General features: G+C 40.1%; 5 protein-coding genes across 5 annotated transcripts; all 5 read right to left on the bottom strand.

Moving 5' to 3' along the window:
- Window positions 1–2,397: 2,397 nt before the first annotated feature.
- Window positions 2,398–11,736, bottom strand: tmprss2 (transmembrane serine protease 2). The gene is made up of 15 exons (XM_085469490.1): window positions 11,674–11,736; window positions 10,883–11,048; window positions 10,513–10,572; window positions 10,182–10,332; window positions 8,569–8,661; window positions 8,324–8,440; window positions 8,109–8,238; window positions 7,457–7,573; window positions 7,326–7,366; window positions 6,882–7,050; window positions 6,065–6,228; window positions 5,869–5,964; window positions 4,054–4,196; window positions 3,816–3,968; window positions 2,398–3,481 (listed from the first exon to the last, which is right to left on the bottom strand). The coding sequence occupies exons 2-15, from the start codon at window positions 10,949–10,951 to the stop codon at window positions 3,473–3,475; spliced, it is 1,512 nt and encodes a 503-aa protein (XP_085325616.1). The 5' UTR covers window positions 10,952–11,048; window positions 11,674–11,736; the 3' UTR covers window positions 2,398–3,472.
- A 4,876-nt stretch (window positions 11,737–16,612) lies between these two features.
- On the bottom strand, window positions 16,613–25,457 carry acat1 (acetyl-CoA acetyltransferase 1). Its single transcript, XM_085469503.1, has 12 exons — window positions 25,332–25,457; window positions 21,992–22,039; window positions 21,788–21,905; window positions 21,512–21,607; window positions 21,172–21,272; window positions 20,804–20,947; window positions 20,569–20,719; window positions 20,386–20,481; window positions 19,961–20,074; window positions 19,186–19,250; window positions 18,047–18,204; window positions 16,613–17,007 (listed from the first exon to the last, which is right to left on the bottom strand). Exons 1-12 carry the CDS (start codon window positions 25,380–25,382, stop codon window positions 16,887–16,889), a joined length of 1,263 nt encoding a protein of 420 aa, XP_085325629.1. The 5' UTR covers window positions 25,383–25,457; the 3' UTR covers window positions 16,613–16,886.
- A 1,800-nt stretch (window positions 25,458–27,257) lies between these two features.
- Window positions 27,258–30,800, bottom strand: LOC146699665 (collagenase 3-like). The gene is made up of 10 exons (XM_085469506.1): window positions 30,687–30,800; window positions 30,347–30,588; window positions 30,110–30,258; window positions 29,680–29,808; window positions 29,394–29,555; window positions 29,162–29,291; window positions 28,931–29,064; window positions 28,689–28,848; window positions 28,492–28,595; window positions 27,258–28,030 (listed from the first exon to the last, which is right to left on the bottom strand). The coding sequence occupies exons 1-10, from the start codon at window positions 30,783–30,785 to the stop codon at window positions 27,921–27,923; spliced, it is 1,419 nt and encodes a 472-aa protein (XP_085325632.1). The 5' UTR covers window positions 30,786–30,800; the 3' UTR covers window positions 27,258–27,920.
- Window positions 30,801–42,913: 12,113 nt separating this feature from the next.
- LOC146699666 (collagenase 3-like) lies at window positions 42,914–45,848 on the bottom strand. Its single transcript, XM_085469501.1, has 10 exons — window positions 45,715–45,848; window positions 45,304–45,551; window positions 45,067–45,215; window positions 44,780–44,908; window positions 44,508–44,669; window positions 44,255–44,378; window positions 44,004–44,137; window positions 43,741–43,900; window positions 43,529–43,632; window positions 42,914–43,355 (listed from the first exon to the last, which is right to left on the bottom strand). The coding sequence occupies exons 1-10, from the start codon at window positions 45,811–45,813 to the stop codon at window positions 43,237–43,239; spliced, it is 1,428 nt and encodes a 475-aa protein (XP_085325627.1). The 5' UTR covers window positions 45,814–45,848; the 3' UTR covers window positions 42,914–43,236.
- A 13,430-nt stretch (window positions 45,849–59,278) lies between these two features.
- Window positions 59,279–62,158, bottom strand: LOC146699667 (collagenase 3-like). The gene is made up of 10 exons (XM_085469502.1): window positions 62,025–62,158; window positions 61,614–61,861; window positions 61,377–61,525; window positions 61,093–61,221; window positions 60,821–60,982; window positions 60,568–60,691; window positions 60,343–60,476; window positions 60,080–60,239; window positions 59,868–59,971; window positions 59,279–59,694 (listed from the first exon to the last, which is right to left on the bottom strand). Exons 1-10 carry the CDS (start codon window positions 62,121–62,123, stop codon window positions 59,585–59,587), a joined length of 1,419 nt encoding a protein of 472 aa, XP_085325628.1. The 5' UTR covers window positions 62,124–62,158; the 3' UTR covers window positions 59,279–59,584.
- Window positions 62,159–70,850: the final 8,692 nt, after the last annotated feature.

Consider the following 70,850-nt stretch of genomic DNA (forward strand, 5'->3'; position numbering starts at 1 on the left):
GACCCAGCCTCGTTTCATCTTCAAAGTTCTCACTGATGGAAGGAGGTTTTGGCTCAAAATCTCACGATACATGGCCCCATTCATTCTGTCCTAAACACGGATCAGTCGTCCTGTCCCCTTGGCAGAAAAACAGCCCCATAGCATGATGTTTCCACCCCCATGCTTCACAGTAGGTATGGTGTTCTTGGGATGCAACTCAGTATTCTTCTTCCTCCAAACACGACGAGTTGAGTTTATACCAAAAAGTTCTACTTTGGTTTCATCTGACCACATGACATTCTCCCAATCCTCTGCTGTATCATCCATGTGCTCTCTGGCAAACTTCAGACGGGCCTGGACATGCACTGGCTTCAGCAGCGGAACACGTCTGGCACTGCGGGATTTGATTCCCTGCCGTTGTAGTGTGTTACTGATGGTGACCTTTGTTACTTTGGTCCCAGCTCTCTGCAGGTCATTCACCAGGTCCCCCCGTGTGGTTCTGGGATCTTTGCTCACTGTTCTCATGATCATTTTGACCCCACGGGATGAGATCTTGCGTGGAGCCCCAGATCGAGGGAGATTATCAGTGGTCTTGTATGTCTTCCATTTTCTGATGATTGCTCCCACAGTTGATTTTTTCACACCAAGCTGCTTGCCTATTGTAGATTCACTCTTCCCAGTCTGGTGCAGGTCTACAATACTTTTCCTGGTGTCCTTCGAAAGCTCTTTGGTCTTGGCCATGGCGGAGTTTGGAGTCTGACTGTTTGAGGCTGTGGACAGGTGTCTTTTATACAGATGATGAGTTCAAACAGGTGCCATTCATACAGGTAACAAGTGGGGGACAGAAAAGCTTCTTACAGAAGACGTTACAGGTCTGTGAGAGCCAGAGATTTTCCTTGTTTGAGGTGACCAAATACTTATTTTCCACCCTGATTTACGAATAAATTCTTTACAAATCCTACCATGTGGATTCATGGATTTTTTTTTCACATTCTGTCTCTCACAGTTGAAGTGTACCTCTGGTGCAAATTACTGACCTCTGTCATCATTTTAAGTGGGGGAACTTGCACAATCGGTGGCTGACTAAATACTTTTTTGCCCCACTGTATATGTTTCAGCACTGATGGTGACTTTCCAGATGTGCAAGCTGCTAGTTCAATAGGTAATTCTGCCCCCCATACCATCAGTAAGCATTTTGAGTCCTGATAACAAGATGCAGATGACAAGTATCTCTTCAGTTCCACTTTGCTTCAGCCCAGGTGAGGACCTGGTGTCTCTGGATCACATGACTCCTTTGCATGCTAGAGACCTGCATTAGTGGATGGCATGGTGAATTGATTCAGGCTTCAGGAATCACGTCTTTAATGCACTGCCACCTGAGGGCCCAAAGATCATGGAAACTTTGTCCCAAATCCCTAAAATCTTTTGCCAGGTTATGGGCTATGGTTATGTACAGTAGATAAAAAGACATTCAAAGTCTTTATTCTGAAATTTATTCACATTTTATAGACAGTTTTTTGCAGATTGGGGAACCTCTGCCTATCTTTATAAGCGTGAGAAACCCTGCCTCTCTGAGATGCTCTTTTTAAACCCGATCATGTTACTGAATTCAAATTCAAATTTTATTTGTCACGTACACAGTCATACACAGTACGATATGTAGTGAAATGCTTTGACAACTGCTCGTGACCAAACAAAAAAGGAAAAGGCTATGAATAAGATAGGAAATAAATATGAAAAATTAAAAAGGGTAAATTTAACTAGGAAGGAATAAAATATAAATGAAGGTTAAAAATGAAATAACTGTACAACACAAATTAGAATGAAGGGTAAATTTAACTGGGAAAGAATAAGATAAAATATATAAATTAAAGTTGAAAATAAAATAACTGTACAACAAAATACACAATTTAGAACTATATAAGAATGTATGAAGAAATATAAATAAATATATACACAATAACAGCAGCTGTACAAGTATTAACTGGAAATGAAGAATATAATGTCCAGTGTCCAGTAAAACGTGGCCAGTACCGCTCATTCTCTTCTTGCACCTGTCCCAACTTTTTCGAGACAAGTCTAAATACATCTGATACATTTTCTATGCTCTGTTGTGAATAAAATATGCATTTATGAACCATTGCATTCTGTATCATCGTTGCTATTTATTTATTGACATTTTAAATTGGCTCTGATTGAACTGGGGTCTGCGTAAACCAGTGATATACCAGTTGCATTTGGTAAAGTAATTCAAAAAACTAGTAGATCAGGCTAGTAAAAGTACTAGTCTTCCTAAAAGGTCGACAGCAAGTAATGTGTGCATTTAAGCAGCTCCTGCACATTTGCTAAGAGAAAAGAAGCAATTAAAGAATAAGTAAGAATTTGATCTGAAGGTTGGAAGTACATCGGAATGGAGCGAGAGCCTCATTCACTCTTTTATTCAAGTAGAAAGACACTAGTATTTATTTAAACTTTGCTAGTCTTAATGAAAACTGCTTTAAGCTATTATCCACAATAACATTCTAATACAGCATTTTTTTATTCTATGTATTTTAAGCACTTGTCTCACAGTAATGCACACATTATTATTGTGAAACCACTCTTTAGTATAGGACTTGGAAAAAAAACATTATGTAAATATCAAAGCTAAGACAGTGAAATGGAAAATAACAGCTAGTAGCTGAAAAAAATCCTGTCTTTAGACAAGTGCCTTAGAACATGTGACAGTAATATACCATAAAACATTAACTACCATTAGTTAACTGATTTGTCACTTATTACTGGGCAGAACTGAATTCCTGGCTGATTGTTCTGATAATATGTGGAAACAGACTCCAGTGTGAGCAAAGCTGTCATCCACAGCGCACACAGAACACTTAAAGTACAACTTATTTCAGAACATTTGACATTGGTCATATTTTATTTTGAAACAGTTATGAGATACAACACAACAGTGTGTGAATGTGTGTGTGAATGGGTGGATGACTGGATATGTAAAGCGCTTTGGGGTCCTTAGGGACTAGTAAAGCGCTATATAAATACAGGCCATTTACCATTTTTTACCATTTAACTCTAGTGGAATTTATTACATAACATTATGTGACACAGTCAAAATTTGATTTCCTGGCTTTGACCTTGCTGTTCCACTTCAAGGACATCATACTTAGTTGAGGTGGGAGCTAAAAGGCACATGTATGAATTCATTTCATTGTATCAGGCATGGCATAGCAAGCTTCGTTAGCCAGGCAGAAGTAAGAAAAGCAAAGCTACATTTTTCTGTAGCACATCTATCGCACAATGTGAATTTACAAAAAAACAACTCTTTGCTGAAAATTAGTTTTATTGGACCAAATAATAGCTTTATTTTGTCCAAATGCAAGAAATTCAGTGCATGCTATAAACAAGAATATAAAAATGCTGATCCATTATTTTGTTGGTTGATTTTTGTTTTGCAAGTAACTCAAGTAGTTCCTTTCAAAAATTCACCGACGTCTCAGTTATTCTATGGAGGTAAAGAAAAAAAAGTATGATTAGATTTAGGGGGAAGAGCAGATTCTCTTTTGTTCTCTTAGATGATTATTAATCACCAAATTATGTATCAGAGAACATCATTTCACACAACATGAAAAACAGTCAAACATTCAATGTCATGTACAAAGTGAACAGAAGAGCACGCACAAATAAACCACTGCTATGACTTTCTAGCTAAACTTACAAATATAAATGTATATTTGATGTGGCAGAGAAAATACAGGATAAACATTTGACACCACTGATTAATCAACAGATAATTTCACAGGACTTTATTCTCTATTCTCCTCCCATTGCATACGTACCTGTATGTTTTCGTATATCCAGTCAATAAAGAATGGTACATTGGCATAGACTCCTGGCTTGTTCTTCAAAGCACATCCATAACCATAGCTCGTAGCTCCTGCCAGCCACCATCGATTTCCTTCTTTCACGACCAGGGGACCTCCACTGTCACCCTGCAGCACACAGAACCACAGACATATCTCAGGTTGTACACTTATTGCTACATCTCAGAGTGTGTGACAGGAGGATCAGACTGACCTGACAGGAGTCAACTCCTCCCTCCAGGCTACCTGCACAGAACATGGCCTTGGTGACTTCACCATTTAATACTTCAGGTGCATTACAAGTGGCCCTGCTGTAAATGGTCACCTTGGCTTGATTCATTATTTTGGGGGTTGGCCCTGGAAAAAGGATTATTCACACTGTTAACTCAGACAAACATGAAAGGCAGTGCTTGCTAAGTCCCATCTGAAATAATCGACAATGAAAAATGAAAAGGAGCGTTACAGGTTTCTCACTCAACGTAGTTTATATTAGACAGTGCTGTGAAAAAAGTATTCAACCCCTAAATTTGTCTTGTGTTCTTGTGTTTGTGTCAACGTGGACACAAACTACATTGACAGCTGCTGGAATAGACCCACTCAGGTCTGAATACTTTTTTTTCATTCTGAGAAGCCTGAAGCTGGCTCAAAGGTCCTGTCACTAGCAAGGTAATCCCAAATCCAAGGCCATAAACACACTGTATATTGTTAATAACAAGTAACAAAAATCCAAAACAGCGTTAGTAGTTTTTACTCTTCTGCTCTGGGTCACACACTGAACTTTGTATTTCTTTTCATTCTCAGTTGGAAAGAGTCTGTTCTGCTCACTGGCTTTATTTAATATCCATTTATGTTCCTATTAACTGAGGATATCACAGTCACTAGTTTAAGAGTCATTAAAAAGTGTTGTTTAACATGGACAGGACATGCATAACTGTTTTACTTTTTCATGGAAAAAGTGTAGTGGTAGCTATTAGTGAAGATACAATAATGAACTGGTGGTGGTTGCATTTATTGTAAAGAAGAAAAAAAAGATGACAGTAAACATCAGATCAGTTTTGATGTCCTAATACTGACTCCATATTTCTGGTATTGCTAAAAACAGCTTGAATAAATTTAACTGAAGTTAATGAAACAGATGTTAATCAATCAATGAAATTCATTCACATATTGTAATAGTCTAAACAGTGTCTGCCTTTTTTGAAAATGCTGGTCAGTGTTACATGATTAAGAACTTACAATTAGAGATGCATCGAACAATTGGCCAGGACTGGAATCAACTAATTTCCAGTGACTTGGGTCATTTGAGCCAGCCTATTGGAATTAATGGTGTTTTGTGGTTTCTTTGTGTGTAGTATTTTGGTTTTCCTTTTCGGCTGCTATGTTTAGTTTCCATGTTGCTTTGTCGAGATGTCTCGTCTCCACTTCCTGTGCGTCATTCCATGTCTCCCCAGCCGTCATGTCTCTCTTACTTGTGCTCTCTCGTCCCCTCTCTCGTGTTCCCTCGCTCCCTCTCTCATCTGCCTTGCCTCCTGTCATGTTGACGCATGCTCACGTGTCAGTCTATGTCTCAGTGTTTCCTGTTTTACTTTGCTAGTCTCACGGTCCATGTTTTGTGTGTTTAGTTTTGCTTCCCCTGTGACGTCACTTTGTATCAGCTGTGTTCCCCATGTGTTTCCACTTTCCTCATTGCCGTTCCGTGTATTTAAGTCCTCTGCTTGGTCTGGTCATAGCAGATGACCCCGCCCCTCCCTGAGCATGAGTCTGCTGGAGGTTTCTTCCTGTTAAAAGGGAGTCTTTCCCTCCCACTGTCACCAAAGTGCTTGCTTATGTGATTGTTCCATTGTTGCATTATTGTAGAGTATTTTCCTTACAATTTTAAACATTTGGTGCTATATAAATGGTGTAAATAAATAAATATAAATAAATAAATGGTATAAATAAATACCATTGAATTACATTTTGGGTGTTATGGTAAAGGCTGTTGCCAAAGGCTGAAGGTTTGACATATTCAGTTATGGTTTTGCCTCACCTGTTGACTGCAGTGCTCCCCATCCTGTGATCCATGCTTGACGATTAGCAGAAAGGTTCAGGTCAACATTGGGGAGACACACCGGCCGAACTTTATCTGAGGCATAAGCATGTATCACCTTAGAGTGCTGGATTTGCAATCACGTAATCACAGTATCATTGAAATTAACATGTGAAATTAACTTCCAAGTACTTACTGTTAAAAGTCAGAGGTGTATCAAGCTTTAGGAGAGCAATGTCATAATTATTCGTTCTTGTGTCAAAATCTTTATGTTTGATGATTTTCTGAACTCTGCTGTTAAACATGTTTTCCAAGTTCACGTCCCCATAGTATACCCTCCACAATGAAGGAGAAGAGGAACTGCCAAGGAAAAGACAAGGTGAAATGGGCATGGTGGATTTATTAAATATTAGCCAAAACACTGTAGATAAAAGATGAACACGAGGTCACTATTGATCCATTATGAATCCTCCACTTGAGTGGAGGACTCGACAACTGATAGTTGGAGACTCGACATAAAAAGTAAAGGTGGCTCTCACTGAGAAATTGAGGACACTGTATGATAACGATTTGGCAGTTCCAGTCTTACACAGTTTTATCATCTAATTGAATGTATGGTGGTCAAAGCTGCATGGCCAAACCTTAGGCCTGCTTCAACTAAGATAGTTAATGTTAATGTCTTCTGTGGGATAAACACAGTAAGTGAACCTGTTGTCGAAAAAGAGACAAACCTACTGAACTTGCAAACACGTCGCGTGCTTCACTGCTATCAGTGACACAGTTACCTTTCTACCAACATGTGAATAAATATATTGCAATAAAGTAATATTCCCATATATCCTGTGTACTTTGTCTTTGAAGGCACACCTAAGTCATTAAGCTGTAAATATGACACACACACAGGTAGTTCTTTGAATCAGGATTACTTCCGTCAGAGGGATTATGTTTTTGCTATTGTTCAACAGCACAATGACATGTTCGGGTGAAAGAAAGCAGAGAATAGAAGCTCTCACTATTTAAAGCAGTGTGCAGCAGACAGGATCCAGTATCGGCTGATAACGGAGCCTCCGCAGCTGTGTCGACCTGAAACCTGGAGGCTGACCTGCCATGGCCAGGCTCCATTTACAGCCTCTGTGCCACCAACAATACGACTGCTCGGAGCTGCTGAACTCTTGCCACATTCTGAGGACCGAGGAGCTCAATGTTACTTTCGCTGACTTTCAAGCTTTTAAACCAATTCAGACACTGTAGCACCAGACAAATGGACAGACTAAATGATTACATTGATGTATGATCAATCATCCAAGTAAGGAAATCCCCAAAACTTGATTCTGTCCATCACTCATCCAAGTGAGGAAACGCTTCTTCACTGAAACACGACGTCCAGATAAATAGAATCAAGTTTTGGGGATTTACATTATTATTTCACGTATGTCACAGAGAACACAGTAGCTTACCAATACACTGAAGTGTGACAGCTTTGGAGAAGCACAGTAAGCTGAAAGTGAAAGGATGAAAAAAACGGCACATTTTATAAATGCTGTGGTGTGTATGAAGTGAGCACTCAGTGATATGTGGTTGTGTATACCTGTGAGTGAGCTGTGACTGTATTAGTGAGCCACTATTACTTCCAGACTCCAGCCTCATATATCCATTGGAGGCCAAAGAACCTGCACTGGTTTGGCTGTAGGCAAAATAATCATCTCTGTGGGACAAAGAGGCACGTGTGACAGGGAGATGAGACCAGCAGACTGTACTCACACATACATGCATGTCACGCAAGGACATTCCCTCTGAGTTAGAACTTTGAAAAATATGTACTAATCAATACTGCACATTTGTCATTTCAGAAGAATATTAGTTGTTGTCTCAGTGGGTGGAAAAACTAAGTACATCCATTGTTTCCACAGGTAAGCAGTAGGTCTGTGCAGCTAAAAAAACAAACACTTTATCACCCACGTATCATACAGGCCACCAGGTGTAAAATTACAAGATGATTCTTATCATTTTTGTCAAAGGGCTGAGGAGTTACAGTAATGTGACGCACACATTATTATATCAAACGAATATCTATTATATCTAATCCAAGAAAATATTTTTGTATGTAATTTTAAAAAAATGCTTTAGTTTGGAAATTATTCAAGGTCCAGTAGCAATGCAAATCATGAGTCATGTAATATGAGTGAGCTTTTTACACCACACATTGCAAAAGTGTGTCAGTGGGAAAGGACAATGAGCACCTGCTGTAACCAATCTGTCTGCACACAGTTCGTCCATAGTTATCATCCCAGTTGTCAGCACACACGGGCATCCAGGTCTGGCTGCTTGATGAATAACTCTCCAGCATGGAGTTGGCCCCTTGGAGGCGAACTGTGAAACATCAAGTCTATTAAAAAATAGATTCGTACACTAAATAACTGTGTGGAAGACTGAGACACTGATTTGAATGCCTTACAGCACTGAGATTCATCCTCTCCATCTGGACAGTCAATGGTTCCATCACACCACCAGGTATGGCTCAGACACATCCCACCTTTTCCACACGACTTCCCCAGTAGACACTGGTAGTATACTGTGAGCACATGCATTTACTACTGTGAATCTCATATATATACAAGAGCATGCAGAATCATGCCATATTACAATACTTAAATTATAAAAATAATTTTATGCAGCTGCACAGTCTCCAGATCAACTCACGGAAGTACCACAGCAAGAGTCCGAGCACTGCCAGGATAACAGTCACACACAGAAATGCACTCAGGATGTACTTCCAGTGACATTTCTTTCTTCCTGAAGGCCAAGATTTAAAAAAAAAAAAAAGACAATCCTGTATCAATTTGTAAAAATTCATGGAAAAACTGTTGATTTGGGAGACAGACACTATTTCTACTTTTAAGATCAGGCTTCAAACTTTCCTTTTTGCTAAAGCATATAGTTAGTGCTGGACCAGGTGACCCTGAATCCTCCCTTAGTTATGCTGCAATAGGCGTAGGGTGCTGGGGGATTCCCATGATGCATTGAATATTTCTTCTTCCGTCACCTTTCTCACTCACTATGTGTTAACAGACCTCTCTGCACTGAATAATACTTGATATTAACCTCTGTCGTTCTTCCACAGCATGTCTTTTATCCTGTCTTCCTTCTCTCTCCCCAACCGGTCGCAGCAGATGGCCCCGCCCCTCCCTGAGCCTGGTTCTGCTGGAGGTTTCTTCCTGTTAAAAGGGAGTTTTTCCTTCCCACTGTCGCCAAAGTGCTTGCTCATAGGAGGTCATATAATTGTTGGTTTTTCTCTGTATGTGTTATTGTAGGGTCGACCTTACAATATAAAGCACCTTGAGGTGACTGTTGTTGTGATTTGGAGCTGTATAAATGTATAACTATCCCAATCATTAATGCGCAGTCACAAACAAGACACAACTGCACTGAGTTTGCCCATGTTTTAGAAATCTAAACAGCCACTGTGACGACAGATGAATATTGTGATATTGTAGTAATGTAAACCATAAAACAGTTAACAAGAAGCAATAAACTCTACCAAAGAAGAGTCATAAACACAGCTAACTTACTTTGAGGCTCATATAAACATTGTAAACCAAAATTCTTGAAGTAAATAAACACATCATTTACTTTTTCTTTTCTTTTGCTTTTAACATCTTCTAACTTTAATATTTAGAGTTTCTTTTTATTGAGCTTATGAAACTAAAACATTTCAATTAATATGAAGAGTTTCTGCATTGCACTATATAAATAAACTTTATGCAAAAGTATAACTCCACTCTGTGTTTTATTGTTTTGTTTTGTATATCTTTCATAGTTTGCAACTCTCTATGAATGCAGTCATATTCAGAAAGGTGTGTCTGGATAGTTCAGTGTCTACGTTCTGAATTTGTGAGTATCTAGTGGTTAAGAGGAAGTTACAGTTACCTATTTTATGCTGCATATTAAAATTTGCACAGTATTTAACTTGTGGAAACACCGTAAAACTCTTCAAGTTTATCGACTTTAAAAATCAGTTAATCAATAAATTCATCAGTTGGTGTAACAGTCACCACGGCTTTCTGCCTGCCAACTTTTAGACAACAACAGTTTAAAACTATTTTAGCCACGTTGTCTTGTGTCTCTAGAAAAGACTCGATTGAAACTGTATTCATTTAATCAAGGAAACAATTTTAATTATTTAGGTTAAATTAGTATGTGTGGATTTAAAATGTGGAACAAAAATAAGTTAATGATTCTGTGAATGTGCAATACATATTTCCAGATGGATATTTGCCAAGTGACAACCTTGGTCAAATCAAATATTCCAGTACCTTTTGTTTGCCTTGGATTAGCTGGTATTCCGGGTGTTGAAGTATAATACTGGTTGATGGAGGAATGGCTGGGGATCTGCTGTGTTACAGAATATGGAGGACTATATTCTTCATGTTTAAACACTTGGTTGTCATACATGGGACCGCTCACCTGGAGATATACAGACAAAAAAAAGATGAATTTATTTGCTCTACCTGTCACTGAGGTAATCATTTCATCAGCATCGGTTTGTTAGATTCAGTTATAAAGTTGAGATATCAGATCGAGCCTGTTTGTATATGTATGTTTAGTCAAATAACAACCTGAGAATAACACTTGAGGTGACCATACCTGATTATTATTCATAGTGAAACTGATTTTACTGCCCGAAGAAGAAGAACTCTGTGAAACCTGAAAAGTGATGTGTAAAATTTAAACACATTTAAATACTAGTTGTTAGGTGCAACATTCACACATCTTTGCAGATTTGTATTTTTTCATTAAACTGAACAGCTTGGCCCCACAATAAGAAGCTAAAAAATAACACACACATATTAAAATGAAACAGAAATACTCGTTTACACTTTTCTGTTATTCACAAATAAGATTTAAACTGAAGAGAGAACATTTTTGAATAAATATTTGCTCATCTTACTTTGGTATGAAGGTATCATGTGATCCAGGACAGCTAAATTACTTAGAATTATTTACTAGTTCTCACCTCGAAAGTTTCCTTCGGTTCTCTGACTCTGTTACCGCACTCGTTTGTTTCTCTCTCTCCCCGTCTCATTTTCTTTCTCGCCTCGAATGTAATCAACAGCCAGAGTCACGCCCTTTCCCACTGTGTGCGCACCCAGCATGTGGTGCTCAAGTGGATTTACACACAACTGGATAAAAAAATGACAGGTGCAAAGAATATGGGCATATCTCAGTATCTTAATTCACATGTACATATTCCAGTTCGTGTACGTGTAATCAGATTTGTGTGTGCGTAGAGAAATCAGTATGTCTGTGTGTTCATGTCTGTTCTGTGAGTATGAATGGTTCAAAAGTATTAAAGCGCAAATCTCTATAAAAAACAACAACAACACACAACATCACAAGTTACAATCATGCAGTTTTACTTTTTCTCTCTTTTTTTTTTAACATGTAACTTTTGCTACGCACACACAAATCTCCACACAGACTGAAATACACACGTTCGGATTGAGACAAATACAAACAATGCTTTTGATACAATACCAGCCCCATTACAAAGCACCATACTTCAGTACAGATGAAAGACAGTGTTCTATATATATTTCCGAGAGGTTTGCAGATTGGTGTAACAATCCTGTGCATCTCATACAAGCTTAGGTTCTTTTGCATAAGGCACGTGTTTTGGTAATCAAAGCTCCATCTCTTACCAGTCTTCACAGCTTTACTCTGGGGCCTAATAAGATTCTACTATATTCTGCTAACCATAACATGAAGATTAAAAATAGGGTGAAAAGGTGTAATATATGCACTTACATTAAGTGTAAATCTCGGTCCTGTCAAAGCAAAGAGTTCCCTGAGTTTAATTTGTGACGTCTAAATAAGTGGACTTTAAAAAAGAATGGACAAAGGACTTTCAGACCCTGTTAAAATTTAACTCTGTATGAATGTGCCAACTGTCAGGAAATGCAAAATAGAGAAAGAAAGATGACGGTCATGAAGGACAGGGTGGAGGTACATAATGTCTAAATGACACACTCACAACCTTAAACTGACTTTGAAAGGGTGTGAGGATAATGAGGGATCATCGAGTTCAAGCTAATTAGAGGAAACAAAACATCCTGCATAAAGCTAACCACTCATTGCACCCTCCTTCCCCCGGTTTTGATGAAACTTACCTTTACTGAGCAGCATATCCTGACTAGGGGTTCACCCACAGGGGAAAAACATGATACATTTCCAGCAACACTACACTTAAACCGCACCCCACAAACATGAGTCCACTAAACTCTATGGGCGAATTCTGTCTATTTAAAGACATGGATTACCTTGTGAATATTTACAAATGCTTTAGCCATCAAAAATGGTATCTGTCTAGCATCTTTTTTGTTTTACATTCTTGTCTTAATATAAATAATATAGTTTAATTCATGTTTTATCATTACAGACAAATGTTTGTTTCCCTTCAGGCAGAGAATATTTAAGAGAGGGGAAAAGTGCAGTTCTTATAATCAGAGGCAAACTGATCCTTTAAACCACTTAGACCCCCGCGGAGTCATCATTTTCCGTTTCTACCTTTAAAAGCCGGAGAGCAGTCAGTCAAATGCTGGAGTCATTCATATGTATATTAGGTCGTTACCTAGGAATTCTGGAGGGAGGGGAGTGGGGGTGAGTGATTGAGGGGGTGGGGGAGTGGAGTGTTTCAGTTTGCCATCTTAGGGAGAAATCAACACATGTCCTTTGTATGTCCTTTGTTGCTGACATTTATTGATGAAAACAGTACAAAAAACCAACCATTTGTACACATATTTACAAATAATGATAAAAAGTGAGTGAGTACATTTCAACATTTTCAGCAATCACTCACAATCCTGGCACTGCCACGGTATCTGTCGTCTGCATTTACCACATGTGTACCTGTAGCAGTGAACACATCGCACAGTGGCCTGATTTTTTTTGCATCTGTGTTTGACCTGACACGTGGCCCTTTTTCCAGGGCTCGGTGTGGAGGGTTGTGTCCGAAGCAACTGATCTTTTCTTGCCTTCTTCGCAGCTACATGAGAGCGAGCCAACTCCCTTGCAAGCTCCACCAGGAAGTCCACCCGTCTTTCCTTCGTCCCGGTGCATGCTTGATACAGCACATGTGCATTCAGTGCTGCCATGTCAATCATGTTATAAAACACGGCGACTGGCCAGCGCCGTGTTCCTTTGCGGACAGTGTACTCCCGAACCATCTGGTCCATCACATCCACGCCACACTTTGTTTTGTTGTAAAGGGTGACAGTGTTTGGCTTCCTTTTGGTAGTGTTATCAGTCTGAACCACGCTGTGCATGCTGCTAAGAATATAGACTGTCTTCTTCCGTTTGGCCGCATACGCCGTCAGCGTGGCAGCAGAGGTTGAAAACACCTAAGAAATAAGATAAATTGTTATTTCCATAGCCCTTTTACACACAATGAAACACATAAACATAGAACCACAAAAGACCTGCAACATACCTGAGTGGTGAATTCATTGCGATCTGTCTGTCTAGTGGATTGAGGAATTTCCCTGCGAATCTTGTTGACTGTGCCGAGGATGGTGGTTTTCCGTCCAAGAAGTTTTTGCGCAAGTGAAAGCGATGTGAAGAAATTGTCCGTGGTAACATTTCTGCCCTTGTCTAGGAATGGTTCCATCAGCCTCATTACTACATTTTCAGAAAGTCTCTCCCCAGTGGGACGATTGGGGTCCTTGCCAAGATATGGGAAGACATTGCAAATGTACTTGGATTTTAGGTCGCAGGCCACCCAAAACTTGATCCCAAACTTGTCCGGTTTACTTGCAATATACTGCAGGAAACAGCATCGAGTCTTTGATGGGAAAAGCTGTTCATCAACGGTGATATGTAGACCAGGGTTGTAGCACGTGATGCAGTTGGTGACAAATGATCCCCACACACTGGAAATTGCAGCGAACTTATCAGTCTTTGCTCGATCACTGCGGGTGGACTTGTCATCAAAGCGTAGGTGTTGTATGATGTCTTGGAAGCGGTTTCGTGCCATAGTTCCAATTATCTGTGGGTTTCCCAGGTTTGCTGACCAGCAGTCATTTACCGATGGAACCCTGTAAACCCCCCGCAAGATGACAATTGCAATAAATGCCATTAGTTCAGGGAGGTCCATGAACCAATGAACATGCTCCGTTTGCTGTGCATGTTGAATAGTCCATTCTTGAATGCTATGAAGCATGTCAAGAGTGATGAAACACAGGAAGCTCTGAAGGCGACTCGAGATACTTCTCCTGGCCTTAGCCGTTGGCTCTCCATCTGCAGCGTACGCTTCTATTGGGGTGAAAGGGAGACGGGTCCCCACATGTTCTTCACGCCACACTGTGCCATCTTTCGCTGTCTCAGTCCCCAAACAAGCTCTCTTTTTCGGTGGAGAAGCAGTCTCCTCATCTGCAGTGTGAACAAATTCAAATTGTGAGCAATGGGAAGGTCAAACAAACTTACTAACTACATCCACTTACTTGTTTCATGGTATTTCCTTTTTCATTTCAAACAAGTAAGTGGATGTAGTTAGTAAGTTTGTTTGACCTTCCCATTGCTCACAATTTGAATTTGTTCACACTGCAGATGAGGAGACTGCTTCTCCACCGAAAAAGAGAGCTTGTTTGGGGACTGAGACAGCAAAAGATGGCACAGTGTGGCGTGAAGAACATGTGGGGACCCGTCTCCCTTTCACCCCAATAGAAGCGTACGCTGCAGATGGAGAGCCAACGGCTAAGGCCAGGAGAAGTATCTCAAGTCGCCTTCAGAGCTTCCTGTGTTTCATCACTCTTGACATGCTTCATAGCATTCAAGAATGGACTATTCAACATGCACAGCAAACGGAGCATGTTCATTGGTTCATGGACCTCCCTGAACTAATGGCATTTATTGCAATTGTCATCTTGCGGGGGGTTTACAGGGTTCCATCGGTAAATGACTGCTGGTCAGCAAACCTGGGAAACCCACAGATAATTGGAACTATGGCACGAAACCGCTTCCAAGACATCATGCAACACCTACGCTTTGATGACAAGTCCACCCGCAGTGATCGAGCAAAGACTGATAAGTTCGCTGCAATTTCCAGTGTGTGGGGATCATTTGTCACCAACTGCATCACGTGCTACAACCCTGGTCTACATATCACCGTTGATGAACAGCTTTTCCCATCAAAGACTCGGTGCTGTTTCCTGCAGTATATTGCAAGTAAACCGGACAAGTTTGGGATCAAGTTTTGGGTGGCCTGCGACCTAAAATCCAAGTACATTTGCAATGTCTTCCCATATCTTGGCAAGGACCCCAATCGTCCCACTGGGGAGAGACTTTCTGAAAATGTAGTAATGAGGCTGATGGAACCATTCCTAGACAAGGGCAGAAATGTTACCACGGACAATTTCTTCACATCGCTTTCACTTGCGCAAAAACTTCTTGGACGGAAAACCACCATCCTCGGCACAGTCAACAAGATTCGCAGGGAAATTCCTCAATCCACTAGACAGACAGATCGCAATGAATTCACCACTCAGGTATGTTGCAGGTCTTTTGTGGTTCTATGTTTATGTGTTTCATTGTGTGTAAAAGGGCTATGGAAATAACAATTTATCTTATTTCTTAGGTGTTTTCAACCTCTGCTGCCACGCTGACGGCGTATGCGGCCAAACGGAAGAAGACAGTCTATATTCTTAGCAGCATGCACAGCGTGGTTCAGACTGATAACACCACCAAAAGGAAGCCAAACACTGTCACCCTTTACAACAAAACAAAGTGTGGCGTGGATGTGATGGACCAGATGGTTCGGGAGTACACTGTCCGCAAAGGAACACGGCGCTGGCCAGTCGCCGTGTTTTATAACATGATTGACATGGCAGCACTGAATGCACATGTGCTGTATCAAGCATGCACCGGGACGAAGGAAAGACGGGTGGACTTCCTGGTGGAGCTTGCAAGGGAGTTGGCTCGCTCTCATGTAGCTGCGAAGAAGGCAAGAAAAGATCAGTTGCTTCGGACACAACCCTCCACACCGAGCCCTGGAAAAAGGGCCACGTGTCAGGTCAAACACAGATGCAAAAAAAATCAGGCCACTGTGCGATGTGTTCACTGCTACAGGTACACATGTGGTAAATGCAGACGACAGATACCGTGGCAGTGCCAGGATTGTGAGTGATTGCTGAAAATGTTGAAATGTACTCACTCACTTTTTATCATTATTTGTAAATATGTGTACAAATGGTTGGTTTTTTGTACTGTTTTCATCAATAAATGTCAGCAACAAAGGACATACAAAGGACATGTGTTGATTTCTCCCTAAGATGGCAAACTGAAACACTCCACTCCCCCACCCCCTCAATCACTCACCCCCACTCCCCTCCCTCCAGAATTCCTAGGTAACGACCTAATATACATATGAATGACTAGCCAATTTAGCTTCCACTTCCAGCATTTGACTGCTCTCCGGCTTTTAAAGGTAGAACGGTAGAAGCCTGGAAATCCCAGTGTTAATCCCCAATTTCAAAAGGTTAAAAAGACATTGCTGTTGCAGATAATGCAGCCAAACAGAGCACAGTCAATGTTATCGCTTATCTCTGGCACGTTATGTATCCAGTGTAAGAACAGCTTAACTTAAGAAAGGTAGTTGCGGCATCTAGTGGCCAGTTTGAAAAACAACACAAACTGGTAATTGTAGTAATACCCAGTAAATACACACGCTCACAACAGACCAATAACAAGACAGTGCTTTCAAAAAACTATTTATTTAACCAGAGTTAAACATTATTCTATTTTTTGCACAAGACGTGTTTTCAAACAAGAGGAGTGTTTTGTACACTGGAGTCACGACATCACAGGAGTCCCGTGTTGCTGTTTGCTAAGGCCGCTGACATTAACGTAACAGATTCTTTCTTCACAATTAACAGGAGCTTATAGATGTGAGAGTCCTTTGGAACCAGCAGACAGTCACTGCACAGTTCAACACTCTTAAAGGAACAGAAGCTTCTTGCCAGGTCTTCTTACAGCTTCTGGATCAGAATGGAAGAAGCTCCGCCGCCTCCATTGCAGATGCCCGCCAGCCCGTACTGACCAGACTTCAGGTTGTGCACCATGTGACCCACAATTCTTGCACCAGACATCCTGACAGAGGAAAGAGAAATAGAGGGTAATAGTTTCTTTTCTACTCTAGGTTTAAAAAGCCATGGCGTACTACAGAAGTGCACAGAAATCAAACATGGGACTGTATTTAAGGTAGGCACACGTAATTAGTGTCAGATGTTGTTTGGTCGGAAAAAGCAAACAGTTTGTGACCGCTATGCTGTTGTGATTTATGATAAATGAGGTTGGATAAAGAGAACTGTTGAACAATAAATACAACTGATGGAATGCAATAAAGATGTTAAACGGACAAGATAAGTACGGCTGGAGTTATTGGACTGTGGCAAATTTCATTCATAACAGTGACATCACGTCAGCCCCGCCATCGAACACCTCGGCGGCTTCAAACGTAGGCTGAGTCTGCCATGAATAGTCATTTTGGGAATGATTAATTTGGACTGTTCTTTTTCCAGAGTGGAATGATTTTTCTGAGATTTTTCTTCAATGACTTTCAATAAATTGGGTAAACAGGTTTGAATTTATTTTGGATTTTCTCTCATCTATGCATGTTTAATACTATATATACAGGCTCAAATATATACATACGCACCTATTTATATTGCTTAAATGTCTCTTAGCAAGTTAATCTCGGCCATGGCACCTTTGTTAGCCATTGACAAGCTTCTAGAATAAGTCAGGCTGGACATTTGAGCACACTGTTTCGCAGAATTTGTAGAGTTAATTTAAATTATGTGGTTTGTTGGCACAGAGCTGGCTTTTTAAGCATAGTCAACAAAGTCTCAATTGCTAAGGTCAGTGCTTAGAGAAGATCCACATACCTGTGGTTAAGCATTGCTCCAGTTAAATAATTAACTCTGACAAAGCCAAAAAGGTTAGCAGGGCTGTCACGTGTCAGGTTTCTTGTTTGCGAAGAGAAACAGTTATGATGTATTGTTTGCAATATTATGGGCCACATCTGAATATTTCAGACAAATGTAAACACATTTACTAGAAAAAAAATACTTTTGAGAAGAACCAGGTGAGTTAAAGCCAAGTTGTAACATTTTGTTGTGTCACCTACCCAATGGGGTGTCCCAGTGACACAGCTCCCCCGTTAACGTTGACTTTTGCTGGGTCGATGTTCAGCATCTTGATGTTAGCCAGCACAACCACGCTAAAGGCCTCATTGATCTCCCACATGGCAATATCATCCTTCTTCAGCCCTGCTGCATCCAGCACCTGGCAGACACACACACACACGGGTCTAGTCATACACATATATGGGTCTAAATAATTATTATATTATGCTTTTGTATATACTTTTAATTTAACCTAAAAATATAAATATGAACAATCTTTAGTAATCACAAAACAAATATAACCCAGGCAAATACGACATGCAGTTTCTAAATGATGATGTCATTGTGTTGTTGTGTCACCCTTTGCAGCAAGAAGCAGGATCGCGCATTTGTGATAACTGACGATGAGCCTTTCAGGTTGGACTTGGTTGAATTCTTTGTTCACCTTTTGTCTCCCATGTCCACAGAATATTTCCCAAAGGTTTTGGGTTATTTACCAAAATCATCAAGATATTTTTTGAAAAATGGAGTTTGTGTTTATTTTGGTCAGCAGTGGTTTTGTCGTTGGAACTCTCCTATTTGTGGTCAGGCTTATTCTTATATTATGTAATCTTGACTGGAAGAAGTGAGGCCTTCAGTTCTTTAGATGCTATTCTGGGTTCTTTAGTGACCTCCTACACGAGTTGTTGATGTGCTCTGGCAGTGCTCATCTTATTCCTCCTTGCACACAGGGGCAGACACCAGTCCTGATGATGGGTTAAGGACCTTCTATGGCCCAGTCCAGCTATCCTAAAGTAACTGCCTGTCTGTTTGAATCTCTCCCATGCTCTTGAAATTGTGCTGGGAGACACAGAAAGCCTTCTGTCAATGGCAGATGTTGATGTGTCACCCTGTCAGAGTTGGTCTACCAGTGTAACCTCTGTAGGGTCCCAAGTATTGCCTCAGACTACTAAAAGCATAAGGTGATACAGAGACTGGCCTAATAGAGGACTAGTCTCATCAAACTAGTGAAAAAACTGAAAAGATGAGGAGGGAAAAACTGTTGGTGGCCTCCATCTGTAAAACCATGTTTTTGGGGGTTGTGTCATTGTTGCAAAATAATTAGAAAATGTAAGTGCCAGACTACATGCTCATAACCCACCTTTGGTACAGCAAATGCAGGAGCAATGGGGAAATCAATGGGTGCAACTGCAGCATCGGCAAAAGCTGTGTAAAACAAATCAGAGAATGTACAGATATATATGAACTGTTTGGCAACCAAAAGTCATCCAAAGATACTCTCAGGAGGAAACAAGAAACACTTTCATTTCAAAAGGAGTTCATTTTACCACCGTGACTTGATATAAACAAATGCTGAAGAACTGGTGTCAGACTCAAATGGATGCATTGAAAAACAACAACTAAACAAAGCCAGCTAACGGTTTAACAACAGAAGATTTTTTATGACAGATTTTTGTTACTTTAATGAAGATAGTTGAACAGATACCACTGGAACAAATGATGGTCAAATGTATCAAGTCAGCTTCTACCCAGTTCATTATACAGGTCCAACTATTTGGAGCCAGTCGGCCTTTGGGTTTGCAATAACCCTCTTTTAAAGATGCCTCTAACGAATATCAATGCTTAAACTTATTTGCTGTTTTCTTGTGATTTTAAATGCTCTGAAAAAAGCATAAAAAATGTGGTCAATGTGGTTCTGCCAGAGGTTTCTTCCTGTTAAATGTTTTTCTTTCCCACTGTCACCAAGTACTTGATCATATGGTGTCAGGTAATTATTGGGGTTAGGTTTTACACTGTCTTTTTGTTTTTTCCAGCAATATCGACCAGCACTGCCTCCTTCCTCACCTTGTGAGTGCGAACCAAGAGCAAACCAACAGTAAAGCTCTCCATGAAGCAAGCGTCCACGAAAAACTTACAAACAACCCTGGCCAGTGGAGTCACATTGAGTCTTTTTGCTGCATCTGCTGTCATTAAAACAAGAGCTGCAGCTCCGTCGTTCAGTGTGCTGGCATTGGCTGCTGTCACCGTGCCTGAAAACAGCAAAATAAAAAAATAACAAGAGACCCATCAAAATAAATTACACCTTTAATAACGCACAGATGAGCAACCACATTACTGTTATTAACATTTCCTGTAGCAGCAGAACTACTTGTACAATTTTTTTTAAGTTATTTTAATAAAAACAGTACACACTGTATTTGTCTGATGTTACACGTCTTAGTTAAAAATATTAAAGAAAATCTCATTTTTAATCTTTTTGTTTTATTTTAATTAGTGTTAAAGTGCAAGAAGAATGTGGATGCTTCACACAGCTTCATGTTGCTCTATAACTCATCGTTACCGTTCTCTTTCTGGAACACAGCTCTCAGTTTGGGGACTTTGCTGAAGTCGACCCGTCTCCACTCCTCATCCTCAGACACCACCACATCAGGTTTGCCTGCAAAACCCCATCAACAACATTAGCTGTGCAATAACACTAATTAAAGTCACTGGGCCGAGACAAACATGGTATATCTTCCTGTACCTTTCTGGGTAATAGTAACAGGTATTATCTCCTTTGCCAGCACACCAGCCTCGTGCGCTGCTCTGCTGCAGCTATAAGAGTTGATGGCGTACGCATCCTGCTCCTCTCTGCTGATTTTGCAGTTCTTGGCTGTGTTTTCTGCACAGTTACCCTGTAAGAGAGCAAGAATATTATAATGCTCTAAATGCACATAGGCCTTATAATTTTCCAATAATAAGTAGAACATGAGGATCACCATGTGGAATTTGTTGTAGACATCAGTGAGTCCGTCCTTCACAATGAGGTCTTCCATCCTCACTCCTCCGTAGGATGGGGTCTCTCTTGCCATCACATAAGGTACATTGGACATGCTCTCCATGCCTCCTGCCACCATCACATCCTAAGTCACACATATAGAACTATAGTCAGAGTAATTTGCATTACAAAGCCAGAATAACCCATTATAAACAAAAGTTTCTTTCAGTCCTGATAAACACGTGATCCTGATAAATGCATAAATGCACATCTGTGATCGAGTACTAGCATGACAGCAAAAGATGCAGTATTTCAGAAGAATCTGCACTCGTGTTTTGTTACACCTTGCATATTTAATGGTGATAATACCTGGTGTCCACACATTAGACTCTGAGCTGCCATCATGATGGACTTCATTCCAGATGCACAGACTTTGTTGATGGTTGTTGCTGGTGTGCTGAGGGTCAGTCCTGTAGAGGCAATCAGAGACATCATTCTTACTATAACAGAAATTAGATGAAGACAACTTCTCACCAGCTCTGGATTCTGCTTGGATGCACATTTGAACTCCAATGTCAAGAGATAATATTCAAAAAACAGTGTTTAGCTCAAGAAATTGGGAATAATTCATATTGCAGACTCAAAAATATCCCTCAAGGCACCACAGATGTATCAATATTGTGGGTTAAATATAGCCGAGAGGTCATACCTGCTCCGAGCAAGGCCTGTCGTGTGGGGGCCTGTCCTTCGCCAGCCTGAAGCACATTGCCCATGTAGACTTCCTTCACTTCTTCCGGAGCAATTCCTAAACACAAAGGCAACATACTGAACATGCACAGCTGCCTCAGTTTTAATGCAGCCCTGTTTCCACTCATGAGAGACAGATACTCAACCTATTGTATGGACACAGCGCCAGCCGATGTTTATCAAGCAACAGAGGAAAGTGGATCCGTCCGAGCAGTGAAAGTGAAGTGGCCAAACATACCTGCTTTGTCAATGGCCCCCTTGATGGCAATAGAGCCCAGTTTGGTGGCTGGAACTGAAGCTAGGCTGCCTTTGAAGGATCCCATCGGAGTGCGGACTGCGCTGACAATGACGACTTCCTATGACCATACAATTTAGTGTATATATGTTATTGTGCTCTACAGATGATTAACTATCAGTGCAGGCTCTCAGTGATAGTACTTACATTGAGGGAAGGATGAGATGTGTAGGTTCTTGACAGATACTTGTGAGCCTACAGTGACAAGATCATAAATGTTATAAATAATAAGTGAACATAAGTATTCAGCTGATATAATGCTTATGACAGGTGTCTGACCTTTGTTTTGTGGATCTGATGGACCCAACACATTTAGGGTTTTTATTAACCAATACAACAATAACAACGTATCTAAAAGTACTTAACAGATGTTTATTTTACCCCAAGTCCAAGAAATATAGATAGACCATATATATGGTTAATATTTGGTCATTTACTTCTATTGAAGCCCATTTATGAAATATGCTGTTTGATTTTTGGTCATAAAATGTAATAGAAATAGAAAATTGAATCAAATATAAAGGCAGCAAACTGTCATCACTACTGACATTTATATCTTTCAACAGATTGATATATCATCTACAAGCAGCCTTTTTGTGCTACCCTATACAACAGTGTGTGTTACATATGTACTACTTGCCGTCCACCTCTAAAACACACATTGCAGCTTGTCTTTCTGTTGCTAAGGATCAAATCAGGGAACATCTACTGACACTGGTATATTTGTAGATGGGATCTAGGATGAAGAGTAAAAATCAGCTTTGATGCCCTCCACAAGATGGACCACCATTTGTCTTGGCCCTGGTTGCACGATGCTACCAGTCAAGCTCAATGGCTCATTCTTTGGGCGAGGAGACTATTCAGTGTCACCATTTTTGATATCCAAGGGTTTGCTTTGGGGCAGGTGTTCAGTGTCAAATCCTGTCTTCGTGCTCACTTTCAGACTCTGAACTGATGGTGCTGCTTTGGCTCACCTGGCTGAGGAAGTGACCAACGTATGGAATTTAGAGCCCCAGATCATTTATTGTGTGTTATACCCCTTCACTCTCGCCCTGCGCTGATGTCTACTTTCTGCACTGTTCTATCCAATAAAGGCAAAATGACTCACGTTCTGAAAACTCTTCCCATCTGTTATCTTCCAAATGTTCTCTCTTATCTAAAAGTCCTAAAACTCCTCAGAGAATCCTTTCAACGATATGGAGAATTACAAGAATGCGAGAACAGGCAGATGAATGTGACTGAAATGTTTGAACCTCGTTTGGAAAAAGCACGAGCAGAAACACAAAACACACATTGGCGATCGTGGCTCAAGAGTTGGGTGTTCGCCTTGTAATCGGAAGGTTGCCGGTTCGAGCCCCGGCTCGGACAGTCTTGGTCGTTGTGTCCTTGAGCAAGACACTTCACCTACCGCCTACTGGTGTTGGTGATGGTGCGATATGGCAGCCTCGCTTCTGTCAGTCTGCCCCAGGACAGTTGTGGCTACAACTGTAGCTGCCTCCACCAGTGTGTGAATGTGTGTGTAAAGCGCTTTGGAGTCCTTAAGGGGGACTAGTAAAAGCGCTATACAAATACAGGCCATTTACCATATGTACACCACATAGTAGAAACAGGTTTTGTGAAACGTTTAAACGTCCTGAGGCTTTGAAACTTTCTGACACCCGTCTCCACCAGAACATCTGCTGGCCACTTTTAACTATTGACACAGTCTCATAACCCTATTCTGTGAAACAATAACACAGGCAGCTGCTTCACAAGTCTAAATAAGGGTACTTGTTATATCAGGCTATTGATAATTATGAAAACAGCATGTGTTATCGCGGCTAAATCCCACACAAACAGGGAAAGAAAAACATTGAGACTGTTAAAGACAACAAGCTGTGACTGTAAAGAGCAGAGTACTTACTTAAAACAATTTATAGAATTAAACATACTGACAAATGAGGGCTATATTGAATGTGACAGCCACACAGGTTTTCAGCTTTCAGACTGAGTTGGCCTGGTTTTTTCCCTCCAAGTCACCTCCTCAGCTTTGTAAAAAAAAAAAAAAAAAAGAGTTTGGATGCGTTTAGTTGATGTTTTAGTCGTCTGACACTTTCCATCATCAGGTTGTTCCACACTGCCAAACAAAGCTAGAAGCAGCTCTGATGTTTTAGATACCTTTTTGAATCTAAGCAAACACAACACAGTTAAGAGGTTGCTCCTGAACTTTTGCAACGTGTCAGTCTGCGTCTGCGTTTTTAATCACACTGAAATTGCATCTGCATGCAGCTCTCCTGTTTTTTATGACACAATTACACCGAGAGTATTAGTGGGAATAAAAAAAGAAAGAGAAGTTTCTCTTTTTGTTTTTTGAGGTCAAGGACTCATTTGTAATGACAATTATTTTAAAAAAAATAGTAACAAATGATATTTTATAGTAATAGCACAACAATTCTTTAATTTTCATTGGTTTCATTACTACAGTCAAAATAATAAGTTTCTGAATGTGCAGGATGTTAGACTGTGTGTGAAGCCACTTGATGCAGCAAATATCATTTTCTGTTAAAAGTAAAAAACTTGCATGAGCAAGTAATAATTCCAATAAAATCATATTTATTCAATTACACTTTCTGGTGTTTTAGTGAATGAATACTCTATATTAGTCTTCACAATCCACAGCATAAATAACAATGAGAGATCTAGTATTAATTTTCTTACATGTGCACGTGGCCGTTTGTCTTAATTAAAAAACATTCACTTAATAATTACAAACACCAGCGCACATGACTCCGTCCCGGGGAAAAACAAACAAACAAACAAACACAACAACAACAAACCCAAATCCTGCCGCTTCACCTGTCCAGAAGCAGCAGCTAAGCCATCTGTCATAACTGGGGCGAAACGTGTCAAACACGATTACAGTGCGAGATCATTAAAATGGGTTATTTTATGTTCTTCACAGAAAATTAGCCGTTGTTGAAATAATGATAAATCTGAAAAACTTGACGTTTACTAAACAATGAAAAGGTGTCCCACAGACCCGAACATCACACGTTAGAATCAAGCTCTAGAATAAAACTGTCACCGTGAAAAATATGACAATAAAGGCAGGTATTCAGGCAATATCAGCTGCCTAATGAAGTGACAGGAGCTAGAGTTTCAATGGTACTCTTTGTGGGCGCTAAGCTAGCTGCAGCTGATGCTATAGCTAGCCTGTTTTGGTGTCAACTAGTCCTTTCTGATACACTGTCGACTGTATTGAAGCCAGTAAAGCATACTACTACTGCTTCTTTAAAGTACTCTGACCAACCAGCTACAAGTACAGTATGTTTTCAGGTGTTTGCATTACTTTAACCTGCCAAGGACGCTACTCACACACACACACAGAGCAAGGTTAGCACAGCTACTTGAAGTTAACCAGGGCCCTGTGCTGCCAGCCTAGCCTTCCTGTTTCTTACAACAACATGACCACGAACCTAAGATGACAGTTTCACAGCCCATCACTTACCAGACGTTTACAGATTTGAGCGTGCATGGTTAAAAGTCCACTGGATGACATTTCGGACTGAGACACAGAACTGACTAACGCTTCACCTTCAGCAGCGCACGAATAAACACATCAGCCAATCACAGGAGGAGATGTGCTTCCTACGTCATCTTTGGCTAAGCATTGTAGTTATTGTAGTTTCATCCACAACATCCAATGTGTATTGCTTAAATAAAATATATTGGGTTATATATATATTTTAAGATCAACACACAGTAATCACATTTACCTTGAAATAAAAAATATAAATAAATATTTTATTTTACAGTATTTCACAGGTTCCAGTTCCACTGTTTATTGTTTATTCATTTAAGTGCCAGTAGGAAACGTTTCTGCTTAATGAATAAATGGCTGTAGAATATAAATTGATTCTCTCATGGTCCAGGGACTTTGAGTCAGTATTTTGGGTTTCGTGTGAGGTTTGGGCTCTTGTATTTAAGTCTGGGGTGTGTGTATTACAAGTGCATTGCTATTTTCTCTCGTCATATATTTTGTCCTCTGTAGTCTATTTATCTTCTGTTCCCCAGTCATTACCCCATGTCTGACTGGTCCCTCTGTATCCTGTCTCTGTCTTCCTTTTTGTCTGTGTCAAGCTGGTATGTCTCAGTGTTGGTTTTCTGTTTTATTTTGATAGTCCCTCATCGTTCAGTTTCACTTCCCATATACGTCCCCTATGATTAGTGTCAGCTGTTTTCCCACCTGTTCCTTCTTCCATCCTTATCTGCTATCTGTATATATTGCCTGCATCTTTCTCCCTCTGTTCTTTGTTGTGTTTTCACTCATCCCCTCACTCCTTATGTTTTGTTTCCTTGCTTCCAGTATGCATTTTTTGTCTGGCAGGAAAGTACGAAGAAGAAATCAAAGAAGCAGGAGGCCCAATTTATGCCATTGTATCTTTGGTTAGGTTAATGTTTCCCTTAAAATAATAACAATTTAAAATGTATAGTTTAATTGCTGGTATTAACTATTTCAGACTAGGTTAGAGAGTGCAATGAGTCAGTTAATACGTTGTCAGCATATTTGGAAATATGCAAAAGTATTTTCATGCAAAATGACACATAATTCCCTGCACGGCAAGCTGATCATTATCTGATCAGCTAAAGAATTATAATCCAAGTATTCGCTATAATATGGAGCACAAGCTTACCTTCAGCAAAGGTCAGATTATTAACATGATTAGCAGCTATGTTTCAATGCTGTGGAAAAGACTTTAAAGCTTATAATGAGCTAGTTGCATATTTTTTATGGAAATATTCAGTGCCAGTGTTGTGAATAAGACCAGCATTACAATGTTAATGTGTGTGTGTGTCTATAGGGGGAGATATATTCCTTAGATCTGCATGTAAAGGAATTTACGTCATGTTCATGCATGTTCACTTCATCAACAAGAACATGTTGATTTCAGTCTGAAAAGCCTTGAAGCAGGACATCAGGGTATTTCATCAGCACCGTGTGTGTGTGTGTGTGTGTGTGTGTGTGTGTGTGGGGGGGGTGTCTATGTACAGATTTCTGTGTCAGGCTGTGTGGTAAGCAGAGGTTGTTTTTTCCCCTTTTTCCAAAAAAAACTAAACTAATAAATATGAATCACTCTAGAAACATCATAATGATTAGTCAAGAAGTCCATGAACACAAAGCACTGAATCAATGACCCATGACCATGACATTCTGCTCCGTACAGATGTGTTGTTATGCCAAGAAGCCATGTTATGTATTTATTATATTGTGTGAGAATATATTATTTATATTGGATATAATAACCAAAAAGTATCAGATGTTTTTAAACAGTTCAGCTTTTATATAAATAAGACATGTAGCCATCAGTTATTTAAAATTCATACAGTCATTTTTCATATCATAGTTAAGAAACAACAGTCTAAAGACAATGAAGTCATTTCGTGTATTTATTAGTGAATGCTCCTTTTAAAATGAAGTCATCTGAGCAATTACAACAAAACACATTTAGAAAATAAATTTGAAGCTGCATTTAGAAGGTCATTAAAATATTCTCAAAATTAATTACTTAATGCAGTGCTCATCAATCTCATACCTTCTGCAGCTATAGCACAATGCAGTATTAAATCCCCCTTTAACATAATACTACTTGGTCAGTGGTTCAATTTCTCTTTAATATTCTCAAAATCTTTAGAGGGTGTTCAGTCATATCAGGATACCAATATCAGTTTTTAATTTAGTTGTTTCCAGTATAAACTTGTTTTGTTTTGTTTCAGCAAAACTTGCAGCACTAAACAATCTTATTTGAGCTGTAACTGTTGTTAAAGTACAATGAATTACTCAGGCAAGGGCAAAGATTTTGTGTCCACCTGGGATCAAAATAATTTAGCAGAGGCAAGGATGTGTAGATCATATATTTATAGATCATAGTACTGACTCCTTAAGCCCCACTTTTATTATATGTTTAAAAAGAAATTGAGAAAAGTGCAGTTTAAACGTTTTCAGTGAAGTACTTGAATAATACTGTAGGCTTTGTTTACAGATTTTTGTCTTAGTTTGCACAATTACTACATACTGTAAAAACAAAGACCCATTCGTCTAGGAGTTCGTGCAGCGCAGGAAGTAACTGTTCCTCAACACACGGTGCCGTGTCCCAGTCCCCAGGTCGTACTCATACATGTAGGGTCCACTGTAAATGTAAGTGTAACCTGCAGAACAATGGCTTAGTGTTAGTCTAAATACTAGTTAAAGAAATGGTTCACAAAAATAATACATTGTCTTAATTCAATGATATACATGAGGCCACTGCTTTCATGTGTTGGTTATACTAAACTAAAAGACGGTTAGCTTAGCTTAAAGCATAAATACAGCCAGCAGACTTTGCCAAAAAAATCCACCTACTACTGTCTCTAAGCTCAGTACTTAATACTTAACTGTTGTTCGGGGAGGTTATGTTTTTAGACTCATTATAAAGTAGGTGCTACTTTTCGGTTTTACACTGGAGCATATAGTTTAAGAGTTAAAGAGTTTTCAAGAGGTTTTAGAGCTGCTTCTGGTTCTGCTGTTATGTTAAAAATGTGGAAATTAGAATGACAGTAGCATGACTTTTAGTCTGACAAGACATTTTTTTAAAATCTCTAATTTCAGGTTAGCAGTGAGGACCACTCACCTTTGTGCTGGAAAGCTGCCGTAACTCTTCTGGTCAGGCCTGCAAAGGCCTGATTCACCAGTCTGGGATATCCCTGCTCCATAGTCTTTCTGGACTCATCATAACTGGAGAAAAACAGAAAATAGATTGATCCAGTTGACGTTAATAGTATAGAGTAGTTCACAGTGAAAATTGGAACTGGTAAACTTTCAACTCACCTGAAGTAATTATTGCCTACAAAGAAGAGAGTTTTGCCAGAGTTTACATCATGAAGGGCAGCGTCGATTTTCCTCACTCCTTTTGGCAGACCAAAAGCAGTTAGTGTTTTAGGGTAGCCCCGCACGGGCTGGTTGCCAGTGAAGGCCCACACTTTGCGACCTGTAGAAAACAATTGAAAACGCTTAAGTTAGATTCCAAAATATGGAATGTGTTTCTTACATAGATAAGGAGAAACCAGTACCTTTGAACAGAAACACTGTGTCTAACTGTCGGCTCTCATACGCAGCATCGATGTCCACAGGGGCACTGGGCCACAAGCTTCTGATGAGGCTTTGCTGTGGAGTCTGGCTCTGGGGGAAGCTACGCCACAAGAAGCTGATAATAAATAGAGGCAAACATGAGCCATCAAACAATCATTACTAAACTGTGGATTTAGATGTTTTAGCACTCTGCTGCGGCGCATATCTGAAACCTGTCTTTGAAGAAGATAATCTCTCCTCTGTGGGTTGTGACAGCATCCAATACCATGGTAGAATCACAGGCATCAGGAGTAGTGGGAGGCTTGGGATCATCCACAGAGGGATCCTTCCTAGAGTTTGAACCTAGAATTCAAAAGATACGTTTTGGGAAGCCCTGCTTCACAATCCACCAAAGGTCAAAACGAGCAGCAATACCAAAGCAATATTCAGACCCTCAGTACTCACCATAGAGGTACTGAATGCCCCTAACATCATCCTGAGGCAGAACAAAGGTGTCAGGGTTTCTGTAGGAGTACGTTGGGTACATTAGGGCACCAGGGACATTGGAATGACCTAAGCCCAGAGAGTGACCAAACTCATGGGCGGCGACAATGAAGAGGACGACGCCTGAAGCCGAAAACACATAATGGCAGGCCGGTTACAGGACAGTGCGACAATGCAGTTATTTTCTAAAATCACACGTAAAGCACGTAAAGATCAAAAAAGGAAAAATGATAAGTGAAAACCTCACCACGGCTTGAGCGGAACGTGAAAGATTCATCATCGTCAAAATGAGCATCCCCTCCAAGACCATCACCGGGAGCAAAGGCGTGGGCAAGAGTGTTACCGGGCCCATCAAAGGAATTAAAATCACCATGTTCTGTTAAATAAGGCAAACAAGCCAAAATTTACAAACCATTTTGTGTACACATTGACATGAAACATTTGGTAAATAGTTATCTCCAAGTGGATTCAAACAGTCAATCTAAAACATATATAACTCTATGTAATACAATATAATGCCGATTAGAGGTATCGTGTGTATAAGTACATCATTTCTTTAGGATTTTCTGATTCTGAGTAACCTATCCATACTCTATTTTCTATTGTTTTAGACTCATATTTTTAATAATGATGTTATCTGAGTGCATCTTCCATTGCTGAAAAAGATTTGCACTCACCCCGGCGAACAAAGGAGATCCTAATATCAGCAATGCCGCTGTAGATCCTTGTGAACCTCAGTGGAGTGACTTTGGCCCACACCTGCAGAGCTTTGCCTATGGAAGCATCCACCTCTGCCACAGACATGTCAGGTGTGTAGTTCTCTATCCTGCAGAGCACAACAATAATCAAGAAAATCATTAGTGTGGTCACATTTTCTCACGTTGTGTGTTATGTTGTGTCTTTAGATCATTCACCTGTATGTGAGGCTGCGTTTCTGCCATTTTTTTCCATAAATGGAGAAACGAGCGACCTGTTCATCGGGAACCCCACAGCGGGGCTTCTTCATCATGGCCAAAGTGTCAGCATCCAGAGACCCGGTGATCTGGAGACCAAAGAATCTCTGCATCTCAGCCAGCTTCTTGTTCAGCGGGCTGATGCCCCTTCTGACAGCTGGACCCTCCTCCTCTGTGAGGTTGAAGAATTTCTTCAGGTAGTTCTGTCAAAAAACATGAGATCTGAACAATATTCTTAATACCCCATAATCCTAGGACTTGTGTTACAATTATAGGACAAGCAAAGGAAACATATACATACCTTTGCAAAACTTTCATCTTCCACAGAAACTTCAGAAAGCGGCACAGAGAGAACTGCAGTCGCCAGACTGAACAGAATACACCCGGTGAGAGACCTCATACTTCTTCACTGTTTTGACTTGTGTGCATACATTGAAGTCTGGTGTTATATAGGCTGTGGAGGGGAAGTATCGTAGAGTGGGTGTGTTAAGCAACTACTTCCTTGAGCTGATGACTCAGTAATAGTTATATTTAGGATGACATGACTGAGGAGAAGATCAGCACAGATAGAAAATTCCCAAATCAACTCTGTGATTATGAGATGACACATTACAAAACATTACATACCAAAACTACAGATTTTTAAACCAAATATTATGTTAATAGTGAAACAGTAAGGGATAATAAAACCAGTGAGTTTTGACTGCTGTACATATCATTGTAGGATCATGCTAGTGTATTTCTTCATCAGTGTTTTGCTGATACTCATTCAGACAATATTGTCTCTATGTATTTAAACAGGAGGGAGATGAAACATTTATTGTATATTTGTCATTTTACTTTGAATATGTTTCCTAATTTTGCATGTTGTTCGAAGTTATATTACAACAGACACTGTAAATTTTGCTTAAGGCGGTTTAGCACAAGTCAGAAGATATTTATCGAATCCATCACAAAAGGGAGTACCTAGATTATATTTTCTACTGATAAGTGAGCAATGTGTCCTGAGGCTAAACCCAAACAAGATATATCGTGCTGTCAACAAACCCTCTGTTTACTCTCAATTTTGCATGTGGTGCACAACAGTGCTGCCATTCTTTTCAGTATTGGACACTGATGGTAGTATCGTTTGGATTGTGTCTTAGATATACTGAACAATGCTAAAAAAAACCCAGCTAGTACATGTGTAAACTATGACCAGTTAGTACCTGTTATGAAAAAGTATCTATTAAGTGTCTATTAGGTCCTTCTTCTTTTCTTCTTTTATTTTTTAAGAAAACATAAAATGAAACACTTTGAAAAAAGTTTTTTCTATGGTTTAAATATGCACCACATGATGATCATTTCTTTTGTGTCTCCATGATTGCATATATGAGTACCTATTTTGGGGGCAATTATATGGGTCAATATTACAACACTCCATTACACAATGAGCTGATGTTAACAGATTTTAACACAGACTGCATCAGTCATCCGCAATCGTCTCGTATAAGGATTACAAGAAGTCTTGTATAAGGTCCACCGGTAGTGGGGCACGATGACTGTCTTGGAAAACAAGAGAGCTTGTAATGCATCAACAGAACCAAAAAAAAGAAAGTATGCATTTTCATCATTTTGTATATATATGAGTGCTGTTGTGACATGAATCAGAGACTCGTCAGGATTTTGACTGCATGACAGCAAGAAAAAAGAGGTTTTTTTAACCTTATTTGGGGCAAATTCATTGAACGTCATAGATATTTTGTGAATCATACTTCAGTGGTATAGTGTTCATGCTTTTACAATTAGAAACTGAAATTGTCACTTTTTAAAATTTGTCATATTTAGAAACAGGCTTCAAAATACACTACTCTACTGTAGTAACAGTACCTATTTCCAGCATTCTTACAATGTTTATGCTTCTGTTCCAGAAGTCAGAAAACCTCATTAAAAAGCCAGTTTGTCCACTGTGATTGCAGCTGAACCTGATGGGAACTGATAACTCAACCTATGACTTGTTACTGCAGCTTGATGATCTGATGCATGAATCACAGAGATTGAATCACAGAGGTTGTTGTAGGCAGAAGATCTTTTACTACTGAATGTTGAGTTGTCATGACTGAAATTACCCAAACACTTCAGGGACTCTTCCTCCTTCTCAAGAATAGTACTCTCTATCTGCTGCCTTTTAAGGTAATGAGGTAATGAAGTATTCAAAAAAAAAAGAAAAAATTCCAGACCATGCTGAGACGACTGAATGGATATCAAAGGCTGATGCTCATTGTTATACATCCTTTTGGCTTTTGTTTTGGTAACTTTGCAGTACAGTATGTAAAAACCATGCTGATAACCCCATCGTTATATGAGTAGTCATCATAGTTTCCCTCCAAACAGAGATTATGATTCAAACATCAGGTCTATCTCCACAGTCAGGTGTATGTGGGCAGTCTATGATGAAACAGAGATCCACACCCATAAACATAACAGTGTGCGTGTGAGACAGTGAGACAAGAAATCCAGACATTTCCATTTTGGCAGCTTATCAACAATTTTCTCAGATGTTAGTTCCTGGAATGATAGATGTCAAAATGGCTAAAAAATAGCTCAGACATAACAAAGATGTGGCATGGATTTGGCAATAAATAAAAACCAAAGTGTGAAAATTATCTTTCAAATGTCACCATCACCATTCAACATTTCACCATTCATCATATCAGAAAAACATACTCCTCCAGGAGTGAGAGTTCTAGTCACCGTCTGGGTTCTCCTTGGAATCCAAACCATTTCAATTCCAAATGTTTACTTACAGACACCAAGCAAATCTGAGCACAGGAAAAGCAGGTAAGATACTCTTTTGCAGGCAAGGCAAAGAAACTTTCAAAATTGTGAGGAGCCAATGGACTGATCCAGACTGCGAGACATGAAAAATATGGTGACTTTTCCTGTTCTGTGGTCATTTCAACCGGACAGAGACAGGAGTAATGATAGAGTCAACTCAAAGGGACAAGTATAATTCGATCCCAGTTTCTCAGTTCGTAAACGAATGTTTTTGTACACAACCAACCCTTCTGAGCCAATGTGTGAAAAAAGGCGTGGGTCAATATCACCACAGGTTTCAGGTGAAACCATTGTGAGACCTTGCATTACCCTATTAGGCGACCTATTGAGGTTACTTCACACTGTCAAGTAACCTCAATGGGAGTTGAGGTGCCTGGAAAGGAATCTCAAAACTGCACTGTAGAAAGTTGGTGTTTTACAGGGTCAGATTTGAGTTGTCCTTTAACCACAATGAAAACAAGGAATGAAACAGAGTATGTGTGAAACTCACATTTCTCACCGCTAACACAGAGCCAGTTCTTAAGATGGTGCTAGAGGACCAAACAGCCATGGCTTTAATGATGATGGAGGGTCTTAGAGGAAATGGGAATATCATCAAACTAAACAAAGACAAAGTGATAAATGAAGTATTGAAACACATTATTTCCAAGGGAATGGGAAACTGCCAGAGCACTGGTCAAACAAAATGCTATAACAAGGTATTCAAAGTGCGCAAGATGTGTTTGAATGCTGTTTTAAATTTGTCTCCCTCTTTAATCCTTACCAAGTAATAGGCATTACAAAGGTCCAGTTTAGTGAAAATGGTGTTGCCTTGTAGGAGTTCCAATTCAGTTTACAGGAGGGGTGAGGGGTACTTGTTTGTCACCTTGATTTTTTCTTTGTCATGAAAAAGAACCCAGCACCAAGCTTTGTCGAACACTTCTGCAAGATCGTGCTACACTTGAGGCATGGAGGGACGGGGTTCAGGTGTTTTGGCTCTAATGGAGGAATTGACCAAAGGGGTGGTGGATCTGAGGAAAAGTAGATGGCAATTTATACTCCACCTAGGGCAGCCCGCTCTCACTCCCGATGCGTAATATACAGATGATTTGTCACGTCCCGAGGCATTCCAGGGAATGCGAAAGGTTACCTTTCTGCGTTCCTATGTAATGTGCCGGATTGTGGATGAAATCTAATTGAATGACGCTCCCGCAGTAACACACATTCCAGCTGTGTATTCCGGGCCTAACCCTAACCTTATCCCTAATTTTAACCACCACCTTAATCGTGTTAGACAGTGTTTTCCAAAGCGATTTAAGTCAAATAAATGTACATGTGTAGATTTATTCCAAACAGTTCTTATGTTTCCTCATTTTAATATAGGGATGTGTTAGGTGGCCAAAGGCGTAATATACTGACGATTTGTCACCTAGCATAAAATGTTACGCTTTGGGAGTGAAAACGTGTTGCCTGGAGATGCAATCTTTAGAACAATAGATATTGGGATTATGAGTACTAAGTCTGTGAGGACCGAAAACCAGGAGTGTTTAAGGTGCTTCGAATAGGAAAAGGCTAATTTGCTCTACATGGTTGCCTGAGAAAGTTAATGAAAAAAGTTGTAAATAATCTATGAACCATTGCGTCAAGAACCATTATTAAACATACTCAGAAACTTATTAACAAACTCTTCAGAAGACAGACTTGGGTACACTTTAAAAACTGTTTGTCCCTATCTATCTATCTATCTATCTATCTATCTATCTATCTATCTATCTATCTATCTATCTATCTATCTATCTATCTATCTATCTATCTATCTATCTATCTATCTATCTATCTATCTATCTATCTATCTATCTATCTATCTATCTATCTATCTATCTATCTACCTTGATGCTCTTCCCACTTCAGGCATTGGTAGAGGCCACTCTGGAGGCTTGAGAGGCAGCAACAGCCTTGAAACGATAGCCTGTGCAGGCCCCTGAGAGACAGGTGGGCTAAGCAGTTTCTGCTGAAACACTGGGTGAACCACCCAGGAACCTTGACAGTTTCATGGCCAGGTGAGCCATGTTTCCTCAATTTTTCAAGTTCATTCCCAGTGTTTTTGTTTGATATATTTGTGGGATGTTATGAGATGTGGATGTAAATGAAGGGCAAAACAGAACATTTAAGAGCTGCCAAATCAGACACATGCGGAGGTGGTAGTGTAAAGAGGCAAAACTACAAATAAACAAAAAACCTACAGACCTAACTGCATCATGGTCATGTGTCCTGGTAATATATTTTTGTGTTACCCCCCTTTTAAACTTTTATTGATATTCTTTCCACTCTTCAAAATTTCCCAGGCTTCCCTGCGATTCCTTGTCTTTGCTAGTTGCCTTTTCTTTCTTGTTCTGTAATGCTTAACCTGCCATTAACCTGATGATTGTATACTGCTTGTTCTTTGTTCATTTTTGTTTTTGGCTGTTCTCTCTCCAACATTCATTCATTTATTCATAATCCATCAGTATGAATGGACGGTAATTGAAAATATGGCGCATGCATTCATCAATAGGATGACCTGTAACAAGGTTTTGAAATTAAAGTGGGCTGTGATGTGAATGAACTGGGAGGTTGTTGTATGGTGTTAGTTCAGCAGGCATTACACACACATGCAGGTAGGAACAGATGATCACCGGAGATAACTCCTTTCTTTATTTTTATTTTTCTTCTTTCAAATACCACAACCAGAACAACATACTCACTAGCGCCCTCTAGCGCTTCTGGTAAATGCATCTACAGAACAAATGCAATAGTATGTGGACACAACAGAGGTTACTTCAAATGCAACTTTTCAGCAGCTCAACAAATATGACCAAATAGGGCTGGGTATCGTCACTGATTTCTAGAATCGATTCAATTCCAAATCACAACGTCCCAATTTGATTTGATCAACGATTCGATTGAATTCGATTCAATTTTGAGTCAGACAGTCAGAAATATTACAATTCTGATCATTTATCAGTACCGACACTTCATCAGAGGTGTAAGCATCACAGCACATGGCTTTGTATCACAGTAACTGAGGATAAAACCAAAAAAATATCATGAAGGAGATTTTCCCAGGGATCCCAGGGGCTATGTTGTCTGGGGGCTTTTGCCCCCTGGTAGGGTCTCCCATGGCAAATTGGCCCTGGGTGAGGGACCAGACAAAGAGCGATTCATAAGACCCTTATGAAAAGGACACCGAGGGAACAGTTTACCCTGCCCGGGATAGGGTTACCGGGGCCCCGCCCTGGAGCCAGGCCCGGGGAGGGTGCCCGAGGGCGAGCGTCTGGTGGCCGGGCCTTAGTCCATGGGGCCCGGCCGGGCACAGCCCGAAGAGGAGACATGGGCCTATCCACCCGCAGGCCCACCACCCGCAGGAGGCGCCATAGGGGTCGGGTGCATTGTGTGCCGGGTGGCGGCCAGGAGCGGAGGCCCTGGCGGACTGACCCCCGGCTGCCAAGACTGGCAATAGGGACATTGTCACCTCTCTGGTGGGGAAGGAGCCTGAGTTAGTGCGTGAGGTTGAGAGGTATCGGCTAGATATAGTCGGGCTCACCTCTACACATGGCTTGGGCTCTGGAACCAGTCTCCTGGAGAGGGGCTGGACTCTGTCTCAGTCTGGAATTGCCCCTGGTGAGAGGCGGCGGGCTGGGGTGGGTATTCTAATATCCCCTCGGCTTGCTGCCGGTACGTTGGGGTTTTTCCCGGTGGACGAGAGGGTTTGTTCCCTGCGCCTTAGGGTCGGGGAACGGGTCCTGACAGTCATCTGCGCTTATGCGCCGAGTGGCAGTTCAGAGTACCCAGCCTTCTTAGAGTCCCTGGGGGGGGGGGGGGGTGCTGGAGGGTGCTCCACCTGGAGACTCTGTTGTCCTGCTGGGAGACTTCAATGCTCACGTGGGTAACGACAGCGAGACCTGGAGGGGCGTGATTGGGAGGAACGGCCTCCCTGATCTGAACCCGAGCGGTGCTTTGTTATTCGACTTCTGTGCTAATCACAGTTTGGCCATAACAAACACCCTGTTCGAACATAAGAGTGTCCATAAGTGCACGTGGCACCAGGACGCTCTAGGCCGTAGGTCGATGATCGATTTTGTAATCGTATCAGCAGACCTGCGACCATATGTTCTGGACACTCGGGTAAAGAGAGGGGCTGAGCTGTCAACTGATCACCACCTGGTGGTGAGTTGGATCAGGTGGCGGGGGAGGACACTGGACAGACCTGGTGCACCTAAACGCGTAGTGAGGGTGTGCTGGGAACGTCTAGCAGAGGCCCCAGTCCGCGAGATCTTCAACGCACACCTCCGGCAGAGCTTCAACAGCATTCCGAGGGAGACTGGGGACATTGAGTCCGAATGGACCATGTTCAGCGTCTCCATTGCCGAAGCTGCTGCATTGAGCTGCGGCCGCAAGGTGGTTGGTGCCTGCCGTGGTGGTAATCCCCGAACCAAATGGTGGACACCAGAGGTGAAGGGAGCCACCAGGCTGAAGAAGGAGTCCTATCAGGCTTGGTTAGCCTGTGGGACTCCGGAGGCAGCCGACAGGTATCGACAGGCCAAGCGGAATGCGGCTCGGGCAGTGGCTGAAGCAAAAACTCGGGTGTGGGAGGAGTTCGGAGAGGCCATGGAAAAAGACTTTCGGACTGCCTCGAAGAGATTCTGGCAAACCGTCAGACGTCTCAGGAGGGGAAAGCGGTGCTCTACCTGCACTGTGTATAGTGCTGGCGGAGCGCTGCTGACGTCGACTGAGAAAATTGTCGGGCGGTGGAAGGAATACTTCGAGGACCTCCTTAATCCCACTGACACGTCTCCCGAGGAGGAAGCAGAGTCTGGGGATGAGGGGAATGACCCGCCAATTTCCGGGGGCGAGGTCACTGAGGCAGTTAAACAACTCCTTGGTGGCAGAGCCCCTGGTGTTGATGAGGTCCGCCCCGAGTTCCTGAAGGCTCTGGACGTTGTAGGGCTGTCCTGGTTGACACGCCTCTGCAATGTTGCGTGGAGATCAGGGGCAGTACCTGTGGACTGGCAGACCGGGGTGGTGGTCCCCATCTTTAAGAAGGGGGACCGGAGGGTGTGTTCCAACTACAGGGGGATCACACTCCTCAGCCTCCCTGGGAAAGTCTATGCCAGGGTGCTGGAAAGGAGAGTTCGTCCGTTAGTCGAACCTCGGATACAGGAGGAACAATGCGGTTTTCGTCCTGGTCGCGGAACACTGGACCAGCTCTTTATCCTCTCCAGGATACTTGAGGGTGCATGGGAGTTTGCCCAACCAGTCTACATGTGTTTTGTGGACTTGGAGAAGGCATTCGACCGTGTCCCTCGGGGTGTCCTGTGGGAGGTGTTGCGGGAATATGGGGTGTCTGGCCCATTGCTACGGGCCATTCGATCCCTATACAACCGTTGCAAGAGCTTGGTTCGCATTGCCGGCAATAAGTCGGACTCGTTCCCGGTGGGTGATGGGCTCCGCCAGGGCTGCCCTTTGTCTCCGGTTCTGTTCATAATTTTTATGGACAGAATTTCTAGGCGCAGCCAAGTGGCGGAGGGCTTTCGCTTTGGTGGCCTCAGAATCTCATCTCTGATTTTTGCAGATGATGTGGTTCTGTTGGCTTCATCGGGTGAGGGCCTCCAGCTCGCACTGGAACGGTTCGCAGCCGAGTGTGAAGCAGCGGGAATGAGGATCAGCACCTCCAAATCTGAGGCCATGGTTCTCAGCCGGAAAAGGGTGGAGTGCCCACTCCGGGTCGGGGATGAGTTCCTGCCCCAAGTGGAGGAGTTCAAGTATCTCGGGGTCTTGTTCTCGAGTGATGGGAGAAGGGAGCCGGAGATCGACAGACGGATTGGGGCTGCAGCTGCAGTAATGCGGACGCTGCACCGGTCCGTCGTGGTGAAGAGGGAGCTGAGTGTAAAAGCGAAGCTCTCAATTTACCGGTCGATCTACGTCCCTACCCTCACCTATGGCCACGAGCTGTGGGTAGTGACCGAAAGAACGAGATCGCGGATACAAGCGGCAGAAATGAGCTTCCTCCGAAGAGTGGCTGGCCTCTCCCTTAGAGATAGGGTGAGAAGTTCGGCCATCCGGGAGGGGCTCAGAGTAGAGCAGCTGCTGCTCCACATCGAAAGGAGCCAGCTGAGGTGGTTCGGGCATCTGACAAGGATGCCCCCTGGGCGCCTCCTGGGTGAGGTGTTCCAGGCATGTCCCACCGGGAGGAGGCCCCGGGGCAGACCCAGGACACGCTGGAGAGATTATATCTCTCGGCTGGCCTGGGAACGCCTTGGTATTCCCCCGGATAAGCTGGAGGAGGTGGCTGGGGAGAGGGAGGTCTGGGCCTCTTTGCTTAGGCTGCTGCCCCCGCGACCCGGCCCCGGATAAAGCGGATGAAGATGGATGGATGGATGGATGGATGGAGATTTTCCTGACCTGACTTTTTATAGCAGATAACCTTAAAAATATTCTGCAGTAGAGCAAAATTTGGCATAATTTTAAAAAAGTTTAAATTTCTTCGGTATTGAACAGCAGAAATGAGCCTTTCTAGTCGGCAGTCATTGGAAAAAAAAAAAAAAAACAGCGGTCAATGTGACAGATTGAAGAACTACTGCATATAAAACTGTTCAGTTAATACTAATTCATATCTGTTGATATAAGGATGCAAATAATGTAAATATGGTAAGAAAGTGGTTAAGAGTTTATTATTTTTCATGTTATATTAATGGCTTTCATGTTATTTAAGAGAACTGCAATCTATACATCAGTGATCGGCTAGTAAGCCTTTTCTGGGATCGATTAGTAATGTCTCTATTCTCCACTAGGGGGCTTTCGCGCGTTCTCCTCACTGCAATAAACTACTGCATGAGAGACGCAAGTCATAATCACTCTCGTGATTCTTTTCCCCCTGTTTTCAGGTAAAAATGTTTAAAAGTTGATATATTTTCAATGTGTACACTGTTAAGATATTTAAGAGGTAATCCTTCATTGTTTTGTAAGCGTTTGAAGCATTATATTACAGTTTTGTGCACATGTGCGTGGTGGTTTTGAGCTGTGTTTTGTACTGTGTAATGGCCATTACGATAACTGCAGGAGCTAAAAATGCCGCGATTGTCAGCCATTTTGTCAGGAAACCTGCTCAAGTATATGTATAGTAAGCACTTTAGTATTTCGGTTTATTAATTAGTGTTTTTCTTCCACCATGTGACATTTAGCAGTACAGAATGTGAAACGTTTCTGCTCATTTTCACTGCAATAAACTACTGCATGAGAGACGCAAGTCATAATCACTCTCGTGATTCTTTCCCCCCTGTTTTCAGGGGTGTAACAGTGCTGTAAACAACAGTAGACTGGTGGGTAATAAGCAAGCGACAGCAGAGACACTCAGAGGCTGTGGCAAGAAATACAAACCATCACAGACTACAAGCCCACTCCACAGACTGCTGTCAGTTCCACCCCTTTATCAGATGAGCTAAACAAATTCTTTATTTGCTTTGAGGCACAGAACTTCTCCCCTGCAGAGAAGATTCAACCCCCCGCTCCCCGAACAATCAGGTGGTGACACTATCCCCAGACAGTTTGTGGAGATCCCTTGCCAGGATCAACACACGCAAGGCCCCAGGTCCTGACAACATCCCTGGACGAGCACTGAGGGACTGTGCTGCAAAACTCACAGATGTCTTCACAGACATCTTTAATACATCACTGACCCAGGCTTGCACATGCCTCAAAGCCTCCACCATCATTCCTGTACCAAAGAAGTCATCTCCCTCCTGCTTTAACGACTGCCATCCGGTCGCACTCCCCCCATCATTATGAAGTGCTTTGAACAGTTAGTCATGCATCAAATCAAGACATCTCTTCCCCCCCAACCTGGATCCATTTCAGTTCGCATACTGGTCAAACCGCTCGACCATTAGAATGCTGTTCATAGGCTTCAGTTCAGCATTCCCCAGCAACTAATTCACAAACTGGATCTGCTGGGGATCAGCACCTCGCTTTGGCTGCTGGATTTCCTGACAGTAAGACAGCACGGGGTCAGCAGCAACACCTCCAGCACAAGAACACTGAATACAGGGGTTCCCCGAGGATTTGTGTTGAGCCCCCTACTCTTCACTCTGCTGACCCACAACTGCACACCATCTCACAGTTTCAAGCTTCTGTAATAAAACTGTTAGGGGCGCACCACCATTTGGAGATCCACGGCAATGTGTCATGCAGGACGCATCACCCTTCTAGAAGTATTGTGTAAGAGAATAAAGTGTGAAATGGTCTACTGAACAGTGTTTTGTCTTCCATCAGATGCCTCTGAGGGATCAGAAGAACTCGATGAAGTGTTGATATTTAACACTACTCAGTTATTAGTTCTCACATCCTGATATATGTTATAGGGGTGCAACGATACTCGTATCGATATTGAACCGTTCGATACAGTGCTTTCGGTTCGGTACTCATATGTATTGAACAATACAAATTTTTAATTTATTTGATCAACTTTCCTTCTGACGATGCTGTCTGTGTTGAGCGCTCAGTGGATCTGCGCTCGACAGTGCAGCCTAGGCGGAGTAGTCGAACGCAGATTCACTGAGCGCAGGGCAAGCTAGCGAGACAGAAGTTTAGCTCTCCTTGCAACATGGCAAATTGAACCTCCCCCACCCTCATTCAGATCTGGCGTTTGGAACTATTTCGGTTTTCATGTGAAATATGACCCTGAAGGTAAGCGCGTCATGGACTAAAGTAAAACAGTATGTCGGATGTGCAATGCTCAATTACATTGGTGGGAACTACTGCGTTAGCGCAGTTAGCTCGTTAACGTGTTGGCTGTCCAGCCCCAGGCACGGGGCGATCCGCGGTAGCTCGTAAACTTGCCGTGTTGTGGCGTTAACGTCATTTCAACGAGATTAACGCTGACAGCACTAGTGGGAACACAACGAATATGACTGCACATTTACTCCGACATCATCCTCGTGCAAAGACAAGTGGAAGCAGACAAAAACAACAAGCACGCATGCTACAAACTTTACCCGAGTCATTTAGACAGCCGTTAGCACATGATTCTCCTCATGGGGAACTGATATGTTTAATATGCTGCTGAGAATATAGCCCAGAAGAAGCGTATAGCTTTTATTTTGGTAAGAGCCATTTCTCTGTAATAAACTCTCTTTTCCAAAGATGAGTGATTCCTCAATCAGATATATATATATATATATATATATATATATATATATATATATTTTATTACTTTGTTGTTTCAGCAACATTAAATTTAAAAACTGTACTTTTGAGTTAAAATATATAGTTATAATTTTAATAAATGACAAATTAAAAAGGCATGAACATTTTTTTTGTATCGAAAAAAATATCGAACCGTGACACCAAAGTATCGAACCGAACCGAACCGTGAATTTTGTGTATCGTTGCACCCCTAATATTTTAGTAGTCATTTATCTCTATATCACTTTTATTCTACCGACTCTACATTCGTAAGAACTTTCTATTGTATATTTTTATTATAATATGACTGAGTTTAAGTTAGCTAAAAATAACTCCAAAGAGATACTTTTTCTTTTATACTTGGATTATATATGAGAGGTAAGGAAGCACTTCTTCAACTTTTGCATCAGTATTTTGTAAATAAAAGATCTGTACTTATTCTTACATTACCAGTGTGTGTACTTTATCCACCTTTGGTTGTAACATTGTAACACAACAGTAACATACTTAAAATGTGCTTATTGATGATGTCAATTTAATTTTACTGCACTCCATTTGATCTTTTGTATACATAAAGTCACAGTAATTAAAGTTGAAAACACAACAAAAACAATTAGCGAGTGAAAGAATTACATAATGACTGTGCCATAAATAAAACAAAATAAAAAGGTGAACCTCAATGAAGCAATGATTAACATAACAAAAACAAAATTAAGTACATAAGCTGCTGGTAATTGTTCAACAATAATATTAGATATCCAAAATTATATTGATACAGTTTCTCTTTATTTTTTTTACTGTGCCTTATTTAACATTCAAAATCTTCTGTAAACAAGTTAGAAAACTGGCTTATAGTAGCAGGGCAAGAAGTAGCTGTTCGACAGCACACGGTACAGCCTCCCGCTCCACATGGCATACTCAAACATTTGTGGTCCACTGTAGAGGTAGGTGTACCCTGCAGAACAGAGATGCTACATGTTAGTGCTGCATAACAGACCAGAGGGATTTTTAAACATGTTAAAATAGCAATCATTCATTACATGTAAACTCAAAAGATAAAAACAGAAATATCAAAAACAGAAATCATTGTCTCGTTTCAGTGGTCTTCAAGCCTGAATTGCTGCTCACCTCCTTGCTGCAGAGCTGCAGTCACTTTGGAGGTCATTCCCAAGAAGGTCTCATCCACCTGTTTGGGGAATCCCTTATCCATCGTCTTTGTGGCCTCATTATAACTGGGAAAAGAAAAATGTATTTAGATTCATCTAACATTTGTAATACAACTTGTAAGCTGCTGTATGAAAATCAGTTGCCTAATTTTCTCAGGTCTTAGTGGAACACACCTGTAGTATTCACTGCCTACAAAGAACAGAGTCTTCCCACTTTGTTCGTCATAGAGGGCCGCATCAACTTTCTTCACTGTTTTGGGCAGACCAAAGCTGGATATTGGTTTAGGATAGCCACTTACAAGATCATAGCCGCTGAAAGCCCACACCTGCTGATCTGTGAACAAATAAGAAGTAGACTTTATAGTAAAGCTATGTAAAGGCACAAAAATGCTGACTTCAAAGGAGTGCTGCATTAGGTGGACACTGAGAAAGCATACCTTTAAAAAGTAAGACACGGTCTAATTTTTGGCTCTCATAAGCAGCATCAATATTAACAGGGGCATCGGGCCAGTTAGCTGAGATGAGAGTTTGTATAGGTGTGCTGATCTGAGGGTGTTTGCGCCAGACTAATCTGTGAACACATGCACAAAATGTAAATTAATGTAAATGACCAATCAGCCAATGTCAGAAGCCAGCTCTGCTATGAGAGATTTCTCACTCAGGTATTCAAGCATTTATTTTGTGATACCTGTCCTTGAAGAAGAGCATCTCTCCTCGCATTGTGGCAACAGCATCCAAAACCATCGTTGAATCACAGGCATCAGGAGTAGTGGGCGCTGTAGGTCCAGGCTTAACGGGATCTGGATTTGGACCTGGAAGTAATTTAATAAATATCACACTGTTGTAAGTTGTAAAATTATTTATGCACAGGCTCTTCTAAGATTTTGGTCAACTCAAATATTTTTAATTGAATAAAACCAAAAAAAGAATTTAGCACTCACCATAGAGGGACTGGATGCCATTAACGTCATCCCGGGGAAGAACATAGGTGTCAGGGTTACTGTATGAGTACACTGAGTACATGAGAGCACCGGGGTCATTGGAGTGAGACAAGCCCAGAGAGTGACCAAATTCATGGGCAGCAACCATAAAGAGGACGTAGCCTGAAGTAGAAAACACAGAATGACAATTGGTTACAGCTAAGGATAACTCAGGTCGCACACTACAGAGTAATAATTTGGACACCACAGTTCATAAAAGTAAACAAACTTACCCGTGTTTGAGCGGAACGTGAACGTTTCATCTTCATCAAAATGGGCATCCCCTCCAATGCCATCACCGGGAGCAAATGCGTGGGCGAGAGTGCCATCAGGGCCATCAAAGGGGTAACCATCACCATGTGCTGTTAGAAGATAGTGGTATTAGACTTGGCCAAACAAAACAAAAAAAACACTAAAAAATATAGGTGAGATGGTGAGATAGGTGGGATGGTCATGTCTTGTGCAATAATACAATAAAAACGTTCAGTGATTATATTACTTAGTGTGTTTTTAGACTCACCCCAGCGACCAAAGGAGATCATAATATCAGCAATGCCGCTGTAGATCCTTGTGAACCTCAGTGGAGTGACTTTGGCCCACACCTGCAGAGCTTTGTCTATGGAGTCATCCACCTCTGCCACAGACATGTCAGGTGTGTAGTTCTCTATCCTGCAGAGCACAACAATATCCAAGAAAATCATTAGTGTGGTCACATTTTCTCACGTTGTGTGTTATGTTGTGTCTTTAGATCATTCACCTGTATGTGAGGCTGTTTTTCTTCCATTTGAGGTTGTTTTCAAAAGTGGAGAAACGAGCGACCTGTTCATCGGGAACCCCACAGCGGGGCTTCTTCATCATGGCCAAAGTGTCAGCATCCAGAGACCCGGTGATCTGGAGACCAAAGAATCTCTGCATCTCAGCCAGCTTCTTGTTCAGCGGGCTGATGCCCCTTCTGACAGCTGGACCCTCCTCCTCTGTGAGGTTGAAGAATTTCTTCAGGTAGTTCTGGAAGAGAGAAATATTCAGAGCTTTACACTCAAATATCTGTCAGCATGTTTAAGCTCAAGAAACAAGACAAATAACAACATGGGATGGACAATTAAAATAATCACAACGTTTGTCCACTCTAGCCTATGCCAAAAAATAAAAAACAGCCAAGTACACATACCTTTGCAAAACTTTCATCTTGCCCAGTAATCTGAGATACTGGCATGCAGTAAACTGCCACTGCCAGGCCAAGCAGAATGCTCAGAGTCAAAGTCTTCATGCTTCCTCGTTGTGTGCAACTTGTGTCTCAGTGCTGTGAGAAGCTGTTATATAGGCTGGAGTTTGGATGTGTTGAGTAACTACCTGCCGTCAGTGACTAACGAAATGCTCCTTTTATGGTGAAGAAGGGAACTCTGGCTTTGATTGCTCATGACGGTGTTACATGTACAAAAAACCCCAAACACTGATGTTGAATCATTGTTGCAGTTTGCAGAGGAAATTGTTCATGAGATAATTAGAACAGCCCCAACATCTGTAATTATCAGATTTTAATAATAATAATAATAATAATAATAATAATAATAATAATAATAATAATAATGGATTGGATTTATATAGCTCAGTGAACTCAGGTTAAAGTTGTTTTCCCTCTTTATGAAAGTTCTAGAAATAAAATGTAAAACTATTCCTATTTTCAAGCTCTCAAACAAAGAAAACAAGCGTCCATTTTTCCTTTTCCAGAATTGACCTCATAGCTGATTTAAAGCAGATTTAATCACATATTTGAAGATTTTCTTTGTGTGTTTTTTCCACAATTATTATTATTGTTGTTGTTGTTGATTCACTTCATTTTAATATAGGGTTCAAAGCTGGTTTCCTTCTTTTAGCTTAGCTGTTATTATTTAAAACTTAGTTTCTAGTTTTCTTTCATATTTTCTCAGTGGTATTTGGTATCTGGACTTAATAATCTCAGAACAGTTCTTGTCTCATTAAACACTTTCACCTGTGTTTTCTTGTAATGGATGTGTTAACATAAATTTAATATTCTGTCAAACACTGCATTGAGGAATTGGAAGGTTTTTTTTCACTATGAACACTTTGGTTTTTGCACGATCCAACATGATTCCAAATGAAAAGAAGTATTTTGCCAGGAATTGGTCATGGAGGGTTTCAAGTGCTGCACATCACATACAGGAAAGGAAGATTAATGTTGACATTGCCACCATTTCTGTTACAATTGTGCAACCACATCTTCTACAATGAGCCACCTTTTGAGGTGCGTGGAACAAACCCGTGGACCAAGCTGAAGTCTATTAGCTGAAGTTCTTGAAAACCCTGTCCTTAATGCACAACATGTACTTTAAACGTGTGCCTCACACAGAGCCAAGACAAGATCAGATTCACTTTACTACCTGAAGTCTTGAAATTGCTACAGTGAAGTGTTAATGTTATCAGTGGGGTGGCTCAGATGGCAGAGCAGATCAGTTACTGATCAGAAGGTTGGTGGTTTGATTCTTGGCTTCCCCAGTCTGCGTGCCAAGCATCCTTGAGATACTAACCCCAAATTGTCCTCTGATGCATTCATCGGAGTGTGAATGTGTGTGAATGCAGATTAGTTTGCACTTGTGTTTAGAAGTGCTTGTATGAGTGGGTGTGAATGAGGCATGTTGTATAGAGCACTTTGAGTACTCCAGGAGAGTAGAAAAGCGCTATATAAGAATCAGTCCATTTACCAGAAACATTAAAGTCAGTTTATTCTACACATTCAATCGTGCCCAACCGCATAACGTGTTGGAAACTGGAAAGTTTTTTTTTTTCTGTGAGTCGACTGCAGGTGGGTGTTTTCCACCTTACCTGTAATTATCCCAAAACACTTTGTGTCAGTGTTACACAATACTGGACACAGGGATGAAGAGTTTTGACTTCATAAAGTAACGTTCAGCCTCAGGTAAATTAGGCAACAGCAGTAAAAAGACACACACACACACACCCACACACACTGAATATGTTTTAATAGAAAAGCAAAGATATTTTTTTTTATCAGGAAAATATCAAATTTTCTTTGCTAAGTAAAAAATAAATCCCTCTGATGGAACGACACGAGCTTAAAATAAATGTTACGTTTGGCTGAATAGCTCTATATCACATGTTGATGTTTGTATAGAGAGATTTAAAATTAAAATTAGCAGCAAAAATAGATTAAAACACACATTTCAAATCATGAAAACTGTACAAATTCCAATGTTACATCACTGTATTACACACTGAGGTAAGACTAACCACACCCTAACCACTTCTCTATTTTCTGTTCGATACATTGTGGTTATTACTGGACGTAAAAGTTTGTGTACGCATGCACAGCACCGTCAAGCTCCAGGGAAAGCATTACTTCACTTATCTCCTCTCTGTCACTGTTTCATTGCCTTCCTTCACTTCACATTCCAGCAGCTCATTAACACGACTGATGGAGTGCACACGTTTGAAGTTGGAGTCGTATTTGTAGTCCAAGTTTCCTTTGAAGAAGTGCACAGATCCTGTGGGGAAATCAATATTCATTTAGAATTTGAAACTTAAAATGTATTGTGGCAAACTGTGTTTGCTGTATGGGGCAAGGACTGTCTGTGTACAGTGCATTCAAAAGTATTCATAATGAAAAGGTTTAAGTACCTTGGATAGTACTGCCTTGGTTATAAACCTTTATACCTTACATCTTTTTTTTTTACTCTATGTCTATATGCAAGTATTTTCCAATCACAGTTAGTGAAGATATTCTATTAATCTGAGAGTCAAACAGCAAAGGAGCAGAAAACTATGAAGTGTTAGTGTAAATGTACTGTAAATTTTGTTGGATTGAATTTCTTTTTATGAGAAATTGACATTTTAAAGGGCTCTAAAAGAAAAGTGATGTAAGTACCATCATAGAAGACAGCAGCATCTATAGGCGTTGGGATCTCTGGCCACTGCTCCTCAACAGACATTGGTGATCCCTCCATCAACCTTTGTTCCTCGTTGTATCTACATTATCACATATAATAATAAAATATAATAGTTATTTTAGAAAAGCAGAGATTAATGTCAGTATTTTCTTGTTTATGGATGACAACATTTCCATGGGAAGTGTGATAAACTACATGACTACTTTACTTAAAGCACCGTTTTGATGACAAATAGTCAAGTTGGTGACAACAGTTGATTCTGCAACCACTTGTACTAGAGATGTGTAATTTTGTATTACATCAAAGCGTAAGCAGGAAGCCTGTCTGGTTTAGACTGGTTCTCACGCAATGATGTTCTGTTTCTATGTGTGAAATAATAATAGCACTCACACATAGCCATACAAAATTCTTTAAAGTAAATTTTAAAACTGCGGAATGATGGCTGCTGTCAGTGCACCGCTACATAGATGAAATGTATTTGAATTAATCCATACCTGCTAGTGTTTTTTCATTTCCATCACAATGTTCTTAATCTGAAGGTTTAAAATAGATAAATGGGTCACAATCCTGTTTAGAGAGCTCTCTGTTTGACCCATTTACTAATGCAACCACATCTTCACTGACCACCTTACCAACTTATCACCAACCTTGTTGTATTCTACAACGTGAAAATAATGACCAAAGTCCAAACGGGGAACTAAACTTCTAATTCAAGTTCCTATTTAAAACTGACGAACTGTGCTTCAAACCCAAGTAGGCCGCTTTACATAAACCTTGTGTAAAACATCTTTGGACACAATCTTTAAAAAGTAAATATATTCTCCCAAACCCATATGAAGGTGTAAGCAGTCTTTTCCACTTTATGTTGGCTGCAGCTTGTTGTTGTTTTATTATTACTCTTTAACATATTTTTGCTGGTTTTAACAGAAGAGGACAGTCTGGATCTCTTATATCTGATTGCTCTTTCATCTACCTACTATCAGGAACACCCATCTATGTAAGATCTCAGCAGTGTGCAACTGCTTATACTAGATTGGGGAGCAGTGGCCAGGGATCCCAACGCCTATAGATGCATCTGTCTTCTGTGATGGTAGTTACATCACTTTTCCTGTCATCTCATTGCATAAAGGTGATGCCAGTACATAAACATGTCTCACACCTCTCCAGGTACATCAGTAAAATTTAAATGAAAAGGTTCAAGACGTGACAAATTAAAAATTAAAGGGTGGTTAATCAGCTTTCAACTCTACAAAAACAGAGCATGCACTTACAAAAATACATACATGGAATAGGCCTGCAAACAGTCAGACTAACCATCCATTACAAAACTACAGTACACTGGCACAGTGATGTACTGAAACATGTTTACTGTGGTAAAGTATGTAGTACAGTCATTGTACATATGTAATTGTTGTCAACATTTACATACTATGATGTCGAAAAAGGTAACTACCTGTGCTCTTCGGATCATGGTAGACACAGTGAATCTACTGTTTGGTTGTACCCTTAGTCTGGCCTCCTTCATTGTCATACTATGGACAAAAACATGGACAATCACAGTAGCTCTGATTTCATCTGATATTACTGTTCTTTGTCCTCGCTGACCACCTTGACCTCCTCTCATACGAACTCCTCTTCTTGGATTTCTAACCATTGTAGTGCCTCACAAACCAGTGATCTGGCTTATATGTATCCTTACATCATTAGCCACAAGTGTGATAAATTTTGAGTTGTGTTCAACCGGTGACACCTGAGCGTTAATTGTGTTTGACTTTTGCCACCAGTGCTCACCATTATGCAACACAGGTGCATCACAATGATAATATGTTGACAAGATGTGTCTAAACAGGTGAAAAGTGCTTATGGTTTTGCCAAAAGAGTGACTGATTCAATAAGTGGGTTCAGGCAACTGAGACTTTGGTTCAAACAATAGAGTTTTCGAGAAAAACTGTAACAAAGTGGAAACACTAGGAGTCAAAATGTATCACACACCAATCAGAAACTTTGATGGATAGACAAAAGTCAGCTCATTCAGGTTTGAAACAATGGATCCAAAGACATGCAAAGCAAGAGTTTGAGGAGGACGAGGAGGTCTAGGACACCAGGGAATGAGGAGGAGGTGGAGGTAAAGGAACATAATTGCCCATTGGCTTATTGTAAATGTCCCTGGTCAGCAAGGAGGGAATGTCACTCTGTGCGCAGCCATCAGCCAACGAGGGTTACTCCACTGCCATGCCATTCTAGGACCCTATAACGCTATGCTTCTCATTGCTTTTCTTGATAGTCTGAGATAACATATGTTCCAGCGGGACTGCAGGGAACCAGCACAAACCAGAGCAGTCCCACTGCGTTGTTGTTTGGGATTACATTAGCTTTCATCGCATTGCTATGGTTGATGACTGGTGTTCTAACATCTTTCTGCCTTCATACTCTCCGTTTCTAAACCTGATAGAGGAGTATTTTGGGCATGGCGGTGGAAAGTGTACGACAAAGAACCATATGTCCATGTGCACCTCCTCCAGGCCATGGAAGATGCCTACCTTGACATATCAGTATATGCATGCCAGTGTGGATCAGGCATGCATGAGGATTTTAACCCCGCTGCCTGGCTAGGGCCAATATAGCCTGTGATGTGGATGAGATTCTCTAGCCTGACCCAGACCACAGACAGGATGCTGAGGTGGACTAATGTTTTTGGTGTGTGTTATACTGTATGGTACATGAATAAAAATGTGCCACTGTATCTACATTGGTTTCATCTTTTTTGTTCATGATTTGAAAAGGTTTTTGAGGGGAAGAACCACAAGGAACATAACTTGGCAGTTTGGGGAATATTGTTTTACATTTATTGCACCAATGTGTAAGATTATGTTGTCATGTGTGTGTTTGGGGCCTTGTGAATGCTGTCTGTGGCAAAGTTTGGTTTTTCAGCAAGAGTGATTGGTTTTGAGTATAGAGCTTCATTTTGACCTAACAATACGGTGTTTGGGAAATTGGGTGAGACGTTATGGATTTGTGTTTACTGTTTTGGGAATACGAGGCATAGTTTCAAGAAATGTGTTTAAGCAATCAAGAAAAACTGTAATCAGCTACCATCTCTCCTATGGATTCTTTAATGTCTACAGTCTCAGATCAACACAGCCCTGCCCTTCAGCACTATCAGCAGCAGGAGCAGCAGCAACCCCTCAACAGCAACATTGTACCTAGGGCTGCCACAAACGATTATTTTGATAGTCGACTAGTCACTGATTATTTTTGATTAGTTGACTAATCAGATCATGCATCAAATGGACGTAAAACGTACAGCTTATTGCACCAGCAGCATCTGCTCTTATATAACTATCATTAGCTTACATCTTTAAGTGTTTAAGGTCTGTGCTAACTAAAAATAAAGACAAGATGATATTTCACTAAATTTTAATGAAATCTGCAGATAGTTTCGGTGAAGTTTATGAAAATATGTTAAACGTTTATTTTGTGACCCAGAAAGAATAATAAGAGTAATATTAAAACTAACTAGCTGCCGCCATTGTTGGAAACTGAGATGGGCTGCGCTATGAATTGTGGGACACAGCTTCTTCTTCTTCGGGGTTTAACGGCAGCTGGCATCCTTGTACATGCAGTGCTGCCATCTTCTGTTTCAGTCCGTTATTACACTCTTAAATCCTGCTACTTATTCCTGCGTCTCTTGGGATCTTACAAAGCTTCAAACGACGCGTCGACTATTAAATTAGTCGTCGACGATTTTGATAGTCGACTAATCGTGGCAGCCCTGATGACAGTGATATAGTGTGATGAGATTCCATATTAGATTCTTGATGAATGTGTGTTGTTGTTCTTCACCCTGGTTCTATGTGCCCCTTTTTAACTTTGAGCACCCACCCCTTTCAACATCTCTGCACGGCCCTGGTGTTCAAAATTTTGCAAGCGAAGTCTCTGTACTAAGAATTGAGGGTTTTGTTATTCATAATTTCATTTAATTCTAGTTTTGTTTTGTGTATTTTGTTCAGCATTTCCTGTTCCCGATGGGACACGTAGGCTTCTTCTAAAGATTTTGGGTTTTTTTTCTAATTCCTGAATATTCTTTTTTTTTTTTCTTTTTATGTGATGAGAAAGAAATTATTTTACATCTCATCACAGCTTTCCCTGCTTCCCAGAGAACAGATGTTGATGTTCCAACGTCATTATAGTCTAAATATAAAGTCCACTCCTTTTATAAAATGTTGAATAAATTCTTCATCTTTGAGCAATGATGTATTAATCTCCAGTTTTTACTTGGTGGAATGTTCTTCTGATGTATTAGTGTTAACGACAGAGGAGCATGATCGCTGACAGCTATAGGGTGTATCTCAGTGTCTGAAATGTCACTCAACAGTGAGCTGCTCACTACAAAATAATCGTGATGAGAGTAGGAGTGATGGACATATGAGAAGAAAGTATATTCCTTATAGTTGGGGTGAAGGGAGCGCCATGCGTCGCCAAGACCAAAGTCGCTCATCTACTGTCTGATTATTATATTTGTGGACCGCAAATTGTGCTGAGTTCCTGCTGTATTGAGCCTATCCATTTCTTCATGTAGTCCAAAGTTGAGGTTGCCCCAAGAAGTGCGCAATCTGGGTGTTCAGAGAGTGCACTAAAAAAAAGTGGAAGAAGCTATGTACTTACATAGCTTTTTGTTAAGTATAGATAATTTAATGATTAGGAATCTACCCTCTGGATCTATAAATGTGAGTACTGAGAAATTAATATCTTTATGTATTAAAATTGCTTCTCCCCTTTGTCTAAAGCTGTAGGAGGCGAAGAACACAGTGGGAAACTCAGGTACTTTAAGTTCATTTATAGCTGTGACAGGTCTGTTTGTCTCTTGTAATAAAACAACGTCTGCCTGTAGTTTTTATATTTATATTCATTTTTCCTGCAGTGTATAAAAATTGGTGTATTTCAAAAATAAACCTATTAAGACACTCAAAATAAATTTCCTGTGGTGGGAAACTATTTTGTGCAACTTTTTTGTATTTACAGTTTTGAGAGATAAGCCTCTTAAATTTCTCTAACTAGAAATATATGTTAAAAAACCAAAAACGATTTTCAATCTTTTTGTAGTTTATTGCACTTTTTTGTAATTTATGTAATTACTATGCACTTAATGCAGACATATTATTAAAATTTGGGCTATAATGGTTGTATTGATGTACAGCAACTTGAAATGCTCCCAAAAATGGCTCCACAGCATGTAAAAATATAATATAAGCTCTGGCGGACTTGGTTCTATGGTAGGTCTTAAAGGGTTAATCTAGCATTCCTGGCTAGTTAGAGTTTTTATTAGGTAGTATTCATTGTACTTTGCAATTGCACCTATATGCAATCTTAACTTATATTATTATATCACCGGAATAATCTTCCAGTTGATATTCCCGTGTCTGAATTATTTGATCTTTTAAATTACGATCAATAACTTATTTATTTAACTTAGCATTGCCGATTAATTAGTGCTTTGTTTCATCTGGTAGTGTTTTTTGCACTTTACTATTGCATCTGTTATACCCCTAACTAAAGATTGTGAATTATTATGTAGTTTTAGTTTGCATTATTCTCCTGAATTAGAAGAAGCTGATAACTATTGCATTTGTTAAACTGATTTGCATTACATTAGACTGCTGATTTATCCTTTAATTTTATGTAATTTTATTTTTATTTCCTACTATTGTATTTAGAAGCACTTTGGTGTACCTCTGGTCTTTAAATAATAATAATAATAATAATAATAATAATAATAATAATAATAATAATAATAATAACAATAAACTTTATTTATAAAGCACACTTAAAAACCAAGGGTATGCCAAGGTGCTTAACAAGTAAGAGAGTATAGGAGGAGGATAATAGAAATAGGACCAAAGCAAGTACCACGTATGCAAGAAGATAACTGTCACTGATACATAGGAAAGCAACAGGTACAGAGCAAACAAGAATTTAAATGAGCATAAAAGTGCATGATATAAAGTCATAAAAGAAATATTAACTAGAGGGAAAGGCAAGATTTCTAATGTGTTATAGAAATGAAGTTGTATTGTATTGTTCACTTCACCATCCTTCTTCGTTCGTCGCGAGCCGCCGCTGCAGGCCTGGGATTCAAACAGCAGAGAAGGTGGTGAGCTGGAGATTGGAGGAGTAGTGAATGTTGACAGAGAGCCTCCCATTCTGATCACCGGAGACTTGGACGAGGACCATGCAGTTGATTCATTTGGCCAGAGTCACGTGATCAGTGACGTCATTAAAAAGCTTCATTAAATGCTTTGGTTCTTGATTCGGTGGTTTATAAGGAAGTGAATCATTTGCGGGATTTGTGGAGTTTTTTGATGGTGAGAGACAGCAAACCAGTGATTATTCTGTTGAGAGATATGCAGCCAGCCAGGGTGGAAGGAGGTTCTGTCATGTGGGAGTATTTTGAGTTGATTTTGGTCACAACAGAAGCATACTCCATAATGAGTTGTGCATTTTTATATGTATATTATATGCAATTTTAATCTATTGTATTTACCAACATCAAGAAGTCACAAGCAAAGGAAGACCACACCGTGGCACAAGGAAAGTTTATTGATGAAAATTATTTATTAAACAAATAAACATAACAATTTCTTCACCCCCAAAAATACATGTTCAAAGCAACACAACGGTGGCCCAACATCAGATAGATCTGCTGTCAGAGTTATATTGTTGGATTGTTATTTTTGCTTAGAAACATATAATCATATATGCTTAGAGGTATTTAATCGATTGTATAATGACAGGATGTCTGATCCTTAGTAGTCTACAAAGACTCTGTGTGCGTTCCAGAGCACTCTGGCATACACACACATCCTAAGGTCATGAGAGAGGTCGTACCTTCTTTTTCTGATTTATAGTATAGGAGGACACCTACTCTGTGTCTGTTTAGGTGAACTGTTGGACTCACGGGCGCCAGCAGATCATTCACAGGGTCACATCTTGACACACACACACACATACCTACACTACACACAGACGAGGTACTCTTTGTTCACAATGTGTAAGATGTCATATGTTAAGGAACCTATGCATATTCATGTAACCACAATAAAAGGCAGTGCTACAGGGGAGCTGACTGAGAGTGACTGGGGTTCGAGCGGCAGGAACAGCGCTCGTCTCAGTCAGCAACAGGTTTGTGCCAACATAAACCTAACAACTGTGAACTCCACTCTGTAGCATGGGCAGTCATAATGAAGCAGTTCATTTTATTTTGTGGATTCAAGCTGCTCTTCATATTTTTGGCCACCAGATGTCACCAAAGACGACTGTGTTGAAAAGCTTTGAGTAATGAACACAAGCTTCAATGATTCAGAAAGCTTCATTTGGCCATCACTAACACTAGGAAGCTAGAAAACTAGAAACCTGAAAACTAGAGACTAAGGACGAGGATCACAGGGAGCTCAGAGGAAAAAACACAGCACAGTAAGGGTACAATGGAACAACTAACAGAGAAACAAAGGACTTAAATACACAAGCAGGACAATGAGACGATTGGGAACAGGTGGCAACACAGCTGGGACAAATAAGACCTAATGAGACAAGGGAAGCAAAATCAGACACACTGCACACAGGACAGGGACTATCAAAATAAAAGAGGAAACACACGACAGGCGCAGAGGCACGCTCTTGACACTGAATAGGACAAACACGGCGCACAGGGACAGGAGTAACAAACTGCGACATGAGACACAACTAGGGAGCAAGAAAATAAACATGACAGAATTAAACCTACACTTAACATCAGGGGCACAGGAACAAAACCTAAGAACTAGAAATCTTTAATAAATCTTTGTTTTTACTTGTGAACTATGTAAGCTGAGACCAATGAACTAATGATCACGGTATTCAAAATCAAAGCTGATATTTTCTGAATTTTTCTCTCAATAGTTAATATGATATGTTTTATATGATTTTACTGTAGTTCAGCCACTTCCATTATGAAATAATTAGAACTTAATTCGAATAAAAGTACTCAGAATGACTTGTAATATTTTTGGTGATCCTGTGACCTTCCCTCATCACATCAAAATGCTGACATATCATTTGTGTTTTGTGCAAATTAGCAAGCGTTAGCATGCTTGTGTACTAGCTAAAGCTATAGGGTTAAATGTGATAATTATTTTATTTTTTATATACGCTAAATATTAAGCATAAGAATATGCTAAAGTCACCATTATCCATTAGCACAAAGCTGTAATAGTTTCAGGTGTAAAACTCGCAGATAGTTTTACTATTACCGTTTTTCTTTATTTTCTGACTATCACTTCCTACATTTTTACAGAAATATCTCTATTTGTATAACTGCATTATCAAAACAGCTCATTACTTTAGGTTTAAGATATTTGAGGTGAGTTGTTTCCTGTCACTGTGCATCTATAAACACCAACTCTTTCAGTGTAGTTTGCTACATATATCTGTAAGTCGAAGGTGCAGCTGCTGTATTTTGTCTACTTATCTAGTCCAGTGTCAGGCTTCACCAGAGTCATTCATACCTATTTAGCATCACCAATTAACCCAACTCCATGCATGTCTTTGGGCTGTTGGGAGAAATCTGAAGTACCTACAAAGGGAAAAGATCCCAGGATGGATTTAAAAATATAACCTTCTTGCTGTGAGGCAATAGCTCTAACCACTATATCACTGTGCTGTCACTGCTGAAGTTCTGTTTTTGCATATTGTGAAGCAACATTTAAAACAAAACAAAGTATGCTAACGTTGTGTTATTCAAAGGCTGCTTGAACAAAAGAGGCACTCTAGTGCAGGCTTTTTTTTAGAATCATTTATCTCTTGTATTTTACTTTTATTCTACTTGTTCTGCTACCCTACATTCCTAAGAATTTAATTCCAAGTTAAAATACAAATTGTATTCTTTTCTGTTGTGGAATTTTATTATAATATGACCAACTGTGTTTCAGTTAGCTAAAAATCACGGGTCATTTACTCACCAGAGGGTTGGTGGTTTGATCCCAGGCTCCTCCAGTCTACATGCCAAATATCTTTGGGCAAGATACTAACCCCATGTTGCCCCCTGATGCATCCATTGGAGTGTGAATTCGAGTGAATGTCAGATAGAAGCACTAAAAACCTTAGATAATGTGCTTGTGTGAATGGGTATGATCGGGTGAATGCACCAGATGTAGAAAGCACTTTGAGTACTCAGTGAGAGTAGAAAAGCACTATATAAGAACCAGTCCATTTACCATTTAAAGTCCTTTAATTTTTAATTTTTAATTTTTTTAAATCGACAGTGCACCATATAATCCTACGGAGCCCCGCAGGGGACATGGGAGAAAAAAAAGATTAAGATGGACTTTTGCGAGATCTCGCAAAACAAACTCGGGATCTCGCAAAACTTTTGCGAGATCTCGCAAAACAAACTCGGGATCTCGCAAAACTTTTGCGAGATCTCACAAAAGTTGAATTCCAACAATGGCGGCAGCTACTTAGTTGTAATATTACTCTTTCTGGGTCACAAAATACACTTTTAAGATATTTTGAGGCGTGAATGTAGTTGGTTGGCTTCGAGCTGGCGGCCTCCGAAGAATGCGGCTAAAACTTTGGCGAGATCTCGCAAAACTTTTGCGAGATCCTGAGTTTGTTTTGCGAGATCTCGCAAAAGTCCGTCTTAATTTTTTTTTTTCTCCCATGTCCCCTGCGGGGCTCCGTATAATCCGGTGCGCCTTATGTATGAATTCTGGTTGTGCTTACTGACCTCAAACCGATTTTATGTGGTACAAAGCGCTCAAAAATCTGTCAAAAAACATTTTAGTACGACTTTGCTAAACTACGAAGCCACAGGCTTAATGGATTGTCGGAGCATTATGACTACTGTAGTCAGGAGCCTCGCAGAGTAATCTGGGTCCTAAACTCCGTCCATTTCAGGTCCCAAAGTCAAACAAACACTGCGGCATCAGTGAGAGTTAAAAACTGTCTAAATTCTTTCATCTTTAATAAAATGATCAGTGTTGCTGCTTTACCAGGTGTAACAATTAAGTTTAACATCCAGGCATCCATGAAAACAGAATTTAGTAAATTTAATGGAGTTAGAAGTTAGCAGGAAGTTAGCTCGCTAGCTTCCACCTAAACATGATATAGCATGTTCTGAATGAGAGATTTCTGAAAAAATTCAAACGTACAGCTCTGTTATCACTTCAAACATAAATGAAGACAGAAAACTAAACAGCAGTGGCGTTTGTAGGGTTACTGAAGTTGGGCTAGCTGGTATATAATGATGTGCAACATGATCGCTAGCGACACAGCTATGTTAGCATAACATAAACACAGTGAAGCTGGAGGATGAACGCTAACTTTTTTCCACTCGATAAAAGTTAACGTGAGGGTTCCTGATGGTTAGGGACAAATGCAATGGCATGGCAGAATGCTGTAAACGGACCAAACTTCAGTCAGGAGAACAACTGAGATAATCCATCCACAATACGAGGTTAGTCATTAATATACTGCAACAACACGGGAATAGAGCAGCTGCGACAGAATTCAGTATTAATGATTCAATGGTACGGAAGTGGAGGAAGCAAGAAGAATGAGTTGAGTAAAGTTTGACTTATATGACTGCTTTGTTTGCTTAATGCGCCTTATAATCCGGTGCGCTTTATGGTCCGAAAAATACGATACTATTACTTGAGTAAAGAAGCAGTTCTTCAACTTTTGCAGGAAGATCTGTACTTATACTTGAGTTACCAGTGTGTGTACTTTATCCACCTATGGTTGTAACATTGTAACACAACAGTAACACATTTAAAATGTGCTTATTGATGATGTCAATTTATTTTTACTGTACTCCATTTGACCTTTTGTGTACATAAATAGGTCAAAACACAACAACAACAATTAGCGAACGGAAAAATTAAATAATGAGTGTGACATAAATAAAACAAAATAAAAAGTTATGGTAAAGCTTAATAAAGTTAACATAACAATAACAGTATTAAGTACATACGCTGCTGTTAACTTTTTAACAATAAAATTAAATATCCAAAAATATATTGACACAGTTAATCTTCTTTCTTTTCTTTTTTTTTTACTGTGCCTTAGCATTCAAAATCTTCTCTAGTATTTGGTGCAGGGCAAGAAGTAGCTGTTCCTCAGCACACGGTACAGCCTCCCGCTCCACATGGCGTACTCAAACATTTGTGGTCCACTGTAGAGGTAGGTGTACCCTGCAGAACAGAGATGCTACATGTTAGTGCTGCATAACAGACCAGAGGGATTTTTAAACATGTTAAAATAGCAATCATTCATTACATGTAAACTCAAAAGATAAAAACAGAAATATCAAAAACAGAAATCATTGTCTCGTTTCAGTGGTCTTCAAGCCTGAATTGCTGCTCACCTCCTTGCTGCAGAGCTGCAGTCACTTTGGAGGTCATTCCCAAGAAGGTCTCATCCACCTGTTTGGGGAATCCCTTATCCATCTTCTTTGTGGCCTCATTATAACTGGGAAAAGAAAAATGTATTTAGATTCATCTAACATTTGTAATACAACTTGTAAGCTGCTGTATGAAAATCAGTTGCCTAATTTTCTCAGGTCTTAGTGGAACACACCTGTAGTATTCACTGCCTACAAAGAACAGAGTCTTCCCACTTTGTTCGTCATAGAGGGCCGCATCAACTTTCTTCACTTTTTTAGGCAGACCAAAGCTGGATATTGATTTAGGATAGCCACTTACAAGATCATAGCCGCTGAAAGCCCACACCTGCTGACCTGTGAACAAATAAGAAGTAGACTTTATAGTAAAGCTATGTAAAGGCACAAAAATGCTGACTTCAAAGGAGTGCTGCATTAGGTGGACACTGAGAAAGCATACCTTTAAAAAGTAAGACACGGTCTGATTGTTGGCTCTCATAAGCAGCATCAATGTCAACAGGGGCATCGGGCCAGAAATTTGTGATGAGAGTTTGCTGAGGTGTGTTGCTCTGAGGGTGGTTGCGCCAGAAGAATCTGTGAAGACACACAGAAAATGTACATTAATGTAAATGATCAGTCAGCAAATCTCAGTAGCTCAGGTATTCATGCATTTATTTTGTGATACCTGTCCTTGAAGAAGAGCATCTCTCCTCGCAGTGTGGCAACAGCATCCAAAACCATCGTTGAATCACAGGCATCAGGAGTAGTGGGGGCTGTAGGTCCAGGTACAATGATATCCTCATTTGGACCTGGAGGTAATTTAATAAATATCACACTGTTGTAAGTTGTAAAATTATTTATGCACAGGCTCTTCTAAGATTTTGGTCAACTCAAATATTTTTAATTGAATAAAACCAAAAAAAGAATTTAGCACTCACCATAGAGGGACTGGATGCCATTAACGTCATCCCGGGGAAGAACATAGGTGTCAGGGTTACTGTATGAGTACACTGAGTACATGAGAGCACCGGGGTCATTGGAGTGAGACAAGCCCAGAGAGTGACCAAATTCATGGGCAGCAACCATAAAGAGGACGTAGCCTGAAGTAGAAAACACAGAATGACAATTGGTTACAGCTAAGGATAACTCAGGTCGCACACTACAGAGTAATAATTTGGACACCACAGTTCATAAAAGTAAACAAACTTACCCGTGTTTGAGCGGAACGTGAATGTTTCATCTTCATCAAAATGGGCATCCCCTCCAATGCCATCACCGGGAGCAAATGCGTGGGCGAGAGTGCCATCAGGGCCATCAAAGGGGTAATAATCACCATGTGCTGTTAGAAGATAGTAGTTTCAGGGTTGGCCAAACAAAACACAGACACTAAAAAAGCTTAGTGTTCCTGACTGATAGGTGGGATGATCCTGTCTTGTGCAATAATACAATAAAAACGTTCAGTGATTATATTACTTAGTGTGTTTTTAGACTCACCCCGGCGACCAAAGGAGATCATAATATCAGCAATGCCGCTGTAGATCCTTGTGAACCTCAGTGGAGTGACTTTGGCCCACACCTGCAGAGCTTTGTCTATGGAGTCATCCACCTCTGCCACAGACATGTCAGGTGTGTAGTTCTCTATCCTGCAGAGCACAACAATATCCAAGAAAATCATTAGTGTGGTCACATTTTCTCACGTTGTGTGTTATGTTGTGTCTTTAGATCATTCACCTGTATGTGAGGCTGTTTTTCTGCCATTTAGCGTTGTTATCAAAAGTGGAGAAACGAGCGACCTGTTCATCGGGAACCCCACAGCGGGGCTTCTTCATCATGGCCAAAGTGTCAGCATCCAGAGACCCGGTGATCTGGAGACCAAAGAATCTCTGCATCTCAGCCAGCTTCTTGTTCAGCGGGCTGATGCCCCTTCTGACAGCTGGACCCTCCTCCTCTGTGAGGTTGAAGAATTTCTTCAGGTAGTTCTGGAAGAGAGAAATATTCAGAGCTTTACACTCAAATATCTGTCAGCATGTTTAAGCTCAAGAAACAAGACAAATAACAACATGGGATGGACAATTAAAATAATCACAACGTTTGTCCACTCTAGCCTATGCCAAAAAATAAAAAACAGCCAAGTACACATACCTTTGCAAAACTTTCATCTTGCCCAGTAATCTGAGATACTGGCATGCAGTAAACTGCCACTGCCAGGCCAAGCAGAATGCTCAGAGTCAAAGTCTTCATGCTTCCTCGTTGTGTGCAACTTGTGTCTCAGTGCTGTGAGAAGCTGTTATATAGGCTGGAGTTTGGATGTGTTGAGTAACTACCTGCCGTCAGTGACTAACGAAATGCTCCTTTTATGGTGAAGAAGGGAACTCTGGCTTTGATTGCTCATGACGGTGTTACATGTACAAAAAACCCCAAAACACTGATGTTGAATCATTGTTGCAGTTTGCAGAGGAAATTGTTCATGAGATAATTAGAACAGCCCCAACATCTGTAATTATCAGATTTTAGTTCATTTGATTTTTATTCAGATCTGACTTCCATATCCCACAGTGTGAAGAAAATCAAATTGATTTAATGATTTTATGAAGCTCACAGAAGCTCAGCTTTCAACTTTATGAAAGTTCTAGAAATAAAATTAAAACTATTCCTATTTTCAAGCTCTTGTGCAGAATTGACTTTATAGCTGATTTAAAGCAGATTTAAACATATTTGAGGATTTTCTTTGTGTGTATTTGTTCCAGAATTATTACTATTTTTATCACTTTATTGTAATTTAGTTTCCAGAGCTAGTTTCCTTCTTAGCTGTAATTATTTAAAAATTATTTTCTCAGTGGTAAATGGCCTGTATTTGTATAGCGCTTTACTTAGTCCCTAAGGACCCCAAAGCCCTTTACACTACATTCAGTCATTCACCCATTCACACACATATTCACACACACATTCACACACACATTCACACACACATTCACACATGGTATTTGGTATCTGGACTTAATAAGCTCAGAACAGTTATCACAGTTAGATGTTCTTGTCACATTAAACACTTTCACCTGTGTTTTCTTGTAATGGATGTGTTAACATAAATTTAATATTCTGTCAAACACTGCATTGAGGAATTGGAAGGTTTTTTTTCACTATGAACACTTTGGTTTTTGCACGATCCAACATGATTCCAAATGAAAAGAAGTATTTTGCCAGGAATTGGTCATGGAGGGTTTCAAGTGCTGCACATCACATACAGGAAAGGATGATTAATGTTGACATTGCCACCATTTCTGTTACAATTGTGCAACCACATCTTCTACAATGAGCCACCTTTTGAGGTGCGTGGAACAAACCCGTGGACCAAGCTGAAGTCTATTAGCTGAAGTTCTTGAAAACCCTGTCCTTAATGCACAACATGTACTTTAAACGTGTGCCTCACACAGAGCCAAGACAAGATCAGATTCACTTTACTACCTGAAGTCTTGAAATTGCTACAGTGAAGTGTTAATGTTATCAGTGGGGTGGCTCAGATGGCAGAGCAGATCAGTTACTGATCAGAAGGTTGGTGGTTTGATTCTTGGCTTCCCCAGTCTGCGTGCCAAGCATCCTTGAGATACTAACCCCAAATTGTCCTCTGATGCATTCATCGGAGTGTGAATGTGTGTGAATGCAGATTAGTTTGCACTTGTGTTTAGAAGTGCTTGTATGAGTGGGTGTGAATGAGGCATGTTGTATAGAGCACTTTGAGTACTCCAGGAGAGTAGAAAAGCGCTATATAAGAATCAGTCCATTTACCAGAAACATTAAAGTCAGTTTATTCTACACATTCAATCGTGCCCAACCGCATAACGTGTTGGAAACTGGAAAGTTGTTTTTTTTCTGTGAGTCAACTGCAGGTGGGTGTTTTCCACCTTACCTGTAATTATCCCAAAACACTTTGTGTCAGTGTTACACAATACTGGACACAGGGATGAAGAGTTTTGACTTCATAAAGTAACGTTCAGCCTCAGGTAAATTAGGCAACAGCAGTAAAAAGACACACACACACACACCCACACACACTGAATATGTTTTAATAGAAAAGCAAAGATATTTTTTTTTATCAGGAAAATATCAAATTTTCTTTGCTAAGTAAAAAATAAATCCCTCTGATGGAACGACACGAGCTTAAAATAAATGTTACGTTTGGCTGAATAGCTCTATATCACATGTTGATGTTTGTATAGAGAGATTTAAAATTAAAATTAGCAGCAAAAATAGATTAAAACACACATTTCAAATCATGAAAACTGTACAAATTCCAATGTTACATCACTGTATTACACACTGAGGTAAGACTAACCACACACTAACCACTTCTCTATTTTCTGTTCGATACATTGTGGTTATTACTGGACGTAAAAGTTTGTGTACGCATGCACAGCACCGTCAAGCTCCAGGGAAAGCATTACTTCACTTATCTCCTCTCTGTCACTGTTTCATTGCCTTCCTTCACTTCACATTCCAGCAGCTCATTAACACGACTGATGGAGTGCACACGTTTGAAGTTGGAGTCGTATTTGTAGTCCAAGTTTCCTTTGAAGAAGTGCACAGATCCTGTGGGGAAATCAATATTCATTTAGAATTTGAAACTTAAAATGTATTGTGGCAAACTGTGTTTGCTGTATGGGGCAAGGACTGTCTGTGTACAGTGCATTCAAAAGTATTCATAATGAAAAGGTTTAAGTACCTTGGATAGTACTGCCTTGGTTATAAACCTTTATACCTTACATCTTTTTTTTTTACTCTATGTCTATATGCAAGTATTTTCCAATCACAGTTAGTGAAGATATTCTATTAATCTGAGAGTCAAACAGCAAAGGAGCAGAAAACTATGAAGTGTTAGTGTAAATGTACTGTAAATTTTGTTGGATTGAATTTCTTTTTATGAGAAATTGACATTTTAAAGGGCTCTAAAAGAAAAGTGATGTAAGTACCATCATAGAAGACAGCAGCATCTATAGGCGTTGGGATCTCTGGCCACTGCTCCTCAACAGACATTGGTGATCCCTCCATCAACCTTTGTTCCTCGTTGTATCTACATTATCACATATAATAATAAAATATAATAGTGATTTTAGAAAAGCAGAGATTAATGTCAGTATTTTCTTGTTTATGGATGACAACATTTCCATGGGAAGTGTGATAAACTACATGACTACTTTACTTAAAGCACCGTTTTGATGACAAATAGTCAAGTTGGTGACAACAGTTGATTCTGCAACCACTTGTACTAGAGATGTGTAATTTTGTATTACATCAAAGCGTAAGCAGGAAGCCTGTCTGGTTTAGACTGGTTCTCACGCAATGATGTTCTGTTTCTATGTGTGAAATAATAACAGCACTCACACATAGCCATACAAAATTCTTTAAAGTAAATTTTAAAACTGCGGAATGATGGCTGCTGTCAGTGCACCGCTACATAGATGAAATGTATTTGAATTAATCCATACCTGCTAGTGTTTTTTCATTTCCATCACAATGTTCTTAATCTGAAGGTTTAAAATAGATAAATGGGTCACAATCCTGTTTAGAGAGCTCTCTGTTTGACCCATTTACTAATGCAACCACGTCTTCACTGACCACCTTACCAACTTATCACCAACCTTGTTGTATTCTACAACGTGAAAATAATGACCAAAGTCCAAACGGGGAACTAAACTTCTAATTCAAGTTCCTATTTAGAACTGACGAACTGTGCTTCAAACCCAAGTAGGCCGCTTTACATAAACCTTGTGTAAAACATCTTTGGACACAATCTTTAAAAAGTAAATATATTCTCCCAAACCCATATGAAGGTGTAAGCAGTCTTTTCCACTTTATGTTGGCTGCAGCTTGTTGTTGTTTTATTATTACTCTTTAACATATTTTTGCTGGTTTTAACAGAAGAGGACAGTCTGGATCTCTTATATCTGATTGCTCTTTCATCTACCTACTATCAGGAACACCCATCTATGTAAGATCTCAGCAGTGTGCAACTGCTTATACTAGATTGGGGAGCAGTGGCCAGGGATCCCAACGCCTATAGATGCATCTGTCTTCTGTGATGGTAGTTACATCACTTTTCCTGTCATCTCATTGCATAAAGGTGATGCCAGTACATAAACATGTCTCACACCTCTCCAGGTACATCAGTAAAATTTAAATGAAAAGGTTCAAGACGTGACAAATTAAAAATTAAAGGGTGGTTAATCAGCTTTCAACTCTACAAAAACAGAGCATGCACTTACAAAAATACATACATGGAATAGGCCTGCAAACAGTCAGACTAACCATCCGTTACAAAACTACAGTACACTGGCACAGTGATGTACTGAAACATGTTTACTGTGGTAAAGTATGTAGTACAGTCATTGTACATATGTAATTGTTGTCAACATTTACATACTATGATGTCGAAAAAGGTAACTACCTGTGCTCTTCGGATCATGGTAGACACAGTGAATCTACTGTTTGGTTGTACCCTTAGTCTGGCCTCCTTCATTGTCATACTATGGACAAGAACATGGACAATCACAGTAGCTCTGATTTCATCTGATATTACTGTTCTTTGTCCTCGCTGACCACCTTGACCTCCTCTCATACGAACTCCTCTTCTTGGATTTCTAACCATTGTAGTGCCTCACAAACCAGTGATCTGGCTTATATGTATCCTTACATCATTAGCCACAAGTGTGATAAATTTTGAGTTGTGTTCAACCGGTGACACCTGAGCGTTAATTGTGTTTGACTTTTGCCACCAGTGCTCACCATTATGCAACACAGGTGCATCACAATGATAATATGTTGACAAGATGTGTCTAAACAGGTGAAAAGTGCTTATGGTTTTGCCAAAAGAGTGACTGATTCAATAAGTGGGTTCAGGCAACTGAGACTTTGGTTCAAACAATAGAGTTTTCGAGAAAAACTGTAACAAAGTGGAAACACTAGGAGTCAAAATGTATCACACACCAATCAGAAACTTTGATGGATAGACAAAAGTCAGCTCATTCAGGTTTGAAACAATGGATCCAAAGACATGCAAAGCAAGAGTTTGAGGAGGACGAGGAGGTCTAGGACACCAGGGAATGAGGAGGAGGTGGAGGTAAAGGAACATAATTGCCCATTGGCTTATTGTAAATGTCCCTGGTCAGCAAGGAGGGAATGTCACTCTGTGCGCAGCCATCAGCCAACGAGGGTTACTCCACTGCCATGCCATTCTAGGACCCTATAACGCTATGCTTCTCATTGCTTTTCTTGATAGTCTGAGATAACATATGTTCCAGCGGGACTGCAGGGAACCAGCACAAAACAGAGCAGTCCCACTGCGTTGTTGTTTGGGATTACATTAGCTTTCATCGCATTGCTATGGTTGATGACTGGTGTTCTAACATCTTTCTGCCTTCATACTCTCCGTTTCTAAACCTGATAGAGGAGTATTTTGGGCATGGCGGTGGAAAGTGTACGACAAAGAACCATATGTCCATGTGCACCTCCTCCAGGCCATGGAAGATGCCTACCTTGACATATCAGTATATGCATGCCAGTGTGGATCAGGCATGCATGAGGATTTTAACCCCGCTGCCTGGCTAGGGCCAATATAGCCTGTGATGTGGATGAGATTCTCTAGCCTGACCCAGACCACAGACAGGATGCTGAGGTGGACTAATGTTTTTGGTGTGTGTTATACTGTATGGTACATGAATAAAAATGTGCCACTGTATCTACATTGGTTTCATCTTTTTTGTTCATGATTTGAAAAGGTTTTTGAGGGGAAGAACCACAAGGAACATAACTTGGCAGTTTGGGGAATATTGTTTTACATTTATTGCACCAATGTGTAAGATTATGTTGTCATGTGTGTGTTTGGGGCCTTGTGAATGCTGTCTGTGGCAAAGTTTGGTTTTTCAGCAAGAGTGATTGGTTTTGAGTATAGAGCTTCATTTTGACCTAACAATACGGTGTTTGGGAAATTGGGTGAGACGTTATGGATTTGTGTTTACTGTTTTGGGAATACGAGGCATAGTTTCAAGAAATGTGTTTAAGCAATCAAGAAAAACTGTAATCAGCTACCATCTCTCCTATGGATTCTTTAATGTCTACAGTCTCAGATCAACACAGCCCTGCCCTTCAGCACTATCAGCAGCAGGAGCAGCAGCAACCCCTCAACAGCAACATTGTACCTAGGGCTGCCACAAACGATTATTTTGATAGTCGACTAGTCACTGATTATTTTTGATTAGTTGACTAATCAGATCATGCATCAAATGGACGTAAAACGTACAGCTTATTGCACCAGCAGCATCTGCTCTTATATAACTATCATTAGCTTACATCTTTAAGTGTTTAAGGTCTGTGCTAACTAAAAATAAAGACAAGATGATATTTCACTAAATTTTAATGAAATCTGCAGATAGTTTCGGTGAAGTTTATGAAAATATGTTAAACGTTTATTTTGTGACCCAGAAAGAATAATAAGAGTAATATTAAAACTAACTAGCTGCCGCCATTGTTGGAAACTGAGATGGGCTGCGCTATGAATTGTGGGACACAGCTTCTTCTTCTTCGGGGTTTAACGGCAGCTGGCATCCTTGTACATGCAGTGCTGCCATCTTCTGTTTCAGTCCGTTATTACACTCTTAAATCCTGCTACTTATTCCTGCGTCTCTTGGGATCTTACAAAGCTTCAAACGACGCGTCGACTATTAAATTAGTCGTCGACGATTTTGATAGTCGACTAATCGTGGCAGCCCTGATGACAGTGATATAGTGTGATGAGATTCCATATTAGATTCTTGATGAATGTGTGTTGTTGTTCTTCACCCTGGTTCTATGTGCCCCTTTTTAACTTTGAGCACCCACCCCTTTCAACATCTCTGCACGGCCCTGGTGTTCAAAATTTTGCAAGCGAAGTCTCTGTACTAAGAATTGAGGGTTTTGTTATTCATAATTTCATTTAATTCTAGTTTTGTTTTGTGTATTTTGTTCAGCATTTCCTGTTCCCGATGGGACACGTAGGCTTCTTCTAAAGATTTTGGGTTTTTTTTCTAATTCCTGAATATTCTTTTTTTTTTTTCTTTTTATGTGATGAGAAAGAAATTATTTTACATCTCATCACAGCTTTCCCTGCTTCCCAGAGAACAGATGTTGATGTTCCAACGTCATTATAGTCTAAATATAAAGTCCACTCCTTTTATAAAATGTTGAATAAATTCTTCATCTTTGAGCAATGATGTATTAATCTCCAGTTTTTACTTGGTGGAATGTTCTTCTGATGTATTAGTGTTAACGACAGAGGAGCATGATCGCTGACAGCTATAGGGTGTATCTCAGTGTCTGAAATGTCACTCAACAGTGAGCTGCTCACTACAAAATAATCGTGATGAGAGTAGGAGTGATGGACATATGAGAAGAAAGTATATTCCTTATAGTTGGGGTGAAGGGAGCGCCATGCGTCGCCAAGACCAAAGTCGCTCATCTACTGTCTGATTATTATATTTGTGGACCGCAAATTGTGCTGAGTTCCTGCTGTATTGAGCCTATCCATTTCTTCATGTAGTCCAAAGTTGAGGTTGCCCCAAGAAGTGCGCAATCTGGGTGTTCAGAGAGTGCACTAAAAAAAAGTGGAAGAAGCTATGTACTTACATAGCTTTTTGTTAAGTATAGATAATTTAATGATTAGGAATCTACCCTCTGGATCTATAAATGTGAGTACTGAGAAATTAATATCTTTATGTATTAAAATTGCTTCTCCCCTTTGTCTAAAGCTGTAGGAGGCGAAGAACACAGTGGGAAACTCAGGTACTTTAAGTTCATTTATAGCTGTGACAGGTCTGTTTGTCTCTTGTAATAAAACAACGTCTGCCTGTAGTTTTTATATTTATATTCATTTTTCCTGCAGTGTATAAAAATTGGTGTATTTCAAAAATAAACCTATTAAGACACTCAAAATAAATTTCCTGTGGTGGGAAACTATTTTGTGCAACTTTTTTGTATTTACAGTTTTGAGAGATAAGCCTCTTAAATTTCTCTAACTAGAAATATATGTTAAAAAAACAAAAACGATTTTCAATCTTTTTGTAGTTTATTGCACTTTTTTGTAATTTATGTAATTACTATGCACTTAATGCAGACATATTATTAAAATTTGGGCTATAATGGTTGTATTGATGTACAGCAACTTGAAATGCTCCCAAAAATGGCTCCACAGCATGTAAAAATATAATATAAGCTCTGGCGGACTTGGTTCTATGGTAGGTCTTAAAGGGTTAATCTAGCATTCCTGGCTAGTTAGAGTTTTTATTAGGTAGTATTCATTGTACTTTGCAATTGCACCTATATGCAATCTTAACTTATATTATTATATTACCGGAATAATCTTCCAGTTGATATTCCCGTGTCTGAATTATTTGATCTTTTAAATTACGATCAATAACTTATTTATTTAACTTAGCATTGCCGATTAATTAGTGCTTTGTTTCATCTGGTAGTGTTTTTTGCACTTTACTATTGCATCTGTTATACCCCTAACTAAAGATTGTGAATTATTATGTAGTTTTAGTTTGCATTATTCTCCTGAATTAGAAGAAGCTGATAACTATTGCATTTGTTAAACTGATTTGCATTACATTAGACTGCTGATTTATCCTTTAATTTTATGTAATTTTATTTTTATTTCCTACTATTGTATTTAGAAGCACTTTGGTGTACCTCTGGTCTTTAAATAATAATAATAATAATAATAATAATAATAATAATAATAATAACAATAAACTTTATTTATAAAGCACACTTAAAAACCAAGGGTATGCCAAGGTGCTTAACAAGTAAGAGAGTATAGGAGGAGGATAATAGAAATAGGACCAAAGCAAGTACTACGTATGCAAGAAGATAACTGTCACTGATACATAGGAAAGCAACAGGTACAGAGCAAACAAGAATTTAAATGAGCATAAAAGT

The sequence above is a fragment of the Copadichromis virginalis genome, linkage group LG10 (assembly GCF_057382275.1).
Source record: "Copadichromis virginalis isolate Kocher_CV1m ecotype Utaka linkage group LG10, C_Virginalis_male_GT1.1, whole genome shotgun sequence".
Taxonomy (NCBI): Eukaryota; Metazoa; Chordata; class Actinopteri; order Cichliformes; family Cichlidae; genus Copadichromis; species Copadichromis virginalis.

What these genes read in the sequence shown, in the direction of transcription:
- tmprss2 (XM_085469490.1), bottom strand. Translation starts at nt 10,951, where the DNA reads ATGAGACGGGGAGAGAGAGAAACAAACGAGTGCGGTAACAGAGTCAGA. An exon ending in TCACTATGAATAATAATCAG is followed by an intron (nt 10,333 to 10,512) that starts GTATGGTCACCT and finishes GTATATCTCCAG; the next exon opens with GTGAGCGGTCCCATGTATGA. An exon ending in TAATCCAAGGCAAACAAAAG is followed by an intron (nt 8,662 to 10,181) that starts GTACTGGAATAT and finishes CTTGGCCTTCAG; the next exon opens with GAAGAAAGAAATGTCACTGG.
- acat1 (XM_085469503.1), bottom strand. Translation starts at nt 25,382, where the DNA reads ATGTCATCCAGTGGACTTTTAACCATGCACGCTCAAATCTGTAAACGT. An exon ending in GTCTAATGTGTGGACACCAG is followed by an intron (nt 20,948 to 21,171) that starts GTATTATCACCA and finishes TGTGTGACTTAG; the next exon opens with GATGTGATGGTGGCAGGAGG. An exon ending in CTGCATTTGCTGTACCAAAG is followed by an intron (nt 18,205 to 19,185) that starts GTGGGTTATGAG and finishes TGTGTCTGCCAG; the next exon opens with GTGCTGGATGCAGCAGGGCT.
- LOC146699665 (XM_085469506.1), bottom strand. Translation starts at nt 30,785, where the DNA reads ATGAGGTCTCTCACCGGGTGTATTCTGTTCAGTCTGGCGACTGCAGTT. An exon ending in AAACGCAGCCTCACATACAG is followed by an intron (nt 30,259 to 30,346) that starts GTGAATGATCTA and finishes TGTGCTCTGCAG; the next exon opens with GATAGAGAACTACACACCTG. An exon ending in GTAGGCAATAATTACTTCAG is followed by an intron (nt 28,596 to 28,688) that starts GTGAGTTGAAAG and finishes GTTTTTCTCCAG; the next exon opens with TTATGATGAGTCCAGAAAGA.
- LOC146699666 (XM_085469501.1), bottom strand. Translation starts at nt 45,813, where the DNA reads ATGAAGACTTTGACTCTGAGCATTCTGCTTGGCCTGGCAGTGGCAGTT. An exon ending in AAGATGAAAGTTTTGCAAAG is followed by an intron (nt 45,552 to 45,714) that starts GTATGTGTACTT and finishes TCTCTCTTCCAG; the next exon opens with AACTACCTGAAGAAATTCTT. An exon ending in TGGCATCCAGTCCCTCTATG is followed by an intron (nt 44,379 to 44,507) that starts GTGAGTGCTAAA and finishes AATTACTTCCAG; the next exon opens with GTCCAAATCCAGATCCCGTT.
- LOC146699667 (XM_085469502.1), bottom strand. Translation starts at nt 62,123, where the DNA reads ATGAAGACTTTGACTCTGAGCATTCTGCTTGGCCTGGCAGTGGCAGTT. An exon ending in TGGCATCCAGTCCCTCTATG is followed by an intron (nt 60,692 to 60,820) that starts GTGAGTGCTAAA and finishes AATTACCTCCAG; the next exon opens with GTCCAAATGAGGATATCATT. An exon ending in CCGTGTCTTACTTTTTAAAG is followed by an intron (nt 60,240 to 60,342) that starts GTATGCTTTCTC and finishes ATTTGTTCACAG; the next exon opens with GTCAGCAGGTGTGGGCTTTC.